Genomic DNA, 72,089 nt, shown 5'->3' with positions numbered 1-72,089 from the left:
CAGAAGAGCACCCAGAAGAACAAAAAAACTCCTTCTAATATATATTCTCTTGGTCATTACACACCTCTTCATTTAACAATATACATTTAAACGATGACTAAAATGAGTAACCAATGCAAATTATCATATGCTGCGCAATGCTGATTTGTGAAGGAAGTGCTTCACAAATCTGTAAATACAGGTAAGGAACCCTGTCTTTGTTTTTGGAATTCTTTCCAGTTATTCTGTAATCTATCCTGCAAAATCTTCGCTGTAAAGGCAAAATCAAATACTAAGTCCAGATATCTCTCTTTCTTTGTCCTACTTCTCTCTGTCCCTCACAATCTATTAATCTGTACTGACTTATTTACATTGCAAATAATTTAGAGAGTGAAAACAGCAAGGAGAATGAGCAATCCTGCCTAGAGGGCTTAATAGTGTTTCTAGGAGTGATGCATTAACAGGCAGCAGGTTTCTGAAGTGTGGATGGCATATCAAAGACTTCTTTTCTCAGCAGTAAGAACAGCACTCAGTATCAAAAGCGACATGAAACAAGGACCACTTCCCATATGTTCTCTTAGGCAGACGAACCCAACCAGTGACTCTACTCATTCTTCAAGATTAAAGGAAAATACAGTTATATAAAAAGATAATAGCATCTATTATTTCACAGAGATCCATTTATAGATGAATGGCATATTTTACAAGGACTTTTATATGTGGCTGTTTGTTTACGTCACTGAACAAATTCCCAAGGTTTAGAGGTTGTAAAGTAACTTGACAATAACTTTGAGTTAGAGCTACGTTTCAATATCTTCAAACTCCACATTTGAATAATCAATGTTTTAAGACACAAGTCATTATTGAAGAGGATATGTGTCATTTTATTTTATTGTTTTGTGATTCATGAAAAGGAATAGGACTTTGTATTTTGAAAAGCACTAGCAACAAGAATGCCAGACTTTGAAAGATTATAGTCCACATGTCCACAACTTTCCATGGAAATATCTTAAAGGATTTTGTGCCATTTTTTGCCATGTACTTTAGAAAAAGGAACAGTTTTTTCTAACTCCTGGTATCCTTAATGCCATGGTTTCTGAAAGTTGTATCACTATTAAATTATTCAAAGTCCAGCAGACACTTTTCCTTTCTCCTGATAGAGCTCACTTTCTTTGCTTATATTTGACCATTTACAGATTAACGCACAGTTCTTATTACATATTTAGCTGGTTTTAAGGTGAAAAATCATGCTCTTTATATATTTAAGCATAAACCCATGCTTTTTTTCTAACCAGTTTAGCATTCAAACAAGGAATTAATGAACTTTTTTAGATTACTTACTAAACTCACCAACGGTTTTGCCATGCTATGACTGCTGTTTGTGCTATGTTCATCAAATCTGTCAATTTCAGGTAGTCCCATAGAGTTAAGGAATAGAATTGGATTGTACTTAGCTTCGAACATTAGTCAACACAGTTTTGGCAATAAAAATGCAACTGCACATAAACCTGTATAAAAATTATGGAATCATAGAATTACAAAGCTCGGAAAGGACCTCAAGGAACATCAAGCCCAACAATTAACCAAGCACTGCCAGGTCCACCATTAAACTATGTCCCTAAGCACCACATCTATGTGTTTTTGAACACTTCCAGGGATTGTGATTCCACCTCTTCCCTGGACAGCATATTAAAGCCATTGAGTGCTACCATCCTAAAGGTGTATTAAAATCTCCAAATAAAATTTATGTAGGTGGCAATATAATGGAGCAGGCTTGTTGTAAAGGAACTTTCTCTGAGAAGTAGGAGGTAGAAGCTCCAATCTAATTCATTGAACAAAAGACATTTTTCTAAATGAGGTAGCTAAACTCAAATATGACAGGTAACATTCTCTTGCAGTTATTTTTAAAATAGCACCCATTTTCTTTGTCTGACAGAAAAAAAACCACCCTGCTGATTTATCACTAAGTTGTGTTATTAAAACTGTGATGTTATTTTTATTATTATTTTGAGTTAATGATCTCATATATTAATGAGCTTTTGGAGGTTTCATGAAACACAAGAGATTTTTAAGTCAAATGATTTAAGGTCTGGTGCATGCAATTCCTTTAGCTGCTCTAAGAAGCCTATCACAAGTTTGTTTTTGTTGGTTGGTTAGGTTTTTCCACATAATGTTTTTTGCATATAGAATTCAGAGGATGACAGTGCTATTTCCCAGGTATGAGGAAACTTCTAATCTACCATATCTCTTTTCTCCAGTTTTATATTTATTATAATAATATTTGTCTCTCTTTTCAGCTCTTTTGAGGTCTAAGAATGCTGATAAATGGTAGTCTATAGGAAGTGAAAATTATTTAACATTATTAAACTGGTTTATTTTAATATTCATGGGTTTACTGGTTTTATTTGCCAGAGATTGTGGTGAATTTTTGCAAATTCTATACATCTGGTTGTCTTCTGTCAAGAAGAATTAATTGTAAAAAGTTATAAATTAACTAAGATGTTCTCAGGAAGAGGAAGTTTGAGAGAAGAGTTATTGTTTATCAGCTTTCTAAGGCAACAGGTGTTTCTAATTTGTAGGTAGATATGATTTTATTGCCCTAGAGGTGTGGATGTTCTTGATCGATGCCAGTGTATTATGTCTTTGGTGATGTTTAACATTCAATTCTACTTTGCTTTGCAAATTAAATTCTTGCATATATGACCCATCACCAACACATCCTCTCCCAAAGAATCATTTAGAATCACAGAATCACTGAGATTAAGAAAGACCTTTAAGACCATCAAGTCCGACCATTAACCCAGCACTACATTTTGCATGACTGTCCTAGGGTGAAGTTATGATGCTTGTATTCCCACTCGTCTGTTCTGTTTATGCTGGATATTATGTTCTGTGCCTTCAAGGCTGGCTCTGAAAAGTGAAGTTTTGTTTTGTTATCAGCCTTGCTCACTCCCCCACAGTCTGCTGGACACAGACGGTGGTACATACTGCTGCTTTTGCTTTTTGCTTTAGCTTTTACCTTTGCTCTTGCTCTTTGCTCTTGCTCCTGCTTCCAAATTTTCCCTGGACTGTGTTTCTTTCCCTTTTCTTGGAACCATTTGAACCTGCTCTGGACTGGGACCTGAGACACACCGAGAGTTGGCACTTTGTGTCCTGCAGCAGCCATCCCCACACCAGAGGGATCGATAACAGAGCGAGCACTCCGAGGAGAGACATTCTGAATTTGTCATCTCTTCAGAGCAGTGAAAGAGTTTTGTCATCTGGTGTTGTTCATTTTTTGTGCTGGGGAGTGCTTTGCCTGTTAAATAAACAGGTTTTTTCCACTTCTCTCCAAGGAAATTCTTCCTGAACCAGGTGGGGGGAGGGGCCATGGGGGTTTGCTTTCTAGGCGCTCCTTCTGGAGGTTTTCTCCTAAATTTGCCCTAAACCAGGACAATGACTAAACCATGTCTGTCGCGGTGCGTTTGGGGTGGGGACCCCCCGGGAGTGTCCCCGGGGGCCCCCCTTAGGCTGTGAGTTCGCTGGTAGCAGCAGGCAGGCAAGGAGACTCCACACGGCTTCTGAGGGTGCTCATTAGATGAGGTTTATTGGGGTCCTACCCCCGGGAGGCAGCATGGTTTCTGAGGGAGTGGGGGAGAAAGGGGAGAGGGAGAGAGGGGCTGAGAGGGCACCGGCCAGGAGAGCCGGCTGAGATAGAGAGAGAGAACCATCCCCCTGGCACACTGAACAGGGAGATTCAAAGTGGGCGCGGAACAGATCGGGCCAATGGGATTACAGACACAGGATACTGCAGGGGAGGATCACAGGCTTGGAACAAACCATACATTTTCGAGGGATGAGACAGAGCATACCATTTAAGTAAAATATAACACCACACATGTCTGCATGTGCCATATCTTTTAAATACTCCTGGGGATGGTGACTCAAACATTCCCCTGACCAGCCTGTGCCATTTTCTGACAACCCTTTTAGTGATGAAAGTTTTCCTAACAGCCAACCTAAACCCCACTTTTTGTAACCTGGGGCTCTTTCCTGTTGTCTTATCACTTGCCGCAACTTGGGACAAGAGACCATCTCCTTCTTTCTGTATACATAGGTATCTGAAAGGTCACATATATTCTTTGTTTTCTCAAAAAGTAACATTCTATATGTCTATCTGAGTATGTTGTAAGGTGATGTAACCCTCCTTGTCTATGTCCTTGATAATTTAAAGAGCTCGGTTTTAAAATGTATTAAAACCTCAGGAGGTCTGAGCAGATATAAGTCAGTTGAAAGAATTTATAATACTTTTCAACATCAAAATATCAGTCTTTTTTTTTCTTTACCCATGATCCTTAGAGCATTGAAACCCACTGAGAAAGTCTTCAAGTGTGATATACAACTCTCACATTAATTAGTAACTGAGCTTCAAAATATGTCTTGCTTAATCCCAACAAGTCTAAACAGATCACTTGGCTCTGTCTTCCCTAAGTGTGTAAGTATGCCTCTTGTTTCATTCAAAAGAGAAAGGACAGTTGTTAATTAAATGTCCTTTTTTATCTGTTGCTATGTGAAGCAATTCTGGGAATATCATTATACCTGTGGCAGAGAGCATTCTTCATTTTTATCTTTCAGAAGAGTGTTATTTAGAAGAAAAAGGAGTTTATTCTAATGTTTTTTCTCTTAATTTGGTCTATCTTGTGATCAATATCAATTTTCCATAGTTCAAGACTCATCACACACGATTGTTATGCTGACAACATTTAAGGCCAACAAAACAGAATAAAATTGAAAGAAGCTTTTTTTTTCATGGAAACATCATAGACTCAGACAGTGGTTTGGGTTGGAATGACCTTAAAAATCATTTGATTCCAACCCCCTTTACCGTGTGTAGGGATGTCACCCACTAGATCTAGTGGCTCAAAGCCCTGCCCAGGGACATTGCCAAATGTTTTGCACAAGTCTGGGTAGATGTCCTTCCCTCAAAGCTATAACTCCATCACAGAAGGCCATCAAATTTGTGAGGTACAACTGGCCTTTAGTGGAGCCATGCTGACCATCACCAATCACCTTCTTATTTTCCATGTGCTTTAGCAGAGATTCCAGGAGAACCTGCTCCATGATATTGCCAGAAAAACTGATACTGATCACAAAATATTTCAAATAGACCAAATTAATTAATATTATGCATGTCTTCTTCATTCTTTTGGGGAAAAAAATTAGAAGTGTGAAAAGTTTTGTACTGTACTATCGGGCCACAGACAATTTAGAGTAGATTTTCTTAGCATGTTATATAATTTCATGTTTTATTGCATCAATAAAACATGCTATACTACATGTTATACTACAAGCTATACTACAGTTACTGGCTAGGACTCATGTTTTCTGCCTCTACCTTAGAAATTCTATGTTCAAAAAAATCTAATTTTTGAATACTGTCATAGTCCAATATGAAAAATGAAAAAGTCACAGTGCATTCTGCATGCTGCCTCTCTGTTTCTTCATATTTCTTTGCTTTTTTTGTGTTTAGGTCCCTAATTAACCTTGAGATTGGAGCTCCTTTAGTTTAGCTCCATGAATGTGCTGTGATCATGTCTACTGAAGACAATTCCTACTGTCCCAATCCCTGGTTGCTCCTTCTCCTCCATGTGCTGCTTTCTTCTCTATTTGTGCTGAAAAGCTGATGCTTGCCTCAGGAAACACAAGAGGAACTGATTCTTGTAAAAACTAACCCAAAAGAAAAAAAAAAAAGAAAAGTAGAAAAAAAGAAAGTGAAATATTGGTTTAATTTGGTTTGGGTTTTTTTTAAGTAGTTTAATTGGTTTTAGTGGCTTAGTTTAGTCCACAGCTGATTTTGACCATTGCACTATATCTGTAGAATAACCATTACAAAAGAATAGATCTTATATTATACTTGGAATGTGAAGAAAGTTAAAGAGATCTTGATTCTGGAGTGATATTACCCAGTCAAAAATTTTGAAGTAATTGTCTGATGTACTCCCTATTTATTAGATATTTATTTTTGGTTTTTTTCATTAGAAAGGTCTCCACTGAAGGAAGAAAAACCTTCCACAAGCTATATTTCAAGATTAATTTTACTTGCAGACACACTGGTAAGATTCACATGCATGCTGTGAAAACTAAGTCAAATTCAAGTTTTAAATCAATAGTGTTTCCTATTAAATGCATTCTTCCTATCCTCTTGCTCTGCTGTGTGTACAGAAAACATGTTAAAACATGAACTAAAGAGTTTTTCTTGCCCAGCTACAGTATTTTATAATCTGCTATTGCTACTCCTGTAGCAGAAGAAAGTGTAACACATCATAATATACATATATATATATAAATTTATTTACATATGCATGTACATGTGCTAACAAATACTTTCTTCTCTCTGCTCCCTAAATTTCTCTGCAAAACACTGCTTGTTGTGAAACATCTGTGTACAAAATTTAAAATCATATGATTTGTTTCAAACACATCTAATATGATTTCTTTTGTGGTTGCCATCTGTCATGCAACAACAAAAGTGATTTTTTCCCCCAACAGAATGAAAAAGACATGCATAATATCAACAAGAATCTTTTAAAAAATGTTAAAAGGTCCACAGTGAACACAGTCAGCATAAATCTCAAAGGAGGTATGATTCTTTCTGAATCTCCATATAAAAAGGCTTTCATAGTTTACCAACATTTGATTTGAATTATTCACCATAAGATAAACTGATGCATTATTTATGTTAAGTGAAGCGCATAAAAAAGCCAATTTTATGCCCCCAAAAATATTTGAAAAGCTTACTTGAATGCAGCTTGCAATTTATAGCTGATCTCTCTCAACTCATTAGAAGTAAAACTGAGTATGAAAGTTCCGACTCAGTTCAACAGAAAATGGGTTGACAAGTGAAGGCGACTCCTAAATATGCCACTGATCATTAAATAAAGGTACCTCAAAAATTCTTGAACACACTTATTCAGAAATACACACTTTTCCATCAAGTTCTGTAGCCTGAAATAATAGATCTATTACATGCAAGGAACCCAGTGTCAATGAACAGTTTTCAAAAGAATTCATAACTTTGAATTTCTGTCACCACCTTTCAGACTATTTAGAAATATACCTATTATTCATGAAAGAAGATAAGAGATACTTTTGTCATTACAATACTAAATACAAAAAGGATTGGACAGCCTATTAATGATTAAATAATTGTAAAGGTAGAAAATTATAGTTCTGCTCATTAGCATGCAGTGTGAATGAAGAAGTTAATGGCTAGTTTAAGCCATTTGGCCAGATTTTGAGAACTGGACACTTTTGACATTTAGGACTAATCCAGCTGTTGGGGAGGGCAGAGGGGAGTAGGAGGGCAGTGCTTGAATCAGTAGATATTGTCAACCTCAATTTCTTTGTATGCAAAATCAGGGAATATTACTTTCTCAGTGCTGTTGTGAAGCAATAAAATTCCCACAGACTGATTCTGTTGCTACTTCTAATTTAGCTAGCTTCCTATAGGGAAAATCAATCGATTCCATCCCTTTAGATAGTTTCCTCAGAATTACCTAGACAAAAGTCACAGCTGATTACTTAATTTACAGCCCCTAAAGACTGATCAATTGTCCTTGTAGCATCTCCTTTTCTTTTGTCCCTATCTGATTATTAGTGCTTATAGAGAAAATAAGGAACTACCTTACTCATCTCCTCATTCCATGGAATGTAGTATTTTTGCCCCCTTTTTTGCTCTGACAGAACTAACAGACACATCTGTTGTTTCCAACTTTTCTTTCCTCTTCCCTTAGGTTGCCGTGATGGTTTGCGTGATACAGATTTATTGGCATCTTTTCCCCCTTATCACCTATGCTAAACCAAACTTTTCTTCTAAAAAACTATAAAGTCCTTCATCAATGCACCGAAAACTAAAGCTGAGTATGTGTTCAATTACCTACAGATGTGAAGTATATTTGCCATTTCTCTACTGTACTTCTCAAGTGGTTATTCATACCAAAGCATTGATTTAATGAGAATTGTCATGATGGTAACTTAAATGCAAATTATTCTCACATATTTAGTAATTTTATTTCAGTAACTGACCTAATCCATAAAAATTCAAGATTAATTCCAAACGTTAGCAAGAATTAGAAGATAGTACAAACTTTTTCCAAATTTTACATGAGACACAATGCAAAATCCAATATAAACATAAACATGTCAGTCTGTTATACATTTGCTTATCTGTATTCTTTCATGTACTGGATAAGCAATTCAGTGTCTTAAAAGATTGTTATACTATTGCCATCTGTAAAGATGAACCAGTTGAAGTCTAGTATGAAACCTGTACTAGCCTGTGCTTTCATAATATTCAGTATAATTTTATATTTTCAAAAGCTTGAGTAGCTCTGACCCACATAATTCAATAGTCAAAATAACTCTGCAATTCTGGGAGTGTTTTCTGGGCTGAAGTGTTGAGTCTAGACATATTGCTGCTTAGTTAGCTATTTATCTTTGCTATGTAAAACTGGGTTATAAATTGCAGAATTTGTTCCCTAAGAAGCATATGAAAACATATTGGCCATTCTGACAAATGACAGATTTATTTTTGCCAGCATTGTCACATGTAGGCTGGATCCAGTAGAATGCAGCTGGGATAAACAAAGCTTGTTGGCAGATCATTATTAACAAAGGACTGACCCTGTTAAGAGCATGAGAACTATCTGGGGCAACAAAAGGTGCCTTGAAGGCTAAATTTAGCTTGTATAACAAAGGCATAAGAGCTATCTTTCTCTTTCTCTTTCTCTTTCTCTTTCTCTTTCTCTTTCTCTTTCTCTTTCTCTTTCTCTTTCTCTCTTTTTTCTGCTTTATCTTCATTCTTTTTTGTTTTCTTATTTTGCCTTCCTTCCTTCCTTCCTTCCTTCCTTCCTTCCTTCCTTCCTTCCTTCCTTCCTTCCTTCCTTCCTTCCTTCCTTCCTTCCTTCCTTCCTTCCTTCCTTCCTTCCTTCCTTCCTTCCTTCCTTCCTTCCTTCCTTCCTTCCCTCCCTCCCTCCCTCCCTCCCTCCCTCCCTCTATTTCTTCCTTTTTCTCAAAACATTTCAAATTCTTCATAAAAAAAAGTGGTTAGATGAATTCTGAATATGATGCAAGTTTAAGGACAGACTAAGTAGAAGTTTTAACATTTTTAGGCGACTCTTGAACCTTTCAGCATGTGCAAAAATTATAGACAGTTTCAAGCTAGAAGTATGTTGAACTCATACATCTTGAAGGATGATTTAGCTTGAAAGGAGGGGAAGAAAAAGAATGCAGGGATTTCCATATTTGATGCCAGCAGTCTCTGGAGATGTCTCCACAGTACATTAAATTACTTCTTCAGCATTTCAAGCTACGATCTGCTGTTTCATGTCACTTTCCTGACTGTTTCAGCTGCAGTGCTTCACAGACACAATATGCAGTTTGTAGTTATCTGATCTGTCCTGGGCAGTGCCCACAGTACCCCAAAGTAACCAAAGCATACACCAGAAATTACAGCTGAACTGAAGAAGGAAGAAGCAAGATCTGACATTTTTGGAGTTAAATAGCAGGACATCAACAATCACAAGATAAACCACTCCATATTTATCCAAAAACACATGGCACTAATGATACCATGTCACTGCATTAATGGCACAGGTAAAATATGATCCAGGAGGATCCAGATGTTCTGCGATGTTCTGTGATATCTTTAAACTAAACAAGATTCAGGGTGAGGATATTTGAACTTCAGGTTCCAGAAATTTTGTTCCTATGGTATTTAACTCGAAACTTAAGGGTTTCACTATTCTTTCATATACAGTTCCTTGTATCAAATGAGATTTTATTCCTCAATAAACAGCAGCTTCAGAGGATGACCAGATTGTCTATAAGAAATTATTAAAGTAGAAAAAACCACAGGCTTCCTCTTTTCCATTGAAGTCCCTCTTTCTACCTGTGATGACTTTTTCACCTCAGTGCACCATTAATGGACATGTTTCATAATCCTTGTAAAAGGCAGAAAGTTTTGTTTGGTTTTTTTTTTTTTTTTTTAATTAGATGTTTCTAGTATTTAGAAATATCTTGGGATTATTAAGCATTTAAATCCTTCAAGGACAAAATATTTATTTGAAGAACTTCTCAGTTTTAAAAAAAATAAAAAATGTACATTATTCTAAATGTATCTGAAAGTTGATGAGTGTTGAGAGGGTGACTCATTTTTTTCCAAGGGACTCTAGGAAAGCTTTCAGGAAGAGAGAGAGATAAACTATATGATACTAAATATTGAGAGAGAATAATGTTTCTGTTTCTCTTTTATAACAATTGAGTAATTCTGTGGGGTTTCTTCTAGACTTGGTAGATTTTCTACAGCATCTTTTTTATGTAATTTAGGTATCTGAACAGCACAAAGAAAATTCTGCAGCACAGAAGAGGCCATCCTCTGCCTAAGTGATGTACCATGGTATTTTATTCTCTGCTCCTTTCAGAGTTAGCTCCAAGAGCTTCACAGTCTTTATAGGCATGGTCATGAAGAAAGGGGAGAAACAGGTAAAATGGAGAGAAAATAAATTTAGAAATGTCTGCTGAAGCATAGTAAATATGCATTTATGTCTCGGATCAATATGGCCAAACTGCCCTTAAAGTCTGTCATATGCACTTAAAAATTAAGAAATACAGAGTATTTAAATATTTTATAGAATCATAGAATAGTTTGGGCTAGAAGGGACCTCAAAGATCATCACTCTCCTTCCATGGGCAGGGACACCCGTTAGAGCAGTTTGCTAAAACCCCCATCTAGCCTGGCCTGGAACAATTCCAAGGATGTGGTGTCATTTCAGACGAGGTTTAAAAAAGGAAAGATTTCCCTTAGGAACCACATATACAGGACTGCCTGTACACTCTTAGTTGGAACTCTCTCAGCAAGTGCATACAGAAAAAAATACCAGTAGCCATTCTGTCCTTAACAGTTGTGTGAAACATTTGAGTTGGGAGAAGGGCTAGAGCTTGCAAAGAGTGATCTGTGTGGTCTGATACCAGCTGTCAGGCTCTTCTGCATTCCTCTTTGTGGAGGAAATATCAGCTGAGCTAAAGCTCATCCAGTGTACTCAGGGCCAGTTGCTGGGAAAAAGTTCCTCTTAGAGGGAGCAGCCATGGTATTTAATCCTCTTACTCAAACAGAAGGACCATAGAAAAAATGCCTATTTGGAAAGTTTTCCTGGCCCTTGCTAACTCTCAAATCCTTGTCCTGACGATTTTATGGAAAAAGTCCATTTGGCATAGGCCACTACCATCCAAGAGAGCACTGGAGTAACTGAATAGAATTAATACTGGGACTCCAGAGCCAGGACCAGCTCGGTTTAGTTTGTTTGTCCACAAAAATAATAGCCATCTCCTCATTCCTTCTGCTTTCTTTAACAGCTTCTTATCTGCTATCTCTATTTCCTAGAGCTAACTTCACTCTCACCTTAGTACAATTTGCAAAACCCACTTCCCTCACCTTGAATTCACTGGTATGAAGTAATTGAGACTCAATTCCATGCACTCTCCAGCACATCATCAATCAGGAGTTCCTTTTTAATTAAATTGCTGCCTGGTTTTGGCTTTCTCATCTGTTCAGCTAACTATACTTCTCTGAGCCTGCATTTACTTGTACAGCTATCTCCTGTAGAGAGAGACGCTGCTCAGCCCAGGCAGTGGCTGATATTCTCAAGCAACCAGACAGAAACCATCAATAAAAATTTCTGAGTGGAGTTTTTTCAATACTTAGATTTTAATGTGATTTCTTTCACAGATTGTACTTTAAAGGTAATTTTCCAAGGCTTTATTTGGATATACAATTCCCTTTCATCCACCAAGGCAATTCCTCATTTACATTGTCCTCTTTTGATTTCAGACTTCAAAGTAATTACTGTAAGGACTCAGGGTCTTAGACCTTTGACATCTGTAAGTGCCTGCAGTATTACTATCCCCACTGGTATTTGTGAAAGCAAATCTTAGTGATGAACATAATATGGCAGCCTAAATATATCCAGCTTTAAGAGCCAAAACTCTGCCCACATCATGGTGAGCACTGACCCCACTTCATTTATAGAATTAGATAGCTTATATAGTGCATGTCTGTAGACAGCATATGGTAAAGACAGAGAATACCCATTCTAATTTTCTATTTAGCCTTGCTTTATGCCTTGCTGAAACATGAGGAATTTTTTAGTATTATAAATGGGTAGGACATCTATTCCATCTCTAGGAATCAGTTGGGCATCTATTTATTCCCCAGAGTTCGTTGCTGGAGAAATCAGCCAACAGGGCAACAGATATAATTGCAAAGAATGGACATAATTCCTTCTTCTGGGGTTGTAAGTGAATAGGTATGACTTCTCCCATGAAATAGGAAGAGTTCATTAAGACTTATTATTTTTTTGCTTTGTGAGGGGAGAACCATATTAGTAATTAGACCAGAGAAATAGAGCCAAACAATTTCCAGCCTAAAGCCATTCACTTAAGAGGGTGATAAAAAACTTTCTGTGATTTTCAACTGCCTTTAGTGCTGAGAGAGAACTTGACAAGGTTGCAAGTGAACCAGACAGGGAAATATGCTGTTTATTTTTGTGCTGATTTGATTTTTTACTCTGTGTTGATGTGCAAGATATGCTGACAATGTGATCTTTTCTCATCTATGAAAGGAGAAATGAAGCTTTTATCATATACCTCAGAAAGAAACACTGTGTTTGAGTAAGCTAAACCTATTGCTCTGGGCTGTCCTGTGTCACAGCTCCTTTCATTATCCATTAACTTAGATAATGCTAGAGATCAAGTCTTTCATAGAACTCTTTATCTTTTAAGTCTTCAGAAGCCTATGAGTAAATACAATTCTTTCATTTTATAGATTGTCAGCAAGGGAAGAGAGGCAGATGTGTACAGTAAAAAGGAGCCATAAGACTGAATTTTTAGAAATTACTCTTATAGATTACTGTCTACTATTCCTGTCTCATCAGAAATCTTACAAATACCGGTATTTCCTCATAATTTTGTTTAGAGAAATGGCTCTGCAATTTTTGAGAAGACACTAAAAGTAATCTGGACCAATTTCTCAATTACAATTTCAGCTACAACTAAAAGGCTGCATATAAACAATAAAAACATGCATGTAAATTATGTGATAGATAAATTTAACTATAAGCAATTCAAACAAGATTTTCTCCAGCAGCAATTAATCTTGTCCTTGAAAAACCAAGCAAGTGAGGGTTGTGCTAGCATTACTAGAATGATTATATTTCTCATGAGTGATGCTACTCTATCATTCTATTTGTCTGATAGCATTGTCCGACAACTCAGCATCATTTGTTATCAATTTCTTGTACAAATACTACCATCATAATAAGGTAATGATGCCATCAATACAGGAAGCATTGCCACATATCCTCATCATTGTTCTTTGGGGGAACATCAGCTCACGTTCTGCCTCTCAGTAAAATCTCTGCCCTTCTGCCTGCTGACAAAAGTTATTTCCAAGATAAGAGCCAGAACTCCTATTTGTCAAAAGCAATTAGTAATAGGAAAACACACCTATGAATAAATAAATTAATACAAAATTACATAGGGACAATCCAACATTCCTATAATGATAGTTTGCTTTGCTTTATATCCCAGCTTATGTATAATTTTTCTACGTAAGTGTTTATTCCCTTCTTATGTAAGGTCTGAATCTTCCAAAACAAAACTTGGGATGTTTACAGACAGACACTTCAATTTCTGTTTTGTCCTTAAAAATTTTCTAAGTTTTATGGAGTTAAACACAACCCGGAATGAATCAGATATTTTTCAGAATGGCCAGAATACGATTGAAGAAAAAGTTGCATCTCATTTAGGCTCACCTTGTAGAAACCATCAGAAATATGACCAGTTAACAGGCTGAGAGCATTGAAGTTATTCAGCCTGGAGGAAAGAAGACTCTAGGGAGACCTTAGAGCACCTTCCAGTACTTAAAAGGGCTGCAAGAAAGCTGGAGAGGTACATTCTCTGAAAGCATGTCATGATGGGACAAGAGAGAACGACTTTAAACTGAAAGAGGAAGGTTTACTTTAGGTATTAGGAAGAAATTCTTCACTATGAGGGTGGTGAGGTACCAGCATGGGTTGCATAGAGAAGCTGTGATGTCCCACTCCTGCAAGGGTGCAAGCCCAGGCTGGATGTGGCTTTGAGCAACCTGGTCAACCTCAGTGTAAGGACTTGAAGATCACAATTGATTGTTTTAAACACAGAAGGCCAGAAGGAACTTGCCATAAGAAAACCACCACAGCAGGAACTTGAGATAAGTATAAGGAGGAATTTGCAGCAGGAAGGCACTCACCTCACAACGCCAGGTGAGATCTGGTTAGCACATCTGGACAAAAATTCTGAAAAACTGTAACAAAATGTGGGAAAATAAGCAACTTCTTATACAAATATCACCCCCAGTTTTGGGAAAGAGACTATCTGCAACCACCACCAACCACCAAAGCTCCAGATTAATTTCTGGGGTCTTTCACCAGAAAAATGTGTATGATCCACCGTGTTAAACTCCCTCTTCCAGGGGAGGTATCTGAGCATTGCCCCATGAACCTGAATGCATATTAACCCACTGAACTCTTTGTTTCCTTGGTTTCCTCCTTCTCGATGGATCAAGTCTGTGCCCACCAACAACCAAGTCTTGTTGCTGGATCTTTGGGTGGTGATATATTTCCTCTCTGCTATCTACTCTCATCCTTTCTTTCTCTTTCTTTCTTTTCCATATATATTTTCCTCAGACTTTTATATTGCTATATTACTATAGACAATAGCTAAAATTGCTACATACCTCTTTTCCATTACAAACAAATTTTTTCTAAAATGTATGTCTATATATACACCGGTCATTCAGTGTCATTTAATTATAATTCACGCCAAGGGATATATTTGCAAGAACCTCAGCTACCCTCACCTTCTGGGGCGAGTCAAAACAAACAGGAAGATAGGAAATAAATGACCTTTAAGGTCCTTTCCATCCTAAACCATTCTAGAAGTCTATGATATGTGACACTGTTGAAGGTTAGGTACATGTGATCTTGTAGCATGTGTTCATATCAAGCTGCGCTTATTTCCTCTGAGCAAAGAGAAGCAGCTTCCAAAATATATTATTAAAAAGTCATCTTTTCTACTGTACTGACACTTATATTACTCCTAGACTGTGTGACATTAGTTTTGAGGGGATAGCAATTGGTTTCACTCATGAGTGGTACTCAGTAGTGATGGTCTATGTCTAATTTATGTAATAGGAGAAAGCTTGTCATCACACCTGGAAATATTTTCTTGTAACTTGCTCCCGTTGTGCTTGCTTAATCTTCATGACTAATGCTTTTATTATGAATGGGTCTTTCAGTTCACAGTGTTGTTTAAATTTCCTCCTGAGTAAGAAGCTGCCTTAATATCTTCATAAGCATTACCACAAATTTAAAGAAAAGGGGAGCTATTAATATGTGCATTGTCTTTGGTGACCAGGCTTCTAAACTAAGATCTTTAGATGCCTGAGTAGGTAAGGTGAATCTGAATTCACTTAAGTACTACTAGAAAGGAATTAAAAATTAATATCATCTAATGTGGGTGCAAACTGTTGGGAATTTTCAGACTACAAGGAAGAACTGTTATTACAAGTGTCATGTGGAAAAGCAGTCTGCATGTACTAAGTAGCATTTCATTTTATTAAAAATGTGTTTCTTCCTGCTTTCTCAAGGTAAATATATCTCCAAAAACCTGCTCAAAAGTCTACATTGGACATAATCTTTTCTCTACCCATTAAATTTAGCCACAGGTACTCTGGCTTTAGCAGTATATTATTAAGTTTGAAACATATGCACCAAGACTATTTAAATGAGTTGTTAATTAGTCAGTGCTTAAACAACAACACATTTTCTCTAGTGTACTGTTCCAATACTAATAACTTGTGCTCTTTCCATCTGTTTGAATCCACCTGTTACCATTATTTCAAACTGAAAAGTTTTTGAGGAAGGAACTAATCTCATAGTGTACGTTCATACCCAGAAACAATGATAATGCTTTTTGTTGCTATCACAAGGCACATGTTAAACATTTTCCTTCAGTGTTAATATTTTAAACTGAAATTCATACCAGAAATGAAACAAGGATGCTTTGAGGCAAATTAGATTTTACATTTTTTGAGGGGGAGGAGGTGCCAGTAATAAAAATACATACTATTTCCCCATGGCTACATGTTTTTATGAAGTTAAATAACAGCTTAATGATGACAGCATGAGATTAATCTTCTGTTTATCTGAGCATCTTCCATATTATATTCTTAAAAGCTCTGCAGGTTAAAACCTGCAGATATTTTTATTCTTAGTAAGCATTTTTCCTCAAAAAAAAGTGATTTAAGACAGGGAAGACCAGGGAACATGGGCAAAGGGAACCATTGTTATGAGCCAGTATTATTGATCTACAGTTTGTTAATATGTCTTCTCAATCCCTGTTATATTTCTCATTCCACATCCCAGAATAATTGTGAAACTTTTTGCTTCAAAATTTCCAATTGAAAAGAGTTTTTCATTGGCATTTCTGACACTTATGGATTTTTGTTTGTTTTTTATGCAAAACATAAATAGTCCTGGTGGGAAACACACCAGAATAAAAGAATCAAGAATTTATGTCCACACACTTGTGTAATCAAGAAAAAAAGGAAAAATACACCTGACAATAAATCACACCTTGTAGTGTTTCTCCCCCATGAAACCCAGAAAGCATCCAGAGCTGTATAATCAACAAAAAGAAATATCATTTCTCTGTTGTGACTCTGACTGGGAGCTTGCACATTTTCTTAAAATTTCCCCTATTATTAAGACTCCTGCACACAATACTATTTTTCAGAAACTGAACACAATGTAGTCACAAAAGAAACCAAATTTTACTTTCACTTTTCAAGGAGGAGCTCATGGCCTACAAATAGGTCAGGTGCTGTCTCAGTCTGCACTTCTGCAAGGCATTTCCCATCAAATTATTATCAAATCACTATGGAAGGTTTACGCAAGTTTTTTGTCTGAAAGAAACTTAATATTTCATCCTTTATGGCAGCTGTTGTGTTCTGGAAAATACATGTTTCTGGAGTGAAAAATGTAGTAACTTCATACGTTTGCAACTCTTTAATACCACTTGCAACTGATGCCACAATCACAGACCATACATTTGACAAAGCCTGATCTATGCATACTGACCACTATCAAAAATGTCTTTATCATTTGGCAGTAAGGATATAAAGTGAGGTGTCATTCAGTGTCACTAGAGACCTGTCATGTGCTGTTGTTTCTGTTTCATAATCATTCTGGACCAACCACTGTGGTTTACTTCTCACTTGGAACAGACAGCTTTTTCATTTCCCAGGAAAGCCACATGGGATACAGGTGCTGCTATATCCAGGCAAATTTTTATAAGCAATTTCCAGTTAATTTTCCTGTTTTCTCCAGCGATTTAAAACACATCTAATCAAAATGAAAAATATTTCCTGCCTCTGCCAGTAGCTTTCTTTTGATTCTACAGAATTGTCATAATTAACCAAAAATCATGGATTCTGCTATTCCTGTATAGCCTGAATTATGACTGAGGATCCATGTATCATATGCAGAATATGTCCTGCCCTAAGGACTTTGCAGTTGAGATTGAGATAGTGTGTAGGCAGGAACAAATAGAAGGGAGAAGTAAAATGCAGGAAACAGAAGTAAGATTGAACAGATAGTGCATGTTTTGACAAGTTAAACTACTAAAAGCACTACTCAGAGAATAGACAGGTTGCTTGAATAGTAGGAGTATTTATTGTGTTTGCTATGTTACTATATTTACAGGAGGGCCTGGCATATAAGAACAGGTTAAGTGGAACTGCAGATGCTGTAGATGTATATGTCACAGCATGGTATTTTTTGACTGAGAGCTAGTCTGTGTGTAAGAATACAAGTACTTCTGAAAGGCATTGTACCTTCAAGAAATACCTTCTGAAGTTAAAATCTCTGCCTGATCTTCCTGTCACTGTGGAATAACTACTTTCCTTGATGGGTATGTAGGTAGGTATCATGGGTACTCACCCTGAGTACCTGAGAAGGAACTTTACAAGCTTCCTTCCACCCTCACTATTGTTTGGATTACCACCTTCTAGTCGTAGGAGTAAATCAAAGACAGGTTCTGCTGTCTTTCTGCTTTGGCATGTCTTGAATACAAAAGAGAAGTTAAATGTGTCCTACTAGTAAGACAAATACACTACTGATTTTCTCCTCTGAATCCAATTTCAATTGCACCAGAAGGTGAAATCCAGTAGTACCATAATGGTACTTACAGTGGTACCAAGGTATGAGTCCTGAGAGTGCCTTCTACTGCATTGAGTTTAGCTAAACTTTATCCTGTCTTGTTCTGACACATAAAAATATGCCTGGGATCAAATAAAAAGCAGAATAACTCCACATAAATATTTCTGATTTTGTACCAACAAGAATTGCATTAAATTAACTCTTCTGCAGACAAGGTCTAAGCTTAAATTTAGCCTATTTTAAAATAGGCTCTTATACAGTGCAGTAGTTGTACAAAGTATTCTCTAGGTGACTACAAAATTTTTAGGTCATCATCTAGCACTTTCTATAAATCAAAACTCATTCCTAGAGGCCACATTTCCATATGGCAAGTACTCATCATTTGCTGTAATACACTTAAAATACAAATTTAGCTTTGTTCTTGGGACAAGTCCTGAGAGGTGTCAATGACCCACAACTTGCAGAGTTCTGAGAACTATCTGTCATTTGGACTCATGTTAATTGTGTTGCTAAAATATATGAGACACATACTTCTTTAGTTACAGAGAGAGAAATGTCATTATCCTATCTTGCTTTGTGCATTGTGGTTTCATGAAGCAGATTGGTTTATATATAAGGTGTGCATTCATGCATTTTTTGTGTATATATATATTTATTAAGTAAAAAATGAGATATTTTTATAAGCAATGTTTATATTTGGCATATAACATAAAGTTTCCTAATTAATTCTCCCAGGTTTTTCAGGCTCTCCAAACTTCCATCTGTGCAGAACATAACTTAATCTAGGGAGGTGATTCTCCCCTCATCTCTACAATCATGAGACACTCTCTGGAGTACTGCAATCTGCCCTGCAATCCCTACATAAGAAGGATATGAACATGTTGGAACACATACAGATGAGGCCACAAAGAAGGCCAAAGGGCTGGAGCACCTCTGCAATAAAGACAGACTGAGAGATTTGAGCTTGTTCAGACTGGAGGGGAGAAAGTTCCAGAGTGACCTAGCACTATGAAGTACCTAAATGGGCTACAAGAGAGCTGGAGAGGAATTTTTGATAAGGGTATGGAGCAACAGGACAAAGGGTAATGACTTCAAACTGGAAAAGGACAGGGTTAGATTAAATATTAGGAAGAAATTCTTTATGGTGAGGGTGGTGAGGCACTCGCACAGGTTGTCCAGAGAAGCAGGCTGCTCTGTAGCTGCCCCATCACCATAAGTGTTCAAGGCCTATTATTACTGATAATCACAGTGATTTCCCTGGAGAATTGGATGTTCTTCTGAATGAGCTTTTTGTTCTTAATAAGCAAAAAAATTTGTGATAATCCTATTAAAAATAGTGGACTGTACTAGTTAATCCTGCTCCCCATGAAATCAATGTTGAAACTCTGACCAGAGAACTAATATCACTGCCACAACTCCTTTTAGCTCATGTGGGCTCTGCAGTGTCCCCTAAGCTCAAAAAGATTGCTCAAAGTCAGCCTTTGGAAAGACTTTTTGAGAGCTTGAAAGTCTTTTTGGCTCAACTCAATTTTGGTTACTGGTCAAATTTAAAAAGTTATCACTCACCACCTTGGAAAGAGCTATATCTGCTAGGAATCACCAAGCTATAGTCTGGGATTTTGAACTCCCACCTTTCAGTTCAGCATATCCTTTGCTTAAAATAGTATCTACTGAAAAATATTACCTACAAAAACACATTTCATTTCAAGCAACTTAATTTCTCCCCTTTACCTGTGTAAGAATGTTAACACATAACTGAAATACTTTCCTAAGTTTCTTTGACATTCCTTATACAATGGTTTGCTTTAATTTTTCTTAAGGAAAGTGATGAGGTTTTAAAGATATCTTTTCCAAACAGAAATGCTCGACACCATGTTAGAATAGCAACACAAGAGAAGCTTCCAAACATGGCAGCAGATATTTGTAAAGTTTCTAAAAAATCAATATGGATTTCACTGAGAAGTTTTTGTTATATTTTTCTCTCTAAGGAATATAGTTTCTTAGCTGGAAATAATAAGGCAATTTCATTAGTTTGAATCTTATTAAATGCCTTTTTAACCCAGTCATTTTAATAAATACTAACTACAGGAAAGAAAAAGACATAGAAAATATTTTACATACAAATTGATGGAAAAAAAACCCTGTAAATATTTGTGAGCTTGAAGGGGGTTTTATATTTTTTAATATGTGTGTATGTGTGTGTGTGTGTGTGTGTGTGTGTGTGTGTGTGTGTGTGAAAAAGTACAGAACACAATGAAGCTGTTCTAGATGCTTCTTTGAGATTGTAATGCTGCATTTTGAAAGAGAATATGTCATGGAATAGGCTCCACTAAATTCTGGGTAAACAAAATGCTTGATGATTCAGAGTACTGTAACTTGTAAGAGAAAGTCCATTCCACTTCTGAAATATTGATCATGAGCATATTGCTGGGAAAACTTGAAAGCTGAAGAAACATTTGACAAAATTCCATTTACACAGCTTCTAGGACAGCTAAAATCTCTTTCCTATCCAGCCCAAACTTTTCTATATTCTCCTTATTGAAAGTACTTTATTTCATTCATCAAACATTTATAGTAACTCCATAAAGAAGGGGAAAGCAGTCATGTCTATTTTACACAAAGAAGATGGAAATGCATTAGATCAGTGACGTGAAAGTCATGTGGCAAGTCTCTTGCCAATAAGGTATTTAATCCAAGATCTTAAAATTTGAAAGGCATACCTTCCAGTTTCTCAATCATTCCATTTTCTTCATTTCAGTAGAGCAGTGGCTAGAAACAATTTATGAAGCAAATAAATTTAAAAATAATAATATTTTAAAAATAGGAGTATAATATCATAAGCGCAATAATAATAATGTCCTACTCGTTATGAAGAACTGAATATTACTCAACACTAATTACCAAATCATGTTGTTCAGCCTGTCACTAGCTGGATGGCCAATCAGTTAAACAGTTCAGGGGCCAAAATTTCAGGAACTGACTGTGAATACATGTTTTCATGTATCACTTAATCTCTAGAGAAGCCTAAAATGGATCAATTGCCTCTATTTTAGACTACAGTGTTCCATAGCTGCCTATGCATACATAAGTTCCTTGGTATAAGGAGCCCCAGATCTCATGAAGTGGACAGAATTCAGGTACCTGTGCACCACTGGAATTTTAAAATTAGCAAGGAGGTGCATCAAAATAAAGCCTTTGATAGATGGTTTCTAAATAGACGTGATTAACTTGGTCAGCTTTAGGTTTTCCCCAGAGCTAGGTACAATATAGATGGTGTCATATAATTTTTGAAAACCAAGCACAAATTTTCTTGACTTTATATGCTGATTATCAGCCTCAAGACACACACCATGAACATGCAGAACTGGAGGCAGCCTTATAAGGAATCCAGGGTAGTAAACAGAGCATCTCCCCACGGTCCTAGTTCTCCACTGCTGGATAAGGCTACATATGCATAACAGTCACAAAATGTGCTGGATGCTCCAGCTTCCTTATACCTTGCTGTCCTGTTTCATTTTTGGCAGCAGTTTTGGACTAACCACCACCTTCATCCCAGCACAGTTCCTCTACTTGTACAGATACACAGGGACTTCTTACAAACCCACATGTCATTTGGGAGCCACGGGGAATACTTGAGAAGGACACAGGAAACCTGGCTGTCTGCATAATGTTCAGCCCAAGAGAAAGAATCCTGGACTTTTCAAGAGTATACTCTGATTGCCACTCAGTGGTCACATTTGGAACTTTCAGAATGACCCTGGATTGATAGTTTTTTAACTCAGTAATCATTCACAGTAAAATGACACCCCCAAACATTCTTCGCCCAGGTATAATTACTGCAGGAATTCCTAGTGCAGAACCTTAATGAGTTAGCAGGGTGAGGGGAGCAAGAATACCCAGCAGTAAGCACACTTTCTCTTCCACTTGGGGAAGTATCCTCATTATTTCCACTTAAAGTCAAGAGCCAGCCTGGATCCAGATGCTTCTATCATAATAGTTTTTTCTAATATCTATTTTGCTAGGCACCTGGCCACAAAGGACTATCAATATGCTCTCTCTCATAACTGGCATCCACAGAGCCCTTTCTTATGTTAGATTGCAAAACTGAACTGAAATCCAGGCTGTAACTAACAGAAATGTTTGTTTCAGAAGTTTGGAAATGTTTGTAAAGATCATTAAACCATTTAGCCATATGAAAAAAAATTCCAGTGTGTATGAGGCAGCTAGGAGTAATATGTCCAGTAAATATTTGTTGAAGTTTTATCTCTTTGCATGACTCAATAGCCATTTTTCTTATGTCCTGATTGATATTTAGACAGCAGATAGCTTTGCTACAGATATCAAAGCATAGAATCTGTATTTCTAATGATTACTATAGGATTTGGTTCAACCTCCTTCAAAACAAAGCCCCTTTTCCCCTGCTGTAGGTGCAATTTTTCAAGTATGAAAATACTCAATATGCTGTGAGTGACTTTGAAGTTAATAAATATTACAGTGTCAAATAAAATAAAATAAAGCCTTTTCAGTGGGAAAAAAGATCAACTTCAGTACTATTTAATATATGGCTTTAGCCCCTGGCAGTGGGTTCTGGGAGTTACTGTAGTTAAAAGAAATTTTAGAGTACAGCAGTGGGTTTAGGTTATGGAGTATGTGAGTTACAAGAGAAAATTATTTCTCTTAAAAAAAAAAAAAGAAAAATTTAGTTTATGAGGTAAGAAGGGCTTGTAAATGGTGTTTTAAAACAAAAATTTGGAGTGCATCAATATTCTTGGAAAAACAGAGGCAAAATAATTTTGTATGCTTCCTATTTAGAACAAGCTTTTTTTTTTTTTTCTTTTATGTCCAATAAAATATATGAAACATGGAAGAGCTTTACTTCTTAATTATAGAGTCATAGAATAGTAGCATGATTTGGGTTTGAAGGGACCTTAAACACCATCTAGTTTAAACTCCCTTGCCATGGGCAGGAACACCTTCCACTAGACCAGGTTACTCAAAATCCATCCAACAATCCGTGAACACTTCCAGGGCTGGAATAGTCACAGCTTCTCTGGCAACCTATGCTGGTATCTCACCCCCCTACAGCAAAGAATTTCTTCCTAATATCTAATCAAATTCTACCCTTCTTCAGTTTAAAGCCATTCCCTCTTAAATCATCACTGCATGCCCTTGTAAAAAATCCTCCAGCCTTCTTGTAGGCCACCTTCAGGCACTAAAGTGGTGACTTTTCATCAAGTTCAGAAGTCCTCTTTTTACTGCCTATTGCTATAAGAGTGAAAGCTGGCAGCCTCTGCTTTTATACCATAACCTTCCTCGAGGTGTGAAAGTATTGTTCCTAAGGAAAATATAGCTGCTTTCAAAGTATCATGGCTCCCTGTGAAGCAACAGCTAAAAAAAGCAACTCATTTGAAGGGCATTGAAAACAGAAGGTACTAAGAGTATAAAACCTTGGTTACCATGCATAGCTCATCTCTGCAGAGCAGGAGTGACATATTAAAGAAGGTATGGAGCAGAGCAACTAAAATCGCAAGGAGGAAAAATCCATGGCTCTCTGAGAAGTGACTAAAGAGTTTTGTTCTCAGTCTTCATCTTTACTTTCTTCTTTTTTCTTCTTCATTTTAAGAAGAAGAAATTTGAGGGAAATTTGTTCAGGCTTTACATTGTGAAGGTGTTGTACAAAATGAATGCAGAACCATGAATCCTCACCCACACATTACTGCAAACGCTCAGGGGGCACTTTGGGAAACTGGCTTAAAATAGATAAAAGTAGCCCTTTTTCCACAGGACTTAGTGAACTTCTGGAATGTTTCCATAATAGACTGTGAGGTAGGCAATATCAGCAGTTTCAAAAAAAAGAGATATTAAAGAACAATGTGTCTATAGAAAGTCAAGGTGGTTGAATTGTTTGAGTAATTTGGTAAAACCAGAAGAATTTATGATAAGAGCTGATGTCAAGCCTTAAAAGAAATTTTATCTTATTTGGCTATTTGTAGATCTGTATGGAGGACTTGAAGATCAAGAGCAGGAGTGATGTCCTCGAATAATCCCATGTCTTAATCTAAAACCTTTTAGCTTGCCCCCCAAGCCAGCGTGCCTGTGGGAGTTTCTGAGTGCCGTCCTCCAAGGAACTTCCCATCCCAATTTGACCTGGATTCATACACAAGGATTGCTCCCCTTCAGCTGACTGACTGAATTTCACCTCGGCTGAGTGAATTTCTCTTGAAAAGCTGGTGGGGAACAGCTCATTCAGATAAAACCAAGACACATCTATCTAATCTGGAGGCAGATGTCACCAAAGTTTTTCAAATAGCAGATTAAAAAGGAAAAGGATGAAAAAATTTATTTTCATTGCATTTGCCCCAGATCTGCTTGACTTTGACAGGCCATGGCATAGCCATTCTTTACAAAATCATCTTCTTTGAACAAGGTATAAAGTAAAAATGAGTAACTCTTAGTAACGGTTTTTATTGATAAGTTTTCTTTTTCCACTAGTCTGAGGCATGGTATACCATTTCTTAGGAAGAAAAAAATACCAGCAAAGAAACCAAGATTGTGCATAAGATGTTCAAGTATAAAGGACAGAAAGATAAAGGCCCTAGATGCTTCCAGATACACTGTTAGACCTCTCTATGTATCACATTTCTCTATTATTTAACATAACTTCAGTGTTCTTCTGTATCATTGATATAATGCTCACAGAAGTCACAGAAATCTTTAGATAGCGTTCAGAACAATTTTAGACACATGTCTTTCTCCTAAGTTTGAGGTAACTAATAAACAAGTCTAAAGCAAGTGCTCACATTATTCAAACAAGCAGTGACTGTGCAGAAACTTTGAAAATCTGCATTGGGAGGCCCTCGCCTGCCTAATGGAAGTATCTAAGTTTAGGTCAATGGGGTCTCATTCACAAAGCCTTTCTGTGTGCCCATCATGAATAGAGAGTTACGACACAGGGGAAGGATTCCTTCAACAAGAGTGCCTTTGCTTCCTCTGGTCTGTTTCTCTGCTTTGCCTGGTTTGTGTCCTTCATCAGAAAAATCCCTCTGCTCTTTGATACGAAGATTCAACTATTTACTGCATCTAGTCATCATGACTGCAATAAAATTCAGGAGTAAAACCTCATTAATTATTGCTTCTCACCTAGAATAGATTAAGAATTCTTTTACGATGGAAATTATATTAATTACATAAAGACATATCAGATGTCAATCTCAATAAAATGCTGGATATTTTTTGCTACAAAAACTTTTAGTTGTTCACTCAATCTATGTTTAAGTGTTCAAGCATTTAGTGTTCAAGCATTAGGATATTTTCTTGAGTTTACAAAAAGTTTAAAATTAAAATCAGTGAATATTTATTGTCCAGATCCAAAGTGGACTTTTAAAGATCCAGAGTGGATTTAAAGATTTCATTTGAATCTTTAATTGTCTAATGAGCTATTCTGCACCATAACTTACTAAATTTCCTTCCTCCCCACCCCATGAAAAATGGAGCAGGATGTTAAAGATGACTCCAAGCAAATGCTCTAAAGACAAGATGAGAGAAAGAGATTTCAGCAGATTTCAGAAATAAAAATATTTAGTCTGAAAAAATATCTTTGTTTAGCATTAAAAAATGGAAAGCAATCAATGCTTTTACAATGTTATTAAATCTTATTAAAATATTAGAAAGATAGAAAAACACCCACAGTTCACTGACACTCTAAACTATTCCTGTGATAGCAATAACTCCTACATAAACAAACAAGGGATTAAGGAATGAAACAAAAAGGCAAGCAAAGTTTTATAACATCATTCATTAAGATGGAATCCCTTCTAAAATTCATTTAAATTTAATCCAAGTGTGACAAGAATAACATAAATAGCTATAGAGTCTACAGCAGTCTAGTCTATACTTTGAGATTCAGCTGATTTACAAGAGGGCCCATGTATTCCTGCTTCTTATTTTCTCTTTTCTGCTTTCTGATGCAGATTAAAATGTGAGCAAGCATTGATTTCTTTAATAATTCCTTGCTTTCAAATATTCATGCTGAATTTTAAAGAGCTTTTTCTGACAATTAAACATTATAAGAATTCAGTTTGATCCTGCATAAAAAAAGTTTGACATCAACATCAAATAACTGGCAGAATAAGTAAGAAAATGTAGCATTTCAGTTCTTCCTCTAGTCAGAAAACACTTCCCCATTTTTAAACAATAATATTAATAGTAACTTAATAACTAGCAACGTTTGTTTATTTAATAAAAAAATCCTTACTGTCTTTCTAAATCAGTTATTGACAGACTGGTGTCAGTTCAAAGTTTCACTGCAATTTCTGGCTAGACTACAGGAGGATCAGACAATATTTTACTACTTAAGAAAAATCATCTTCCTTAGAAGTTATAACTGATGCTATCAGAGAAATGTTTGTTTTTGTTGTAGTTGGTATCACCACAAAAGGTACAATGTTGGCTGTCAATGTTGGCTTCATTCAAATTTTGAAACACAAGTTCCTTCCAGATCACTCATATAACAAACCACATTGATAAATTTCTAGGAGGATGAAATAGAATAATTACTAACAATAAAGGAGAACAGACATTTTTCTGAGTAAATATTCATATATTGGCAATGGGAGTTAATAATGCAGTTATAAAATGTAAAGTGAGAAAAACACTACTGAGCACAACCATAACTAATAGCAATATTTAGCAACAGTTACTAAAAATGAGAATTATAAGATAAGCAGACCCAGCTAATGCTCAGATCCTAATTGGCAAACAATTCTGTGGATCAAAAATGCTCACTTTCCGATATATTCTGGAGATCTGGAGATGTTGCAGAATATAACCATGCTTTAAAAAAATATGTAAGAAACTTTTTTTTTTTTTTTTTTTGTATGGAAAGCTATAGATCTGTAGATACAACAGCATCCCAGACCAAATCATAGAATGGCTAATATAAAATGGAACTAATAAGGTATAAAAGAATGCAGCAATGTTGATGTTATTATACATTTGGAGAAAATTTAATTCTATTGGCAACATTTTGCGATTTACAACTGTGAGTTTGCAGGCCCCACGTTGGGCAACTCCCTGAGGGCTCCCCTGGCAGGGGGAAACCCCCTTGAAGCAGATCTTTGTTAGGAAAAGCAGACACACAGGATTTTTTCGGTCTTCAGGTTCTTGTTTTACTGTTATCATATCAAGACTTCAGCACACTGTCTGCACTCAGACCTTACATGCATGAAAACAGCACAAAATGGCTAAAAAACTCGCACTGCAAGGTCTTTTTAAGTGTAATTTAAAACTAAACTATCCAATTAAGGATTGACACCTAGATTATTTCCCTTTCTAACCCAATAACTGACCCCTAAAGGCCCGCAATGTAGATTTTTCTGCCCAATTACAAGATACCACCCAAACCCAGAAAGAAGAAGGAAGAAGAAGAAAAAATAAAGGAACTCAAGACAACACCCTGCATCCTCCATAATGCATATATCTACAATATGCTAAAAATCCTAAAATCTAAATTTCTCCCCCATGTGACATACCAAACTACTCTGTACAATCTCTACAATCTATTTCACACTTTTGTGGTCTCTGGTTTACTTTGAGGCTTAGGAGGCCTTCTCCATGAATGAGGGTCAAAGTCAGTGTTTTCCTGGGAGTCAGAGCACCCCAGGGCAGACAGGGGGATATCCCCCTTGCCCTGGGTTTCCACAACAACTTTGTGTGATAAAAATAATGATGTTGCTGGAACAGATTTCTCTAATGCACTTGCATTGGGACTACAAGATATCTTGAGTATAAAGCTTGAACAATTTAACATTCACATAATAAATTAATTAAGAAGTAGTTAAATAATAAGATTCAGAACACAATGCCACGTTTGAATCAGGGCCAACTAACTGTGTTTCAAGTTGAAACTTCCTGATGTTTTTTAATTATTTTTGTCTCTGCGTGTCTTAATCTTTTTATCAATGGGTTAGGAATAAATAAATACTAAGCAAAACCACATCTAAAGAAGACATAGATTTTGGTGATGACCAAATGCCTAGGGAGCAGTAAATAAGGAAGGAGGAACGGTCATCCCTATAGGCTTTAAACAGACCATAAGTGTTTAAAGTGTTAAACCACAAACCAGTGGCAATAATACAGGCCATGGTAGCTCAATATCAGATTCTATCTTGAAAGCTGTGATTCTGAAAGAGTCTTCCTAGTACAACTTTACAATCAAAAGGGTTAATATTACACTAGGATTATAATTTATTATATATTTATTATATTACTAGGATTATAATTATTTCCATATAATTATTGAAATATTTTTAATGATAAAAAAGCCCAACAGAACATATGTTTGTCAAAGTTATAATTCCTACAGTGAGTCTGGCCACAGTTCTGCTCTCCATACGTTAAGAATACTAGTACACAATCACAGAATTATCATAGAATCACAGGTTTCTTAGGATTGGGAGGGACCTCTGGAAATCATCCTGATTCCAGCTGGATGTCTAACTTCACTGCCAAGGCCGGGTCACCTAGAGCAGATTAAACAGGAACATGTCCAGATGATTTTTGAATGTCTCTGGAGAGGAAGAATCCATGGCCTTCCTGGGCAACCTTTTTCAGCACTCTGCTCCTCGTAATGTAATGAAGTTCCTGCTCATGTTGAGGTAGAACTTCTTGTGTTTTAATTTTTGGCCATTACTCCTTGATCTGTTGCTGGGCACTGCTGAAATAGTTTAATAATAATGGACCTATTATTAATCCCTGGGGAACACCACTGACTACAGGCCTCTAGATAGAAGGAAAAGGAAGGTTTCTACCCTTGGAAAATATTTAGAAAAGAACCAGTTAATCACTGATGGACTAGAAAATATGCAAAGTTGTGTAAAGAGCAATGAGATCAATCCAATTAGCTTATCATACAGACCACAGGGGAGAGAGTCGATCATGTGTCATATGCACCTATTAGAGAAACAAAACTCGGACAATAGAAAAATCTTCACTCTAGAAGGTAAATAAATTTAAAATGTCACTTGTAAAAGAGATGCGATCAGAATAGAAACTAAGTTAAAAAAATGAAGAAGGCCAAAATTGCTGTAGATGATGTATGTTCACTTTCATTAAAACCAATTACAATTGCTTATTCAGTTCTAATTTAACACACATCATTGCTGATATTGCATCTAGAAATATGGAAACTGTTATCATTAACAGCACCCTGTACTTCGAAAATCGATGTCTTCATCAGGGGCATGAATTTCTGCACTGAGTGGAAGCAATTTGCAGACATCTGGTTCCACAAAGTCTCTTGGAACCATCCTTACATTATTTACCAGAGAAATTTTTAAACACATATCCCTATTTTGTCCTTTTTATACTCTTCAGTGTGCACACAGCCTGTCTTGTCATGAATGCACAAAGTTATCTGGCTAGGTTTACCTGTCCTGGACAAGGATATTGTTTCCTGTCTGTTGCCCTTATGATTGTTGCAGAACTTATGGGTATGATCAAAGTAAAGTAATTCTGAGGGTAAATGTAGCATTCACAAGTCATTGATTCTGAGAATTTTACAAGACCCAATGATAGTCCTAATGAGACCATTTGGCATACCCAGAAATGTAATAAATTATGTACATTAAAAAATAGAAATATTCTATTTGAATTCATGCTTTATCTAATTTACCAGAGTATATAACGCTCTCAAGGTGACCTGTCAATGTCGGAAATACTGTATTGAACATTTCTACTTGGATAATAAGGCATGTTTTCTAGTGCTTACTCAAAATATGTTAAATTTGCATGTCAGTAAAAAGTTTATTTCAGCCCTTACTTGCTTTTAGTCTTCTGGCAAATGAATCCACTAGTGCAGAACTAGAGATTAGAAAGCCATTTTCAATAAATTTTGTGTTTCCTGATCTACAAAAGAAGGAAGATGAGTATAGCAACTGTTAGAAGAACTCTGATGGGCAAGACCAAGTCAAATATTTGATTACTGAATATAGTAAATTGGCTTCAGACAAATACTGTAACAACAAAGTGTGAGAACATGTACAGGCCAAAACGCCTTACATGTTGTCCTACCAGTCAGATCTATCCACCTGAACCACTCCCTGTAATCATCTGCAGAGACTACCCCCTTTGAGAAAGTGAAACTATACCTACCATCAGCCGACACAAAGCACCAGTTGACTGAGAAGATATCAGGTAGAAAGATGGCTTCCCGCATAATTATATACAACAAGCATGGCATATGATAGAAAATAAAACCATTGTGAGAATCATCTGCATCAAGGTTTGAAAGCTGAGACAGAGATTGTGTCTGCTCCATTTTTTATAGACACAAGCAGAGCTTCTCCCTTTCAGTCTTCTCAGGCTGTAATGTAATAATGGTATATTTCATTTCATAGACTAATCCAAAGCCTTAATGGATAAAATGTGTTGCACCTCTTGACTAAATTTGACTATCATGAAAGTACAGTCTGATCCACTCTATAGAAAATGGTTCGCAAACTCATATTTGGGGCAACAGCTTTCCTGATACCCTCAAGAATAATAAGAATTCTCCAACATTTCTGCTTTAATTATGGTGAGGTTAAACCTGAACATTAAAAAGTGCGTGCACTATTTTGCCTGATTATTGCACAACCAATTCTGAATTAAAATACTCTGGTTATTAAGTGGCTGTCACTTCTGAAGAAGATTTTAAAACTGATATTTTATTATTTTATTTTGAGTTGTCATAATATAAAGGATCATATTTTCAAGCTTGAACTCAATGCTCTGAATCTTGCAAGTATTTTTCCCTATTGAAACTTGTGATTCATACGTAATGACCTGCCTCCAGGAGTGAATGCTTTAAAGACATGCTCATATATCATGCAACACAGAGTGTCTGCTCAGTTAACCCTTGGGAGAAGGGATGTTGACTGTTCTTATGCCTAGAAAAGAGCTTAATGGTATCCCTACTTGGTTTCAAGTAAATTCAAGAATTCTCAACCACCAGCAGCTCTCCACTTACTCTTTTTAGTTATTTCTGAGAACTGTTGTTATTTTTTGGCACCCTGGATCAGTTCTTGAAGATTTTATACCCTTTATCAAATGCTCACTGCCTTCCACTCATGTAAAGTCATTTATAGATCAAATAATAGAATTATGGACTCATAGAATCATAGAAGAGTTTGGATTGAAAGGGACCTTTAAAGGTCATGTAGTCCAACACCCCTGCAATGAGCAGGGACATCTTCAGTCAAATCAGGTTGCTCAGAGCCCTGTTCAATCTGGCCTTGCTCTTTATGCCACCCCCAGATTCAGTAAAAGCAGTGCAGTGTCATTTCCTGCAATATCACACAAAGAAGGAATCAGAATCATATCTCTGAGAAATATTGCTCTCAGTGAATCCTGATTAGAATGACTAAATCTGGGCATATACATACATCTTTCTTTGCAGTGTCTGAAAAGCTGCAGCTGTAACTGTAGGTACTCAAATATATGAAAGTTTGGTTAATTCTGGATTAATCTGGATACTTAATTTAAAAAGTTCAAGATGCCTGAGTAGATATAGAAGCATATTAGCACCCAGGACTTGTGGACCCTACTCCTACTTGTGCCATCAGTGGACGTGGTTTCTTTGCAAAATCTCCTACCCCATCATTAATTTTGCTCTGATTATTAAGAGTGGCGTCTCCTGAAAAGTTCCTAAGGGGTGTCAGTAAATTTCAAAGTGCAAGTTACATCATTAATTATTTGAGATATTCAAATTAAACATATCAGTTTGAATTAACAAGTGTATAAAGGGTAATAAAAAGAGTGGAGTGAAATCTGTATCTTCAGAAAACATCCAGTTTATATATTGGATAAGATCCAAGTTCACTGAAATGAACCCAGTGCCTCCCTCAGACATTTGTACTACAATACTGCACAGGCAAATGCAGCAGCCGTTGTCTCCTCAGCAACAGTGCGAATGCAGTTCCAGCTTCATCCAGTACTAGAGTTGCCTGATTTTCTCTCACTTTGGGATGTCATCATGGAAACAGTCTTGATTACTTAATGTTCCTTAAAATGGTGTTAGCTTAGTTAATCAATGTTATTCTGTTGTTAAGCAGGATATTTTTCCATTCTGAAACAATATTGATTACCTAATTATTGCCATTAAAAGCACCCAAAACCAAAGCACATTTAAGCCAGTGATTGTGTGGCTGCTATTAAAGCTCCCTCAAGTAGTACTGCTTCATTTCTACTCTGCTTGCAAAGAGTAATACTACCCTATTTCTACCCAGTTTGCAAAGCTTCCCTGTTATTTAACATCCTCAACTGTCTCACTGTTCTAATATTCATCGACTTTGTCCCCTCCCCCAGCTTCCAACAGCAGACAGCAGCAGTGCAAAATTAGCAGCAAGAGACAGGATCAAACAGCTTGTTCCAGAAAGCAGCAAAGATACAAGGTATGAAGAAAGGGATATGGCAGCATGTATAGGCACAGCACCTGTTTTTAATTTTTTAAACTTTAAACTTAATTCCACCTCATTCAAACTTATTTTAGAAAGCAATTGACAACAGGAAAAATTATAAAATTGGCAGGAAACTAAGACTTGGGTGTTGAGAATTAAGAACTTCAAACTGTGAAATAGAATATATATCTGTTTCTATATATATGGCTATTGCATCATTAGAAGAATTTGGCTCTACAGCTGTATTTATGATTATTGAAGCATTCTTCTGTTTATATTTAGCCATAAAATTGCATATACTTATAAGATTTTTTACCTCCTTAAAAAGGCAGCAGACAACCTGTATGTTTTTAGAGCTATGGGATGCTTTAACCTGATACTCCAAACTTTGTTGGATTTGCCCTAGATGACAAACTACTGACCTTTTTTCTGTGGGTATTGTGTGTTTTGTGAACCATTAATTGTATATATTATTGGAAATATGTTTTATTTTGTGTGTATTTCCTCATGCACAGTGTAAGTATTGGCCATACATTGTTTTGTGGTATCTATATACAGAAAATAGAGTTAAAGTATCGTGCTCTTAGGTACATGGTGTGACTCTTGGGGGATGTCCTGTGCAGGGCTAAGAGTTTGACTTAGCTTGGGTTGGATCCTTGTGGGTCCCCTCCATCTCAGTATACCCTGTGATCCTTTTAGTTGGTGCACAATATGTATGACAAACAGTGCATTGCCATTTAAGATACAGGATGCATAAGCATACACTGTATAACTATCAGAGGAGTTTTTTGAGCCCCAACTGTGCAAAGTTTCCAAAGTGATAGCTCATATAAGTCTCATGAAAGCACAGTAACTTTTAGAAAGGGGAAAGCTCTGTAAAGAAACTAGAGCAACAGTGTTATTAGACTGGGAAAGATAAGTAGACATGGTCCCATACTTTCTTGGTGAGGTCTGGCAGTTTTTCAGGTGTATGCCACTTCACGGTGAGATATACACCACATCCCTGGAAACGTTTAAGGCCAGGTTGGATGGGGGCCTGAGCAACCTGACCTAAGGGGTGTCAACCCTGCCCATGGGCAGGTAATTTTTATGGTCCTTCCCAACCCACACCATTCTATGCTTCTCTATTCTATGTTTCTATGTCAAAAATTAGTCTAAGTATGCAAAAATAGAGTCACAGAAATAGTTTTGCCTCCCATTTGGACTGAGATGTAAAAGGTGGAGTGGATTCATGGGGGCACCTCAGAACTTGTCAATCAGGGCCCCAGCTGTACAGGCGGCTGAAGGTCCTTCCTACACAGCTACAAACTGAGGGCTGCCCAAAGGAGACAGAAAGCACTGCCTGCATCGTTCTTGTTTTGCTCACTCAGCCTCAACACTTCAGAGAGAGGGACAGATGAGACAGACATATTCAGACCTGTAAGCAGTCTGAATACAGGCCTGAAGGACAAGGTGAAACATAAAACTATAGCAAAGGAGGTCAGAAGAGAATAAAAATTGAGAGATTTGCAGCCAGGCAATGCTAATACTTACAAGACTCATCTGAACAGTCTTAATATGGCTTTCTACATAGGCAGTGGACCTAGGTAATTTATAAGCAATATTAAAGTCAGCAAATTGAATTAAATTTTATTTAAATTTATTTAAATTCAAATAAATTATTTTGATTTTTGAGTTCTGATTATTCTGGAAGTACAGATTAAGTCAAAACATTAATCTACCACAACAGGACAATACTATCTTATGATAACATTAAAAATGCTGATATTACCACTGACAACAAACAACCCAGACAACAAAAAAAATGCCAAAAAGGGAGTGGGGGAAAAGGAGGACAAAGGAAGAGAAAACTGTTCTGTTTCTTTCTCCTTGGTACATTTTTTTTTTTTTTTGCCAGGAGTGGACTTAAACTTGATTTGCTTCCTGCCATGGGACCTGGCATACTGCCACATACATGTTCCTGCTCACAAGCAGCACCAGCATGCTGGTCACAAAGTACTCCAGAAAAAAATGAGGTCCAAAAATGTCCCCCTCTCTAAAAAGATTCTTTGTCTGAGTATGCTTGTGTGTGTGATTTATGCAAAAAATCCTGTCAAAATATTCTGCTTCATCAAAAGTCTAATTTACATACATTTTTGGGACACTGTAGAGGCTGATTAACATGACGTATCACAATTCAGAAGGAATGTTGACTGAAGCATTTTAGGAGCCTGGGATGCAGAAACACGAGGTAGATAAGCATATGGAGCTCAGTGAATGAAGCAGGAGGCTGCGTATTCTGCTGTGATTTATGTTCCTTGTGAGAACTTGATGGCTTTCTGAGATAAGAGATTTTGTTTAGAAAAAGATCTAGTGCAATGGAAAATAAAACATTATAGGGCTTTATTCATCTTTAATAAGCCCAGCTACGTCTTCCATCACCTTTTAGAGATATCAAAATTTGGGCTTTATTAAAGAGAAAACTAGTAAGCTCTATAGTTTTATTTATAAATAGTAGGTTAAAATATTTGATCAAAAGCATTTATAACTTTTTTTTTATCCCCTGGATTTACAGAAACCACAGCAGTATTTCTCTTGCAAAAATAAAACTTACCTACTTTTTGTAGTAGGTCTTTTAAATTTATGTGTTAACTTACCCATGCATCTGAAACTGGATTAGTTTTACATTTTCTCATTATTTATTTAATTCATTTTTATTAATTGGATAATGAATTCCTCCAGAGTCTTATAATATGAGAGAATCTCATAATTTTTTCCCTAACTGCTTTCTATATCACCAAAATCATGTAAACAACACTCTCTGGCCAAGTCCAAATGTCCAGCTAGTGGAAATGTTTGTTAGTAACCTTCCTGAAAGCAAATCACCTCCTGCATTATTCACTCTGTCATAGCTCTGTTTAGTAACTTTATGGCAAAAAAAAAAAAAAAACAAACCACTGCTTCATTGTAGTGAATTGTTCCTCCTTACCTCCACGAAGATCCACAATAGTTAATTATTGGTTTGCAAAGGCTGATAGTCCAGAACACAGAAGACAAAGAAGAAAATACTCAGTAAACCAGTGACAAATTACCAGGTGATAGAAGACTAAGCTCCCATTTTAGTTAACAGTAAGCTGGTCAATACCATCTGTAGAGCCTAAAAAATATATGACTTACTAGACAGAAGTTTATTTCTGGAATTAATCTGAAATTGAATCTAATTTTTGGCTTCTGGTTATAAGTTGTGCTCTCATAAAAGTAGCTCAAAGGAATTTTCAGGCTACGTAGGGAGACTTATAATGAATTTAGTCATCAGCTGGGGCAGGGATGGCAGTGATTGCAGATGAACTGTGTCACAGTGTGAGACCTGGATGTGGATTTTTAATTCCTATTTAATCAGGTTTTGAATATGCCTATCATGTGAGATACAGAATTGGAGTAGAACTTGCTGTTCATTCCCATATGTGCACATATGGGAATGAGTTATAAACCCACCTCCCTACTGGCATAGTCTAGACCAAAATTATCAAGAGGTGTTCTGAAGACACTTTAATTAATATTTCTTTTTAATAATTTACATTCAGTCTGAATCAGTTAGTGACAGAATTGGAGAGTAAAGGGAAAAAAACTTAACCCTCATCTTGTCTGAGGGTGATTTTCTGTCAAGATTTCTGCTAAAGGATAACTTGCAGGAAGGCACTCAGGAGGTCCCACTGTCCAGCTCACGGTGCTCACTGTCACCACTGGGTGTCTCACCAACCAGCTTTTTGAAGATGTGGGCAGTGATGATCCTTGCTGTGATTGCACGAAGAAGGAAGAACATATTCAAACACCAGTAGCAGCTTACAAGACAGTAAGTTGGATCTGTAAGTTACAGGGAGAACAAAGCTACCTGACACCTAGCTTCAAAAATGTTGGCATGTGTACAACACCAACCTGAAGTTTACATCTCCCCTGTGAAGAAATTTGGCCATTATTGCAGCTGCAATGCCAAAAATTATTTCTGAATAGAGATAAAGCCCAGAAGAGTGAAAACCTTTCCTCCCTCCAAAAGGTTATTTCTCTTCTTTTATGTGCAAATCACTTTGGTTTCATACTTTGTCTGTACTGCGAATTTTTTCCGTATATACTTCAAATTGTTGCTACTGATCATGTAATCATTTAATTAGCTCTAAAGGGGTTAATAGAGAAGTAAGAAAGTTCTGCTGATAGAAGACTATACCTGAAATCATGCACTTTTGTGGAATTACCCTGCAAAATCATCACACCAAAATGGCATTAAGGAAAGACAAATTAAGCAGGAGAGTAGTAGCCATGGGAGTTTTTAAAGTTAATCCACCATATTGCTGTAAAAAGGTTTGCCATCTGGATCCCAGTTTGCTACAATATTGAGGCTTCATGGCATTTCCTCCCCTTCATCTTCTTTTTCAGTTATTATCCATGGGAGAGCTGAGGGACCTGTGCAGTACTCCAGTGCTGCAGCATGTGTGTGATACATGATGCTCTCAGAAATCCCAGTTACAGTGTGTAAACAACTAACTGTCTTCTATAACAACTCTGCAGCAGTTTGTGTGTCAGCAGCCTCTGATAGGCTCACAGCCATGCAGCAGTGGCAGTCATAGAGGTTTTGGCGCTCTAAAAGTACACAAAACCCAGCTCTTGCTTTTTCCAGACTGAAGATTTGGATGCTGTATGGCTTTACCAATCACTCTGGATTCCAATAAATCCATTAAGCTTTTGTGAGCTGTTTCAAATCCCCCTCTTTACATCTGCTAAAGGCAAGCAACAGCTGCAAAGACCTCTTTGCATCAAATACCTCAAAACACTAGGGGGCTGGTCGGCTTGGGAATCGCAGTGCTGGGGCTGAGAGACTGTAACTTAACCAAACGCATCCGAGGCTCGGGATGCCGGCTCTGACTCGCTAGGCAGAAGAGAAACGCATCAGCGGCTGCATTTGATATGATCAACAAATCTGCTTTGAAGAAGAGCACGGCTGAGGCAGCCAAGGGGTCAAAGTAAATTAACTCTCGCATCCTCCAACGCAGTGGCGGAGGTCAGGGAGGAGCCTGATGCACATTAAAGCAGAAGAGGAGACCTTATATGTCTTAAAGGGAATTAAACAGAGATGTTTGGGAGGATGTTTTTCATCGGATATTTTTGTATGTTGGGGTGTTTTTTTCTCATAAGCTTTGGTGAGGGGAAAGGAAAAGGTGTTTTTTTCTCAGATATGTTGTTGTCACCATATACAGACAGGTTTTCTTCCTAGTGAGTGAAAAGACAAATTCCCCATTTTGGCTACTTTTCCTGGAATAAAGCCAAACTTGAAAGGAACAGAGCCAGGTCCTCAGGTCACAGAAATTCAAGCAGCACCAAGGGAAAGTGAGATTTTGCACCAGTTTGCACTTCTGTAAACAACTTCTGTTCATGTAAACAATTTCTTACTGATTTCAGGAGAGTAGTCTGATTTCCTCTCACTGGAAACAGGTTCTGACCCATTAAATTGTTCTTTCTCTCATACGTATTTAAATGTATTTCATGTCTGCAGTCCCTGCATATCTGCTGTCTGGAGGTGGGTGGATAGGAGGGGATGAACAGAAACTTTCATTCCCAGACTGATTCAGCTGTCATTAAAAATGACAGATGAAAGGGACAAATAGTTTTCCCCATCCTCTGAGGAGGAGACACTAAGTGACAGCCCAGCTTGGGCTGAGGACTGGAGCAGTTGGGAGGCACAGATCTCCAGCCAGGCTGACCTTGCCAGTGGTGAGCAGCACAGTCCAGCCTGACTGTCCATCCTGCCTGAGTGAGGACAGTCTGCCAAAGAGGTGGCCCTGGACATTAGGGATGTTAAATTCACTTTGAGCACACATGGATAGCTCCACTTGTTACACTTTGGAGAGGCAGGTACCCCATAGCTCCCGGCACTTCCCAAGTACTGGGAGAATTTTTAGAAAAATAATTACAACATGCCTTAAGAGGGTTTCTGAGATGGTTTTATATAACACAATTCCTGTCTAGTTGTTTTCTTCACTGTGAAGTTACAGAAATCTGCAGTATGACCCATTAATAGAATATTTTTAGTAATAGAGAAGTCACTGAGATCTAGATGCATCTAAGATTATTTAACTTTTTAGATGAATTATCTCTAGACACACATGAACATATGCTGCCTATGTAGTTTCAAGACCATTGTACTTCTACCTGCAGGGGAGGACCATCTCTGCTGCTCATAAAATTTTTATAAACTACTGACAGGTGAATTTTCTTAAGATTACTCAAATCACTTTACATCCTTAAAATACACTGAGATAATAGGGCTTTTCTGACTTTACAAACATCCCAAAATAAGTTTTCAGTAAGTGAAAATACAGGATACACCAAGTTAAAACTTGAGCATCATAATATTAACAATTTCTTGGATATGTTTTAAAGCTGTATAGCATTAGGGAAATACCATCCCATTAGAGACCAGCATCTGAACTGTACTTCATTTTGACTGCTGATGACCTGTTAGCAAAAGAATCCACAAGTAAAAGCAACAGATCAAGTTGGCTGTGAGTAAATAACAGGTACAATCAGCTATGTACTTCAGTATATGCTTATCTATAATGGGTTTTTTTTGAGGAAACACATATATGACTTATCACAATATCTCAACCTGCATAATTCTTTGATCTAAAATCCCATCCTCTTTGAAAAGTCAGAATTATCATGAAAATCTTTGGAGCAAAAATCTAAACACTATGAATATTCATGCTCTTCACAGCTGTTACATTTATGGAAATGCAATAACAGCAAACTTCTTGTATTTGGCAAAGACTTTTTACCAAATGAATATATGCCAGTAAAAGAATTCAAGTTAAATGAAAAGCCTGGCTCAGTCCTGTTTTCTAAAGAAGTGTGCTGTAGTCCAGTGCATTCTGAAAGTTACGGTCTTTTTTTCAAATCTTAAAACATATATGCAAATTTCACCTGGCAGTGCATACACAGCCCATGTTTAATAAACACATCCTTTTGAAAGCAATGTTCCATGTCCACAGTTAAACAACCAATGAATGGACATTTTCCCCTGATAGAAATAACACCAGTCAATTTGCTTGTGATGCTACATGCTGTCAGAGTTGTCATCTTTTCAGAAAGTTTATTCCAGTCATTTAAATTTACCCCTTAACAAACAATCCCTCTGGCTAATTGAAGGGGAAAAAAAAAAATATTACCTGTCTGTTTATTCCTAATGCTATGATTTGTTAAAGCCCTTCTCCATCAGCTCTCAGTGCAAAACTGCATATACCCGGAATGTCTGCAAGTGAGATGCACAGACAAAAAACATTCAGCACAAGATGCAAGGTAAAGAGGATTGCAACATACCTTCAGCAGTGTGCTCCTTCCTTGCCAGCCAGCCACTTCTCAAGAACGAGCACTACAGACGGGACTAGGAAAGTGATTTTAAATGGACTACTAATAAGTAGGTCCATGAAACCAGATGTGACAGCAGGGTGTCACTAGGTCCTTTTTGAACTTGCCTCCAGTGCTGTCTCCTATCTCCTCCAGACAGAATTAGACAGTCGCTGCCCGGATCAGAGCTGAAGAAGCAACGGTGCGTTTTGACTGCAGTTGCTAATGCTCCACTTTCAGGGAAAGCGCAGAAGTATGTGTGTGCCTGCACTAACTGCACACACTCATCAGCCTGCTACAAGCAGGGAGATGTGATATGCATACTGAAAGAGCTGTGCAGGGAGGAGTAGTTCAGAAGCACACCCAAGCCTGTTCTGCTGGTAATTGCACCCTGCTGACCTCCCTGGGCTGGATCACTGCTGTAGAATTCACCAATAAGTCTATCAGTCAATAAGCAATGGATCTGAAACAGTGCATACAGGGAGGGGAGAGGAGAGAGCAAATGCATCTTCAGCCCTCAAACACAAAACTTTCAAGATAGCTTGTTTAAATTTCTCTGCCCTTAATGTTCCCACTGCAAATGTCATGGTCCATAGTTGAAAGGAATTGGATTTCATTTTAATTAATAATCTGAAAAAGGATTTCTCTAGCCACGATAAAGCACATTTTTAAGAGGAGTCTCTAATGAGAACTACTATTGTTCCAGGGGTTATAGGAGTGCAGTAGCCAGCTGTGAAGATGGCCCCACAGAGCGAGGTGGTGTACTGACTCACTCTAAAATCTAGAGCTCACAGTCAGGTAGAATAGGACAAATGAAAGAAATATCAATATCCTTACTTTTCATGGGAGAAAATGAGCTTCAGTTGGGAAGAGGTATGTCCAAGGTCACAAGGGGAATTTGGAACCCAAATGTCCTGCATCCAGTTCCAGTTTCTTACAAATAAAACCAAACTGCTTCTGTAGATGCAAATTATCAAAATACAAAGCAGCCCAGGCTGCTGCTAACCAAAAAATTCATTTTGAGCCAAAGTGGCATCATCATGTCTTCTTTTTAAATGCAATGTTTTCACATGAATTTGATCATACAAACTTGACAGCTAACTCTTCTGGAATGTTTTCCAACCTTCTCCTGGGAAACGGAGCTGTCACATTAACTTGCACACCTTTAATACAAAGCTGTAGGATTAAAATTCCTTTGGCTGGCCAAGCTCTACTCTCTCAATATTGAATGATCTACTTCTTGGTCCCACAGTGGTACTTGGCTTCATGGGTCAATGGGGGGACAAACCTCAAAACATATAATGAGTAATCAGCACAAGGGTCTGGGAGCCCTGATAGGGCACTGGAGATTATTCTTCCTGGACTGACTGCATACTGCTTTATTTGGGAGGTGTGATAAGTTCACAGTTCAAGGGGCTGTGGCTGCAGGCCATAAACAGTAGGACATGAAAAATCTTCTTGGAGGCATGTAGCCTCCAGAGAAGCAGAACATCTACAAGGAATATTTTTCTGAGTTAGAAGTTTCTTTTTTGTTTATTGTTATTTACAGATGAGTGGGGAGAACAAACAGCCTTAAATCCATTGTTCAGCAACCTCAAAGAACAAACAATACAAGACAGACACACTGTAGCACAATAGTGGAGAAAAAAACAGTCACACTTAAAATACATTAAAAAGCCTACATCTCTTTTGATAAATGTATTTCTCTAAATACATACCTTTATTATCTCAGTAAAATCACTCAGTATTAACTCAGTTCAGGTTTACATTGACAATGAAAATTTTTGCTTGTGAAGAAGAATTGTATCCCTGAAAAACAGCTTTGGAAATAATAGGTTTTGTATATCTACAGCCTCCCTGAGGAACCTGTTCCAGTATCTCACCACCCAAACAGAAATTTCTTCTACATGGCTAATCAAAATCCCCTCTCTTTCAATTTGTATGCCTTAGTCTTGGTCCCATTCCTGCAGTTCCTGGTGAAGAATCCCTCTCTGGCTCCCCTGCATGCTGCCTTCAGATACTGGAAGGTCACTATGATGTCTCCATGAAACTTGCTCTCGGATGTCTCTGTCCTCCAAACTGCCATAATTCACATGAGGAGTGGAAGTCCGGTTATTCTTCTGAGCTGACTGCCATCTCCAGGAAAATCCGTTCCTAATTAGTGCTGCCAGTCCTGTCTGAGCAGGACTTAAATTGGTGTGGATATTGGCAGCATGGCCCCATGCTCAGGGCAGTTAATGCTTCCTCAGTAGTGTAGAGTCCCCCAGGCTCAGTGCCAGGCTTATCACATCATGGGTCTTTGTTCTTCTGGTTACTGCTATACCTTTATTGTTGCAACTTAAAAACAATAATAAAATAGAAAATAGAAAATCAGATAATTGGTTTTATTGCATGCTAACTTGGGTTCAGAAAGGATTCTAGGAGTTCTGGGATTGTTCCCAAATCTCTAAGAATTTGACAGTACTCAAAATCCATATTACACAGTAAATAAAGTACTAGTGATTTGGGGAAAAAAAAGCTCCAAAAGTATCTGAACATCCATTTAATCAGTATCTCTATGGAATGACAGACCCATAGAAAACACCTTTTTTCTGCAAGATAGCTACCTTTTCTGAAAATAATCAAGTATCCTCCAAGCTTAGAACTAAGAAAGAGGCACATTGAGCAATGCTAAGGAATGCTCAAACCAGTGACAGTAGAAACTTCCTACAATCTTTCTTCAGAGTATGTTGCATTTTTCATTCAAATACATTATTATCTGAGTGAGATGAGTAAAAGAAATAACTTTATTTTCTCATAATTTTTAGATGAAAAAAAACCTGAACACATCAAAAGGCCAAATAATTTGGTCTGGGTTTCCTTTTCAAAACTTATTTCCTTTAGGTACTTGATTTTAAGCAATTTTTTGAAACATGGTTTTACAGAATCAGCACGTGCCCTGGAAATCAGACTCTTTCAAAACAGTGCAAATAGGACACCCAAACCCACCACCAGAGTTGAAAATCTTAATTTTATACTTATTTCAAAATATTTAAGAAGAGAAAACACCTTTCTGTCCTATTTCTATCCCACTGATTTACAATAGAATTATATTTTTCTTTTTAAATACTTTATCAAACTTCCTTAATACATAAGGTCTGAAATTTACACATGACACAATATAACAAAATATATCCACTCCTGATTTTTCTCTAACTTCAGGCTAACCCAATCCTTAAATAAATTTACTTGGAAATGTACTTGTGCCTAGATAAAATATTAACTCTAAAAAGAATGAATTAAAGGTGGCTAGTACTCTAGAATGTCAACCTATATGTAGGCTGGTCTACAGTGGCAACACAAGAGAAGACTAGAAATGGTTGTTTAACAGTCATTCAGGGCTTATTTTGGAAGATTGAAGGTTAAGATAGACTTGGAAGATTGTATATCACTAAAACATTTTCCAAAGGCTGAAGAAGGAATAAGATGACACTTTGAAACGGTCGATAAGTGCAAGAAGTGCTCATATAAAAGTATTGTAAGACTCCTAAAATTCATAATCTATTATTTCCTAAAATTCAGAAACTAGTATAAAAATTGTGTATGAAAGGCAGCAGTGACCATTTCTATTCCTAAAGTCTTCATTATGTCTGCACATAATGAGCCTTTCACATGCTCAGAGCCCTGAGGCCGCATATGGACAGACATAAGTCACCAGAATGCTGCCCATATCCATACCCCAGCAGCTACCAAGGTGCCAGTATATTCCCAGGGAACAGACTTTCTAGAAAATAACCTTCAGGGAAGAAATTAAAAAAAAAAAATTTCAAGAAATTAGGAACTGTCTTCCAACTCCATTGAAAATGACAGACATAATGCTTAGCTTGTACCTATCAGTGGAACAACACATATTCAACCAAAAATACCCCAAAAAAGATTGAAGCCCCCAAGCCAGGAATTTCTTCCCCTCCTTCACTGATAAATTAACAAATCTACACAAACAAATTTTACAATATTTATCAAATATAAACTTATAAAGAAGCTCTGATTCATTCCCTAGGTCATAGATGGTTGTTCTGCAAAGATGCAATGATTTCCAAAAACTGCATTACAGAGCCCAGAGCCCAGTTACTTTATGCGGGAAAACACCTGGAAATCACATTTCCTTTAACAGCAAGAGAAAATTTGTTCTATATAGTACATCCACTTCATGCATCTTTGTGTTTAGATACATATATGCATAATATTAATCGTCCATTACAAATGGTCTGGAAGATCAGAAGCAGTATCTATAAATGTATGTACATATATGTGTCTGTGTGTGTGTGTGTATATTACATTCATTTAATCTATATATAAACAATTCACATAGGTATGTGTGTGCTTATGTATATATTGCATGTAAATAAACTGTAAGTGTACATATTCAAATTAAATACTGCATTGACTTTTTGATATCTTTTAACATGTCTGACAGCAACATGGAAAAATTCTTGCCTGAGAATAGATAAATAGTATAGATAGAATAGATAGTATTTAGAAACTTAAAGCTCTTATCTTGGTACTATATTTCTTTTAGCATTCCACGTTTCACATTCTAAAGATATTGACTTCTTCCTCCTCACAGTTTCAGAGCGAGGGTCTATGAATGTCATTCGAGCAAGGCTGTGTATTTACCCAGAAGACATTTTTTTTTTCTTTAACACTGAACATTAATAATTTACCCTCTAAGATATTAGAATAGCATCAAATTCCACTTACATTTTTATCAGATATGTGTGTGACATCTAGTCTTCCACGTTCTTTTTCTGAGCAAAGTTCTTTGAATGTGGTCTATACATAGAAAACTGTGCTTTCTTAAGTTATTATTAATAAGTGATTTTAATACTATATTTGAGTTTCCAGTAATATTTGTATTTATGAAAATTAGTGCCTGACAAAGACCTGTGAATGGGAATTCACACCAAAAGTCAAATATTAAAAAAAGAGATGTTGAGACAATGTGATGCGACTGCTTGATTACCTTTAATTTTTTTCTCTATGTTTATAATGTATTCTGCAGTCTCCATTTTAAAGTCAAGATAAAAGTCAAGTCAAACTGAAGTCACAAAGATAAAAAGGCTGCAATTCAGAGGACTGATTCTGATCTTGTGCATGACCAGCCTCACAGAAGTATAATTCTCCAGCTTTCCCATAAGACACTGTGTCTTTTCCAAGAACCGGCAAAAGTTAAGGTCCCATTGATCACTACTGAAGGTCAGCCATAGTCTTAAGGAAGTTGCCCACGTACAAATTTGTCTTCTTTCTAATTTCAAGTCATGTTCCCTTACTACCAGGTGCAAGAGAACTCCTTTTTCTCATTTGCCCTAGGTAACATGTGCATCAGCATATGTTTTCCTTAGTAAGGCAGCCATTGGAGGCATAAATGTCAGACATGAAGAAGGTGCTAGGTCATACATTCTCTTTAACAGCAACGTGCACACCCATCTGTGCCTTGAATCTCTCTGTGAACCTCTTACTGTGCTTTTGAGAAGGAAACTGGGCTGCTTTGCTATTGAAGCACTGCTGTACTGGGCTATGAAATTCCATATCTCTATAAGTTTAATGAAAAATGTATACATAGGAAGGATATGAAGAATTTTAGTGCATGTGCAAGCTTTCAGAAAAGCTTTTCAAAAAATACCATTGGTTTGGGAGCAGAGATCCCACTGATGTGTAAAGAGACGTGCTTCTAAGTCATGTGTGCTCTGTAATATGCACATCTTAATTATCCATGCTTCAACTAATTACTAAATGGAGATTAAATATGAATGCTGATCAAAGTATTTGATATTTCAAAAAAATTTTCTTCCATGTGAATCATTCAAAAATCAAATTTTAAAGTCTTTCTCTCAAATACATGTGGAAATAGGAAAACATAAGTAAATGCTTACCTCCTTATCCATAAGAGTCAGAAAGCACAGCTGTCTCCAGCCACATAATTCAGATAAAAGCGAGCAGATTTTAGTGAACAATGGCCTTTACTGACAATTCTAACTTTTCACTGGAGGTGTATGTGTGTGTTTAGATAGGGTAGATTCTCCTGACCCAACGAAATTTCTAAAAGTTGGATGAGATCACAGCCCCAGGCTCTAAGTAATTCAATATGCTACAGAGTTAAAATCACTTGATCTGTGTCTGCCTTGAACTATAAATAAAAGGTTGACCATACTTATTCTTTAACTTTGTTTCTTGGTTTTGTTCCATACTCCTTAATCTAATAGGCATTTTCATCTCCAAAAAAAAAACCCCAAAAATATTTAACTAGAGACTCCTCTTAAAAAAGCAGTAACCACACTCACAAAAGCTTATTCTTGGAATAGAAATATGGAAGTCCTGGCTTTGAAACTCATTATATGGAACCCATCAAACCAATTACCACAGTCCAAAAACCAGCAGTAGAATATTTAATATATTGAGAATTGCTGAAAGGTCAGCATGGCATACTGTTGTAAACTGGGCTGCATCACTGCAATGCAAACAAAAGGCCATTTCATATCCAACATCATTTATGCACTCAAACAGCGCTAAATATGCCCAGCACCAAAGGATACCCACAGTGTGCTATTCTGTTGCTGGGCATTTTAGATCTTTATACAGCAAAATATTTTTATGGACTTTCTTTTGTTTAAACAAGACAGCATTCCCATTGTCTCCAACGGATGAGAGGAGTATAACAGAGAGAATAACTGAGCTGGTGTAAATAGTGCTGGGTCAGAGGAAAGAGGCAGCCGCAGGATAGTTAGTGAGGTGCTAATTGGATAATGTGGTGAGAAACAGAGCTAAGTACAGAGGAAGGGCATGAGGCTTGGATAACTAGAACAAATATGAGTGCTGAGCTCTAGGAACAGATATAAGAGGGAAAAAAATGACTCAAACTTTGTTTGATGTAGTAAATCATTACACTGGGAGAATCAAAGGAAACAGAAAAGACTGAGTGCTGCTAGAACTAGTACTGAAACTCCAGGCTGGACCTGGCTGATGAAACTCCTTTGCTAAAACACAGAGAAAAACAAATACATGGTTCTTTCAGAAAGCAAGCCAAGCAAGCCAGTGGTAAGTTATTTGTTGCCTAAATGTGCATGACTTGTAATGAACTGTTTGACACTTCTTCCTAACTAATGCCCTTTTGTGGGGTCACTGATACTGATGATTGCTACTGTAAAGGTGGCAGAGCCATTTCAGTCCCTGCTGTTTATCAAGATTCTTAGCTGGTTGGGCTTCAGGTTCCCCTCGATCAGGAAACTGGGCAGTCAGAGTGCTACCATGCAGAGCATAAAGCCATTCCTTGTGACAGCGCAGCAGGTAGGAGGCAGGCTTGGGGTAAAATTTTCAGAAGTGATTCATGGTATGGCTCAAATTCCCTGACATGCAGATATTTCTTTATTTCTTTTAACCTTTAAATAGAAATTCAAATCACATTCAAAAGACTTAAAAAAAAATTTACTGAGAGTTGAGTAAGAACTTCAGGACACAATCTTTTCCAATCTTTATGATTCTGCGATTTTAAAACTGAGGATTGTGTCAAGACAGCAAACATGGAGATTTCACTGGTCTGAGAAACTTCAAACAGAGCTGGTAAGGCATCACCAGGAGTGTTCCTTAGCCCCAGGACAAGGACGGGATGAATAAGTAGGTACTGCTAATCTCTAGGTCCTGTAATTTTATTAGAAAATATCTCTGTTCACAGAGATTTATGTCCTGTTGCTAAGCAGCAAATCTGCACATTCCTGATTTGCTCTGGTCTTAGAAAGGACCAGAGGGATGTCTTGTTTGCCATCCAGGAGCTCCAGAGATCAATTAGCTTTCTGGGCTGCCCTAGCTATAACTTTACAATACTCAAAGTTACAAGCACATTCATGAAATCAGACACTTGTCCCTATTTGTTTCTACTTGGCAAACAGAGCTCAGGAGAAAGGAAGGAAAAGCAAATTAGAGATATTGACAGAAGAGGATTCTTATGCTGAAGAATGTCACAGTATCTGTCTCTCAGACTGTTTTTTCCCCTGTAAATTGTAAGAAGATGTTGTTAAAAGCTGGCTTCTGCGCTGAAAGGGGTCTGCTGTCGGATACACTATGTAGTAGGAGCATAGGCAGTGTAATGTTGAAAAATTCTTTCTGGCAAGAAGGTAGAAGGAGCAGCCAGGATCCCATCCCATTCCCACAGCAAGTAGAAAATAAATGCCAGCTCTGCCCAAGAGAATCCATTACCCGGCTCTCATGTCTCAGGTCCTTAACATTCCATCTGAGACCAAAACTGCTTCTGAAAAGTAAAAGTTTCAAGACTTTTACTCAAAAACTACGTGGAAAATATACAGTACTTTGTCATATTTTCCAGAGGCATGGCCAAAAAATGCATCCTTCTGCTTTCTATTTTGTGCTTGTCTTTTCCTGAGAAATATTGTAAAGACACCTAAGCATGCCCCAGCAAGTAAGTATTTGTGACTCACTTCAAATTCACCTCTATGTCATCAGGATTCATTCCCTGCCTGACATTTCATAAAACTGCCCTCAGAAACGTTTTTAAAGGTCTTCTGCTAACAATAAAAAGCACCAACTACAGCTCACTGTATTTGTCCAAGAAAAGAAAAAGAAACAGAAGTATGAAAACAAGGGGAGTATCAGAAGACATAAAATAACCCCATAAATTCCCTAACATTACCAGCATGGTCTGAAGATCCCAGAAAACCTCTTAGGTCAGTGATCACAAATAGTAGCATTTGCATCCTTAAAAACTGACATCAAGAAAGAGAAATAGTTTTGGTTTGGTTTGCTTCTTCTGTAAGAATGGGAACTAATGACTACTGATTTTCCACAGCTTGTAGACACAAGTGGTCAATTTCTAGACCTAGATCTAGAGATTGGATGGTATTTTCCAGAGCTGGTCAATTACAGAGGCTCTTCATCATTATGATATCTGCTGTTTGGTAACATATGAGCTGATGCTGAAGTCTTTCCCTCACACAGGTGTCTGTTAGAAGCATTTGTAAAATTTCTCTCCTCTATTCACATACCCATTTTTACAAAACTTGCAATGTTTTCATTATGTTTGAATCTTTGATCTATTCTAAACTATTATCAAATTTGGCTGAAAATTAGTCAATGAATTTAAAAATCACAACAAACATAGATCTGTACATATGCACAAATACACTAGGTACAGAAAAACTAAACCATAAGGGAGCATTAGAGAAGGAGGAGGAAGTGACAAAGACTGTATGTCCCCATTTACCCATGAAATTGAAGATCAGATCTGAGACTGATCACATAAGGGGCTGAAGATTCATCAGACTATGCACAACAGAAGATACTAATTTCAGAAATAGTGGTGGAAAGGATTATATGACCCTATGCTTCTCTGATTTTGTGCTTACATGATTCTATGTTTATATTATTCTGTGCTTCTACGATTCCATGTTTCTATGATTCCTATTCTATAATGCTATGCTAAAAAACACAACAGTTTCTATCAACAAGACAATATGACCCTGTCTCAAATATGAGGTGTAGGAGTCCATAATCTACAAAAAAAAAAAAAAAAAAAAAAAAAAAAAAAAAAAAAAAATTTCAAACAGACACAGAAATGTCATAATATATCTACCTTCAGGAGATGCAGACACAGTTCATATTTGTCTTAAAACCAAGTATGTGTGTGATAATTTCAAAGTTTATTTTCATTTTTCTCCCAGAAACCAGCCTCCAAATAGTAAAAATCCCACATTGTACTTGAATCAGTGGCAACTTATCACCCAGGATACCAGTCAGAGCTGAGAAAACTATACAGCCATGTACTCCAAGGACTGGATTCTGAGTCACTGGTAATTGCTGTTTCTCTCTGAGCCAAAAGCAGTGGAGAGAAGGGGAAAACAGGCAATTTCCCAGACAGAAGTATAAATCCAAAAAGTAGTGTTTGCCTTGGTGGACTGCAAGTGTGGGAAGGAACATGGAGTAATGTAAATGTTTCCACACTGGGGAAGGTAGAAGCCCTCCTTGGGCCTGGAAGTCATGTAATAAAAACAACACTGGGCAAGAAGGAGGTATTTTACATTCAGATTTTTAGAAGTTACACTTTTGACTCCTTTAGTCTCAGAAGAATGCACAGTAAATGCTATATACCACAGTGTCCTGCCTGTCTGCAGTTATGTGCCAGGCTGAGGGTTCTGATTAATCATTGGAACAGGCTGCCCAGGGAAGCAGTGAAGTCACCATCCATGGAGGTGTTCAGAAAAGGAGCTGATATTGTACTTCTTGATATGGTTTAGTGGGCATGGTAGTATTCAACTGAAGGTTAGGCTTGAGTCTTCATGATTCTATGACTCTGAGTCCTTCAAGCCCAGATTGGCCTGCATATGCAGGTGTGCTATTTACTATAGAAGACCTTGAAAATAAGGTTTATTGAAAGCATCTTAAAAGGCATGAGAATTGTTCATATATGTCATGCACTGTAGCACTATTTCCTTCTTTCACAGGATTTGTTACACTCTGATGCCAGCATCTGGCATTTCCAACAGGCTGTTACCTGGACCCTGTATGTTTCCATGGCAGCTCTGTTTGTGTTGCCACATCCTTTCTGACACACAGAAGGGATGTGGCACCCTGGTGAGTGAAAACCATTCCTGAACTTTCCTCTTGTGCTGATGGGAGGGAGACTGCACCTTTGTGTTGACCCTGTCTGTGTGAACTGCCATGCAAACCTGCACGCTCACACCACCCTGACTGATGCTGCTGAGTATGGGAACTCCCTGTACAGCCTGAGCTAAAACTCGCCCTGTGCTTACCTCAAATGTGGATGCTGCCACCTCACTGGCTGGCCAGCCATTCAGAGTGAATAACCCACACGTTCATCAGGACCTTAGTTGGAGTGCTCTGAATTCTTCCCTGAGAGAAAAGGAGTTTCTGAAAAATTTGGAGTCCTGTCAGAAGACATGGGGAAGGACTCAAAATGCCACTGTCTGAGTGAGATGGTTGAGAAAAAATCACCCAAAATACATAAAGAAAAAAAAAAAAACAAAACCAAAAAAACCTAAAACCTGGCCCCAAAAGCCACTTTCCACAAGTGTGGAATTTCAATGGCAAATCTCGACCCCATAAATGTTTTCACTCCAATGATTTCTTCTCAACCCCCAAAATGTTTTGACTCCAAACAGACCTATTCAGTTTCAAAATATATATTTGAAATGTCTTGCAGAAGCCATGGTTCAGGCACATCACATCCCTAATTTCATTTTTGGGATTAATTCCCTGACATAATGCATCACAGTTCTCAGTCTAGATAGGAGGAGGTAGTGCATCAAATATGAGCTGAACATCTGTCATACATTAGGGGAGATGAAGTCCTGGAGATCTTCCTTGCTGTTTGTCATGGTTTCACTGCAGCCATCAACCAACCAGCAGTCCACTCACTCACTCTTCTGCCAGAAGGATCAGGGACAGAATTGGAAGGATAAAAGATAGAAAATGTGGGTTGAGATAAAGCCAAGCACAAAAGGAAAACAAAGAATTAATTCACAGCTTCTTGTGACCAGGCAGGTGTTCAGGCATCTCCAGGAGAGCAGGGCCCCATCACAAGTAAGAGTTATTTGGGAAGACGTACATCATTACTCCAAATATCCTTCCTCTTCCTCCTTCTTTCCTCTGCTTTATACACTGAGCATGATGTCATATGGTTTGGAATATCCCTTTGGTCAGTTTGGGTCCCCTGTCCTGCCTGTGTCTCCTCCCAGCCTCTCGTGCATCCCCAACCTCCTCACCAGTGTTGCAGTATGAGAAAGAGAGAAGGCCTTGGCTCTGTGTAAGCCCTGCTCAGCAATAACAAAAACAATTCTGTGTTATCAACCCTGTGTTCAACACAAATCCGAAACAGCCTCATGCCATCCACTGTGAAGAAAGTTAACCCCACCCCAGCCAAAACCAGCTCACTGCTTAATAGAAAGAGAACAAAAGTCACAGGGACTGTTGCTCCTATGACAGCTAGGGCTGAATTCATTTAACCTGATTTGAGAGATGTGCAGTGTAGATGGCCACATTTGAACTAGGCATCTAGGCTTTATTTGTAGCTAAAGGGACAGAAACAAGCACTTTTTGAGTGAGATCCATTTCACTGTAGACATCAATAACTGGTTGGGTGATGCCTTGGATTTTTATTGGTTCTAGGGGAAGGCAAGGGTGGACTAAATTCCTGCACTAAATGGCTGTATCCCTAAAGGCAGGGATATAATTAGGTGAAGAGGTTTTCATTCATTGTGACAAAATTCACAGGGAAATACTTTTGTTTCTTTTTCAGAGTTTTTTGTCTGGGAGTAATTTTGTAAATGAAAGACAAAAACTTTCTCTGAAAATAACATTCTTTTCAGTAAGAAGATATCTCATCAAAGATCAACTTTTCCATCAGAAAGTTTTTAGGAAAATTTACAGCGAGTCTTATTCCCCAATTTTAGATAACTACAAGTAAAAAACTTGAGGTGTTTTTTTCTCCCTCTCTAACTAGCAAGCATGCAAACACATTCTTGGATGAGTCATGTAGTTTTCTTTCCAGACTGTATATTACAATCCAGAGATAAATGAAAGTCTATTTATTTTGTAATTTTAAAGATAACCTTTTATAATATTGCATAATATTGCATAATAATATTCTTACAGTAGGACTGAACTATCTGATCTGTGTCAGTGGTTTGGCAGTCCACTTTATATCTGTTTATCCCTAAACTATGGAAAAGACAATTGGAAAGATTATTTTCCATCATATAGGTAACCACCTCTACAAGGTTATTCTCAATATTTCCTTAATTTCTGGGTGAGCAGATACTTGACAAGTCATGAAGAGAATTTAAATCCACCATTCATTTTCATTGTAGTGTGTCTGAAGAGAACTAGCTATTTGAAGACAAATTTGAGGATAAATCTAACAATATTTGTTCTATAGATTTTAGATCTAATCTATATTTGAAGGAAGACCTTGGTTTTTTTAAGAAAATATTTCATATATCGTAATACTGATCCATAGCAAAATTTCTGCAGATTTACTGTCATTTTTTCTCAGAAATAATCAATTTCTAAATTTCCCATATTAAACATACGCTTAAACCTTCAGGTTATTCAAATTCAAATGAAACAAGTTCCGGAGAGATGTTCATTGCAATTTAAGATAAGAAGCCTCTATCCTATATATTTTGTTATTTCTTACATCTAAATTTATCAAATTCAGAAACCCGTTTTCAGGGAAAATGAATCTCTTCTGCATCGGAGCAAATACACTCTATTATTGTACCTTTCCCTAAGACTTTTAGAGCTCCCTAAAGAATTTTAGAGTTCCAACATGTGATGAAAAGTAGTAGGAGGGAAAATTATCTCAGCAACTGGAGTGACAAGCTATGAGACCCCTCAACTTTTGGTATCAGATGTAGTTCCCTTTTTAAAATAGATTCATATAGTCACATTTATACTGATCTGATTTTCAGTCCTCAAGCCAAACATCCCATGACACCCAACTTTTCCAGCTCTGCAGGTTTTTTTTTTTCCAAACATTGATTTTGCTTTAAAGCACTAAACAAATCCTGAAAGAATCAGTAAACAAACCTGACACTAGTCTTTTCTTTATTAATATATAAATCAATAAGCATAGAGGAACACATTCATTAAGAACAGGAAAAGCCTTTATAAAGCATCTATTTTAGTTACAACTGCAATTAAAATTATCCTTCAGCTCGGAATGGTCTCTTGCATGTAAATCACTAGATAAACTCTATTCTTCTATAACTCAGAAAGAGCGTAAGTTCCTATAATTACCCATAATGAGACTGGTATTGCCCATAATCTCTCTGACATATCTAGAAGGGAAGGGCATGGAGCTGGAAGGAACATCCCAAGCATTAAATTCAGCATCCTGATATTGCAGGAAAGTGTCTGTACAAAACTTTCAGTGAGCTGTTAAGATGAGACATAAAACTAGCTAGGTTTTGCCCACATAAGAAAGCTTTTCAGGCTCTAACTGCTCTGTTTCATGTCAGGTTTCTCTGTTTATGTTTCAGACCAATATTGGGACCTTGTCCTTAAGTCATTTTGCTTTCCTTTGTTCTTATTCTTCTGCTATATTAAAATGATTTTCCCAACCTGAAATCAGTCGATAAAGCTGTTATCAAATATCTATGTCTTCCTTCTGTCCTATCATTTTTATCACCACAGGGACTTGAAAGAACCTCTCCATGGACTTTGCTTTCTTTTTATGAGGTTTGTTATTATCCTTCCATCATTTCACACGTAAAGCAAGTCTAGTCAAATCTTGGACTCTTTTATATGCTTTCTTTCATTAAACTTTACTAGAGATTTCTTTGGACATGTTGATCTAGTTGCTGCAAGAAACACTTTGTAGAATGCTTGCAGTGAATAATTGAAAAGACTGTGGTGGGTACAGCTATTGTAGCACAGTATTAATCCTGCAGGCTTAGAATACCACACAACCAGCTGTGAAGGCATCTTCCTCTTTCCAGAACTCAAAAATATTCAGTGCACCTGCAGAGTGACAGGTTAAAGGTAGTACGCTGCTGATTCATGCCCTTAAACTTTATTTCAGCTTTGGTAATGGACTGTATGCGTGTGTGTAGGAGATAAGCTGAGCTTCAGAACAAAAATTTGTATTCTTTATGCATTTATATGCAGGAGTAACTCAGAACTCCAGTGTTTTAGGAATTATATGAACTATGGAAAATAGAAGAACAAAAGATAAGGAGCTCTGATAGAAATGTTTTTTATATATCTAAGTATGGCAGTCAAAAGGAAATGGTCAACCAAATTTAAGCAATACATAGGTCTGTGGGCTTTCTTCATTTTTTCTTTAAAAAATCTTAGATTATAGATGTAGATATCATTCTAAAGCAAATATTAAAGGACCATAATAAAACTGATTTCATGAGGATAATGAGACAGTCCCCAGGGAAGTGGTCACAGCCTCAAGTCTGACAGAGTTCAAGAAACTTTTGGACAACTCTGTCAGGCACATGGTGTGACTCTTGATAATGTCCTGTGCAAGGATAAGAGTTGGATTTAATGTTCATTGTGGGACCCTTCCAACTCAAGATGTTCTAGGATTCTGTGATTCTACAATACAGGAGGAAGCACATGAGCATGTTTGAGGAACCAGAGTCACTTTTTTCTTCAGATTTGCTGGTCCAGTAACTGGAGCTTTGATTCAATTACATCCTTGCACAGTGCTTGCTGCTACATGAAAATCAACCACAGGCTTATGTAGTACATGCAGTTGTTTAATTCTTTGTACTAAAAATGTAACTTTACACATTGTGCAGCCCACAATCATTTATTATGATTATGTCTGATTCTCTGGGAACTCTTAGCATGCAGTGTTGCCTGTATTATTATGTAGTCTTCTTTACAGAGCTTCTTCTTACCTTGCCACTTGACTTTTCTCATCATTCTTGTAAAATCTTTTTTGATCCCATTTGGCATTTCACTATCTGCACACAAGGAAATACCTTGGAACTGGCCTGCCTATTACTTCACACAATCCACTAATTAAACTAGGTTTTAATCAGAATTTCTTAATCACTCTTAATTTTCTGACTAGAAGGTGGTTGTGTCTGCACTCGTTTCCCCAGTGACTTCTTAAAGGATGGATATACAAATGAAAACTGACTGTTCAAATTAGATTGCATGGTTCCATATTTATTCCTTCACAACTATTCCTGATCAGATTTACACCATTTGCAAGAACAGTCATTATTTTTCTAGGTGCTATTTGGGCAGATTTTTATCTGGAATCTAGAATTCAGGCTGTCTCTTTCACAGGTGCACCTTCAGCACAGAAATGTAGAAAGAAAGAAAAAAAAAATACCAAGACAGAAAATCAAAACAAACCCCAAAGCAGTCTTCAAGAGAGATTGTGATGAAAAAAACCCTACTTTGTTCCAGTTTTTGTGTCAACATGGAATTTTTTAACAAAAATATTCTGGATTTTAGTAGAAACCATCTGAAAATTTCTCTTGGTATATATGGGACCAAAAATTTTAAAACAAGTTGAAAAGTGGCACTGGAAAATGTTGTCATAGAAGCTATTTTATCACATTGTCACCTGAAAATATATTTCTCACAAGTACCTCCATTTACTTACAAGATTTAGAGTTTAATCCGCTGAAATGAGGGCAACTTCATATTGTATTAAGAAGGCTCCTTGACAAAAGATTTGGTCAGACTGGGGTATTACAGGAGCATTTGTTATGTTACAGAGAAAGGAATATTGTAAAAGGAATAGTAAAGGTTGAGAGGAACCTGCCAACTTGGGCTGTCTTCTCAGCTCTGTGATGTTGCACAAATAGCCATTCTTCTCACACCCTTTTCCCCTCTTCTGTCTTCATCTTGTATTTTGGACTGTGAGCTCCTACACATAAGCAGTTTCATAGAATCATCGTAGAACCATGGAATGGTTTGGGTTGGAGTGATCTTACAGGTCATCTAGTTCCAAAGCCCCTACCATGGGCAGGGTCACCTTCCACTAGACCAGCTTGCTCAAAGACCCATCCAGCCTGGCCTTGAGCACTCCCAGGGATGGGGCATCCACAGCTTCTGTGGGCAACATGTGCCAGTGCCTCCCCACCCTCACAGTAAAGAATTTCTTCCTTATGTCTGATTCAAATCTACCCTTTTTTGAGTTTGTTTTGACTTCTTTAGAGTTTGAGTGTAAACTTTGAGTTTTTCATAATGAGGCACAATTCATTATTCAACTTTTTAATAACTGCTGTATGGTAAATCTTTATTATTTTCTGTTTCCATTTCTTTCTAGAACTGTATTTTAAAGGGCTTAAAGAACAAAAAATGCTAAGAATATCTAAACTGCTCTGTAATTGGTTATATTGTCCATTTATACACTTGTCACTTGTGGCTCATTTGTCCATGTGAGAACTCTTAATATATGTAAAAGTTTCTTGACATCTTCCAGCTGTGGTGGGTTGGCCCTGGCTGGACGCCAGGTGCTCATGAAGCCACTCTATTGCTCCCTTTCCTGCTGGGCAGTGGATAGAAAATAAGATGGAAAGCAACTTGTTGGTTGAGACAATGCAGTTTATTAAAGCAAAAGCAAAAGTTTGCATATGCACAAGCAAAGAGATAAAAAATCAGTTTATTTTCTACTTCCAATCAGCAAACAATGTTCAGACACTTCCCTGGAAGCAGGGTTTAGTGCATGTAGTGGTTGCTCTGGAAGGCAAACACTCTAAATAATGCCCCCCTTCCTCCCCCTTCCCTTAGCATTTATATCTGAGTTGACAGCATATGGTATGGAATATCTCTTGGGTCACTTTGGGTCAGCTGTGAGTTTTGTCCTTTCCCAAGATTCTACCCAGCCCCTTGATGGTGGGAGGGAATGTTGAGAGACAGCAGTGATGCTGTGCCAGTGCTGCTCAGCAGTAGCCAAAGCACTGGTGTGTTATCGGCACATTTCTAGGTATCAATGCAAAGCACAGACCTGTGAGGGTGCTAAGGAGAAATGAACTCCATCTCAGCCAGACCCACAGCCAACACATTGCATGATCAATGTATACACAAATCATATCCTGTTTCTTTCAGTAGTGACTGTTTTCTTGGATGGTGTGTTACAATTGTCTTTAGAGTTTTGGAGATTCTGTGCTAAAAAGGCATTATTTAACCTTCCCACCTCTTCTTTGTAATTGAACCTTGTCTGGTGTCAGTGGATGAGAGAAGTGCATTACTCTTTCCGGAACTTTACTTCATGAATATACTGAGTATTATATTCCACTTAATTCTTGTTTTCATTACAGTTACTAGACGGAAAATACTGAAATTCTCTTCTTTTACATTATATATAGCATTATATAGAAGACAGAGTAAATGTCAGCAATCTGATTACTGTGACTCAGCTTCCCTCTTTCAGTTCCAAAGGTCCTACATTTGAAACTCTGGTAGTGATAATATAAATTCTTCAAGTTATAAATTTGATCAAGTCAGACTCAAGGGTGCAGAAGAGATAACATTCTTAGGATTTCTAACATGGCCTCTTGCTATGACCAGAACTTCATTTGTTAGACTGTCAGACTCAGCGAAGGAGCCAGGGCAAACTCTTTGCTGGTTAAATAAATAATCATTGATCATAAAATCATAAAATATCCCAGAATGGAAGAGACCTTAAAAGTTCATTTGGTCAAAACTTTCATGGTAAAAGGTGCAAAGATGAGATTTCAGATGAGATTACCACCCTTTCCAACCACATCTTGAAACCCTTCAACCACATCTTGTAAACCCTTCAGTTATGGGAACTTCATCACATCCCTGTGGAGATTATTCAAGTGAATGATTGTTTTTACTGTATAAAATGTCTTTTTATGTCCATGTGAAACTTTCCCTGGTGCAACTTGTACTCTTTTCCTCTTATCTTCTCTGTGTTGTTCTTTGTGGAGTGATTCCATCGTCTCCATAGCTGCACTTTTAATACTGGAATGCTATCATAATGTTCCCCTGAGCCCCCTCTTCTCCAGAGAGAAAGAATCTCTCTCCTTCAGTTTTTCCTCATAGGCACTAAATGCATTCCTAATTACAAAGTGCTTGAAAACTACTCTAGAAAGTATGAGATGAAAGAGTTCATTTGGACTCTGGTCCTAGCCGCTGTGTCTAGCAAGACACATGTTCCATGCAGCAGCCTTGTCCTTCAACGATATCAGAGATACATCCTCTTTAATCTCCTTCTATTCCAGTGTGCCACTCAGGGTTATCAGTTATTGACTATGGATTAGCAGTTGGAGGTCAGAAGCCTTATTTTGTGAGGCATGAGCTTGAAGAGCTGCCTTGTGTGGGGCTCTGAAAAATCCGGGGAGAGGAAGGTGTTTAAGGGTTACTCATTTCATTATCATGTTGCTGTAGGTGGTGGCGTAAAATATGTGCCTTGGTACAGCCTTGTATCAGTGCATTGAGCAGGGCTCAGCTGGGAAAAGAAAAGAAACCAAGTTCAAAAACAGTGGGTATTATACAGATGTCAGGAAAATGGTACCCTCATGCTGTTCTTAGAGAGGAGAACATGGGAAATGTGTGTAACACAGCTTATAGCATATGTCAGTGGCAGAATTAACTCTGAACTGCACATCTTAAAGGTATCATTGACAGGATACTCAAAGAATACTAGAGGCTTTATTGATGTCATTGTTCTCCTCCTCCTATTTCCCCAATGTCTAAGCCCAGGAATATCTCATTAAAACAAGTCTTTTCAGGAAACACCAGGGAGTATGGGACTACAAAAAATTGATAGCAAAACAAGAACTGCGAACTGAAACCATCAAGATCATTATCAGGAAAAGGCTTCAAACACTGCATGTGTAACAGGGATGGTTCGGAGTGCTAATGAGCATCCAGATAGGACAGGCATTTTCTCGCCCCCTGAGAAAGGGTGAAAACTAATCTGACAAATTCACTGTGCCTGAGCACTGGAGGAAAAATAGTCATGAAAAGGTCCACAGATGTCAGAGAAAGAAAACCTTTCAAAGAATGTTTAGAATGGAGAATTCAGATACAGACAGGTTTGGGGCAAGAATACATATACATACAGGCACATCAATTCATATGTATGTGTGTATATATATACATGAATATGTAGACACATATATATGCATATATATTAATTTATATATATAAAAATTAATTATATATATATAATTAATTATAAATTTTTGCAGACTGTTTTGTATAACACACATGAAAAAAAGACCAAACTCAATAATCCAAAATTTCAAGGGGATTATATGAAAAAATCAAAAATTAAAAAATACCTTCCCTTCCACTGCTGACAACCTTCTCTACTTCTACTAACTTCTATATTTTCAACACTTGATAATTGAATTATCATAGCATGGGAATCAACTGCCTAAATTTGGCTGTTCACTGTATTCTTGCCACTTTAGCAGTCACAGCCATTGGAGTTCAATTTCTGTTTCAAGATCTTCCAACTCTCTTACTGTAGTGGTTTTACCATGTCAGGACTTGACAAACCATTGGCCTGCCACTTCTGCCAGGGGCATGTGCCATTACCCAAATGTACTGGTAGTGACCCACAGGTTTCTAAGGATCAAATAGGCCTCCTCAAATCAAAAATAATTACATACACTTTGGACTTCCAAAGTTTCTTATATATTGTTGCAGATTTAAATAATGTTTCTGACTCTTGTGATTTAAAATACAACTTATGCCCAAAATTATGGCTGGCTAAAATGATAAGGCAGAAGAGGCAAAAAAAAAATAAAACAAAAGGAAAAGAAAAGAAAATTCAAACAAGACTTGGGAACCAAATACAGTGAATATGTTTTTGAATAAATTTATTCATAATTCATCCAGTTCTCATACCAACAGGCAAAAATAGTTTTTTCCACTAAAAAATGTAGTATGTAAACACTAGCTCTCCTAGTACTTGAAGAACAGATTTTATTTGAGGCTGAAGAATCTAGCTTAGAATTACTAGCTGCAGCTGAGACTACTTTTCTCAAACACTACTATAGATCCCAGGATCACCTTATTGGTTGGAATGGACCTTAAGGATCATCCAGTTCCAAACCACCTGCCATGGACAAGGACACCTTCCACTACCCCAGATTGCTCAGAGCCCCATCCAACCTGGCCTTGAACACTGCCAGGGATGGGGCAGCCACAGCTTCTGTGACCAGCCTGTGCCAGTGCCTCCCCACCCTCACAGTAAAGAATTTCTCAAAATAAGAAATTATATTGCCCTCTGACATTTAAATCTCTGTTTAAATAAAACATTAGCTCCTAAATAGTATATTCTTCTCCTAACCGGTATCTTCCCAGCTGATATTACACACAAATCTGCTTGTCAAAACAACCTTAACTTTGCTTTGTCTGAAGAGTACTGGTGTACACCCCACAAAATTGCCCCTAAAAACCTTTGCTTTTACCTTACATTTTATAATTATCATCATCTGTAATTAATAGGTGCTATTAATGTAATTTCTTGTTAAATAGTCATCCCATTTGCAGGAGAATGTATGGTGTCTCTGAACAATTTTTACTTTATGTTTTTGTCTGAATATTAAATTAGTTTGGAAACTATGTTTTTTTTATACTGGTCCAATGTGTTTGGCAATATAACACAGATACTTTCTATATTTTCCTCCTTAAGATGTAAGATCTGGCTGAAATGGGTGTAATTATCAGTGTTTCCTTGCTCTTTTGCCAAGTCCAAATTATTCTTATTACAAAATAGAACTTGATTCATGCTTTTATAACAACAAATTTTGAGCTGAAATCAGAGAATAATTTTTTCCCAAAGAGTGAATTTTCTCAGAGGGGTCACTTTAATCTTACATCTGATGAATTTGTGTTTCAAAGAAGCCAGAAAAATGCATTTTCTTTCAATTTTATGATGAAATCACAGACTGAAAGGAGTTACCCAGGTGCTTTTGACAGACAACATTTAGGTACATGAATAACAAGTGGTCTGGCAGATTTGCACAACATGGGTATGGAAAACGTGTTGACAGAGCAATGCTTTTCATTTTTTTACTTGAACACTGCACTGCAACAGCTGCAGCTGCCAGCCAGGAAACTTTTGCAACCCGCTCTAAGTGTTCATGCATTATTTGTGTCTGTCATGTTCCATCAGAAATTTTATCTGATGTTGTTGATGCACCAAATGCTGTGTACCTAAGATGGGGTTTGTGACTTCAAGTGTCTCCTGCTCTTTTTATTAGTACATCTTAACGCACACAGAGCACCATGAGTCCTTTTTTTGTGATGAAATTGCTTGATTTTTCACTAAACTTGTCTTCCCACACAGCAATTTTTAAATGTTTCTTTCCTGTCATTAAGGTCACTGTTTTTCTGACTTAGATACTGTTTATAACACTTTTTTCAAGCATGTGCCTTCTTTCAGGCAAAAAAAAAAATTGACCTCTCTGTTTTGACAGCCCATCTAAGAACATGAAAATACTGAAAGGATATTCCTGCCAGTGAAAGAAAATCAGAACATAATCTTCTAAATGTTACAAAAGACTGAAAGTGCCTAAAAGGAAAGAAGCACCACTCCATGTCTTCTTCAAGAGTGCACTTCATTGGCATCAGTTAGAATTCTTTCAACCCACAGAGCTAACAGTGCTCAATAAATATTTGCCATTGTGCCTTGAGATCCAGAAGTAGCAGCACAGGACATCTGTTTTGGTGCTAAAAATTGAAGCTGTGCTTTTCACAGGATCATCAGTAGCTTCAGACATCCAGGACTGTTATCTCCTTGACAGTGGGATAAAGTGCTTTGGCTGACATTGGTCTGCAAGGTAGATGCCATGTAGATCTACAAATACTGTTAGTGAGGTAAAAAATTCCTATACCAGAAACACAGAGCGCTTCCATACAGTTTTTAGGAACAGAAGAAGTAAGGAATAACTGGGAGTTTTAATAGATGATACTGAGAAGACCTGCCAGAAGGGGAAAGGATGCTCTGAATTTGGATGTCACTAGAGAGTGACAGACTCTGTATCAAGTGGCAGACAGGCTGGAGTGGTGCAAATGTGACACACTAAGGCAAAGCTGCCTACTGGTGAGTTTCTCACTAGGAGACATGGTTATGCTGTGACAAAAAAAAAAAAAAAGTTGGGATGTCTTGTTTCTCTTTCCTCCTTATCCCTCATCTCCTTTCATCTCAAAGGGCTTTTTAGTTTTTCTTTTCTTCCTCCCCAAGGAAAAACATGCAGAAATGCTAAGGGTGTAATAAAGAAAAATTCTGAATATTGACAATTGTTCTAAAATATTTGCCTTCCAATCAGATCTTCAAATAAAAATTTAAAGAATAGAAGAAACACTATTCTTCCAGAAAGAGTGGTGAGAAATATGACATAAAACCAAAAAAATCTGCTGGAGCAGAATTTTGCTGTTGGAAAAATTGCAGATACTCCAGTCCATTGGATAACAAGTGCCATAAAGGAAAACAGACAGATTTATTCCTCACAATATGTTGTTATGATACCAAAGCAATGCCCAACTCATAGGAGACAGCAAACCTTCCATAGCTCCCTCCTAAAGACAGGAGAAACACCAGAGACAATAAAGCAGCATTTAGCCAGGACAGCACAAACACAGCACAGTGTAAAATGTCTTTAAAGAACACAGCAGTCCAAGCGAATTTCACAAAATTAAGATACTACCTGCAAATCCAAACTGGTTTAAAGGCAATACAAATGTCTGTAGTGAGTTGAAAGCTCTGAGGTCAAAGCCCTCAATGTATAGTTTCTACTGGACATATTTGAAGATTTATGATCTCTGTAATGAAGACAATGTTAAAAAGGATCTCTTAGGTCATCAAGTCAAGTCACACCTTATTTCTCATATCTCATCCCATGCTGTCTTTCCTTACTGTATCAATCTCTACCTGTGAATGTCAGAACAAAGATGCAAGAGCCCAATATATCTTTGATGAAGAGAAAAAGGCATGAGAGCTAATAGAATTGGTTCCTTTAAAACCTGAAGTTAAATATTTAACCTATGTGAAACTGAAAATGAGATACTTATGACCATTTCTATGAGTCTAATTATGTTCCTATTATGACCCTACTGACAGGTGAGAATCCTGGAAAAAGAAGACATTTGCACTGAATTTATTGATTGAACTTTAGTAAATAATTGCAAAACTCAGGATGCAAAAGACAGGAGAGATAAAAAATTAATCTCTCTTAGGTATATCAGTGTTGCATAGTTAAAATACATGAAAAGAAAGGAAAGTGTTTCCAAAGTCAGCTAATTTGATTCTGAACCCAGAAAAGGGACTGCTGAGTAAGAAGAAACTATTTTTACAGTCTTTTTTTCTCACTCTAGAACCATAAGTTACAGCTCTTGAGCAAAGGTCTGAAGTACATTAGCAATATTTTCTGCTTGGTGTCTTCCAAATGACAAAAAAAAAAAATCGAAACAATAGCTAACTGGTCTTATTTGATGTATTTATCACTGGAGAAATCTAATCCCCATTCTAAGAGCAAATGCATAATTCAACATATCTTACTTCAAAAATAATATATTCTGTATGAAGTTGTTTTTTGGGATTTTTAACCCCTCTTTTTCTCCAGTAGGTTTCCTTTTTCTGTAACTCTTATCTGTTCTTTGAGTAGATATTGCTGTCCTGAAAGAAGGTAAATGAAAGATTCATTATGGGTCATTTCTAGAGCCACAATTACTTTTTCTCTTTCCAGTTATACATGAAACTTTATTTTCTCAGTTTTCATGGGGAGTTCTTGGGAAGATATTTTGTTTGTTTGCCATCTTTATCATGCAGAATATGCTTAAAATTCATATTCTGATGGTGAGTTACAAGACTGTATCCTGTCACTGAAGCAATGAATTTCTGATAGTTAGATTTGTTGTGCATAATTATTAATGCAAAACTTTCTTATAGCCAATATATTAATTTTATCCAGGCATTTTGGCAAATGTTCTTGTAACATTTTGGGGAGTCACCAGATGGCACTAAAACCTTGCAAGGTGCCAAAAATCTTTGCATTTCTTGCCAAGAAATGCATTACTTTGCAGTAGTATTTTTTTTTTTTTCTCTATTTCTGCTACATCTATATTTCTGGGTAATATCTCTTTAAATTCCACTGAAAAACAGGCACTGGCACATGCTCATGGGATCAGTGAGGGCCCGGATAAACTTAAGTGTGTAGGTGCATCATCCATGCCATTATACCACCAAGAATATTATTATCATAATTTCAACCTTGGGATTTCATTCCTGTTCTGAAAATCTGCATCTGTCAAAGAAAATGTTACGGCTCCTGCTTACTACATGAATCAGATTGAACCTGTCACTAAGGGTCTAGTTCTTTCCTTGTTTAACATCATTTTCAAATCTCTCTTTCCTTCTCATGTCCACTGTGTGAGGGAAATATTGAGTAGTTATATGGTGTTATCATATTTAATGTAAATCTGTATCATGCTTTAGATACATAGTTCTCAATAACTGACCAAACTTTTTTATCTTCCATTTCTTGTATTCAACAGTGATAAAAATCCCATACTTAGAGATGAATAGAACAAAACCTGAAACATTTTATGTTCTATTTAGAGATCTTAGGATACTCAGAAGTCTTTAGAAAAACATTAAATTATATAACTTTTATATGTATTCTATGCTGTAATTTTTTTACTGTTTTGCAAACCCTTTCAGTGGCATATAATTTTAATTTTTTTCCTATTTGAATTCACGTTCTACCCTCCCTAATTAAGAAAACAGAATATTTATATAATTTTCTTGTTCTCTTAATTGTTGTAAGTTGTTGTCTTTTTATAACAAATGACTGTAATCTGTACAAATGCATTTTACAAGTATTGAAAGAATTTGTTCATTTTTCAGATGAAAATATTCCGGCTGAGGAACTATATAGTGTATATAATCTGGTAATGTCAGTTGGAGAACAAATCACAAAACCACAGAATGGTTTTAAGACTCAAAAGATCTTCTAGTTCCAACTGCCCTGACATGGGCACGGACACCTTCTACCAGATCAAGTACTCAGAGCCACATCCAGCCTGGTCTTGAGCACTTCCAGAGATGGGGCATCCACAACTTCTCTGGGCAGCCTGTGCCAGTGTCTCATCACCCTCACAGGGAAGAATTTCTTCCTAAAACCCAGTATAAACCTTCCTTCAGTTTAAATGCCTTTCATCATTGTACTATTACTACACGCCCTTGTGAAAAGTCCCTCTCCAGCTCTCTTGTCTTACAGCAAATACAGTATCATAAGTCATATTAAAATTTAGGAAAAAATCAAAAAGCCTAAAAATCTTTACTAAATTACAGACCAAACCAAGTTACCCTGATGTTTGGAAGGAATAATGTTCTATTCATCTATTCACTTTTTTAAAATGCAGACAATTAAAGATATGTAGATCTTTCATGAAATTTTGAAAAAATAAAAGGTGAGTTTCTTTATAAGCTAGACTGGCAGACTGGATCAACTTCTCTTGCATGCTCAAGTCTCCAAGAAAAGTAGCATTTATATTGATAAAATATTTGTTTTGCCTTCTCCCCTTCTGAGCATGGGAATATGCACAGTAGTTGTTGCTGAGTTTCCTGTTTTGAGAGCCTAAAGTAGGGGAAAAACAGTTTTTTGCTTTAATAATATTTTTTCGCTGAAACCTGCCTAAACTGAGTTTTGGTGTGAGGATTTGTCCAAAAGGCAAAAAACGTAGTCAATCACTGTTCTTTTGACTCTGTGTAAGTCAAAGTACTCAAAATATTCAAGGGGCACACTTGTAATAGTTGCCCAGGGATAGTTACAGTGGCCCTGAAACAAGTGACTGTAGCAGGTAATGCATGGCTACTTATAGAGAAATTTCATCCCATGATTCATGTCAGGATGGATTCTGCCCTGGAGCTCACAGCTGCACTTGCTCAGAAACTATCTCATAAAGCCAAAGTGTCCCAAAGCCATTCCCTGCTCCCCATTTTTATCTCAGGGTGAATGCAAGGCCACACTTTGATATCCATCCATCAAGTTCTGAGTTTCTGCATTACCTTATGAGCAAAGTAAGGAGGCAAGGTATTTTTCTCTGGAGAAAATCCACTGAGTGATAGATGAAGCTTCACAAATACACGCTCCAGAAAGCATCCAATCATTTAAAGAACTCCCATGACCAACCAGAGTAACCTTGAAATATTTTGGAAAATTTGATAAATCCCTCTCTTATCTTAAGCTTATTTCTTTTTACATGAAAAATCATTGCTAAAAACTTTGGTTAAAGTTGGCTAAATTATTTTCAGACCTTCCATCACGTACTTCAAAATTTCATTAGCCTGGATTTCTCTCAAATTGGCTTTGAAGGGCTGTCAACTCCAGAGAGTTTTTTGTAGTGCGGAAAAACATCCCCTAGGGGGAAGCCACTCTAGGGTCCCCTCTTTCATCTTCCCATTTCTGCTTTCTGTTTCAGGTGGAATTCCTGATTGCTGTTTTCTTCCTACAGATGCAACTCTAACAGTCTAAATATGGCAGCAGCAAAGCACTTCATAAGCATTAATTAATGTATCCTCATTACATACCTCAGAGGAGAGTGATGATAGAGTGGTGAAGGCGTCTTGGTATGGATCCAGAGGTGTGAGTTCATACCTCTCTCTGGATTCATTCCAAACATCACTCCCAGTCAGCTCAACTATAAATGAGTACTACAGCGCTGGGGCTGAGGAAATCAAAGGCATCTGGATGGATATTAGCCACATCACTCCCCTGTGGGAGGTTAGCAACAGAAACTGTTGTCCTTGCCCAGGCGTACGCAATTAACCATTGTGGTGGTTGGTTTCCACTATGTACAGAGGTGCTGCTATCCCCCCTCTGATGAGAACATCTGGGGCAGAGAGGGATGAAGACACAGATTTTCAAAGATGCTTGAAGCTCTAAATCTCTGTGAATTTGGATGACATTAGTCACGTGAACACACTGACTATTTCAGTCTAAGTGACTAGTCTGAGTTCTGCAGCAGAATAGAAAATTGACCTTGACTCATAAGTCCAGTCAGTTTGGATATTTGTTTTTCCCTTCTGCAAGTTTTTGATGGTTAAAATAATAATTACTCAAGAGATTCATCCCACTGTGTTAAAGAATATCTTAAAAATGTGTATGCATGGTCATACAACCAGGAGTAAAGTTTGTTTAGTCAAATTAAATGAAAGCTGATAAATACTACTTTACATTCACTGATTGTCATTATTCCTATTAAAAGATCCAAAATTGTTTTTAGCATGGAAAACAACCACTGCCTTGCAGGGCTTGTATGAAGCTGTTCATTCAAAAAACTTGCAAGGTGTTTATAAACAGTAATTAATTAAATCATTAAAAATTACAATGTGTCTTTATAAATGGGAAACAGGTACAGAACTCACTGTACCACTCAGAGCATCATTTAACTGATGTCAAAATGGAAATAAAAAGCAGTATCATTGATTTCTTGTCCTGTACCCTAATCAACAAATCCATTCCTTTCTAATAAAGAATTTGAACTGTTTTCATTTTAATGAACTAAATTGTTTAAATTACCCCATATGAATGAAGATCCAAAGGCAAAGTAGGTGCATGGCCTCCTTTCTTCTAAGCATTTCATTGCATTGTACAAACAAACCAATGAAAATATTGAAAATTAAATGCTCCATCATTAGCTAAAAAGGCAGAAGTGATAAATAACAGGTTCTTACAGCACCATTTAGAGACCACACTACACTAAATTATCCTCTTTTATCAGATTTTTTTTTTTTGACTCTGTTGGAGTCACTGGAACCAGTGAAGCAATAAATACATCAAAATATGGAGGTAAACAAAGCCATAAAACACCCAATGTAACAACTGAAACACCCACAAATACATAAATATTTATGAAGCAAGGGATACTTCTGAAACACCCAGCAAGTTTGATTGGATTGAACAGTCCAATCAAAGCATTGTGCACTCACATGATGGATGGAACAGGAACTGCATGACAAGGAAAAGAAACAGTGGATATGCAATCGATTTCAACTCACTGTATTTAAACTTTCCAAAGCATAAAAAAGATGATCTTCAGTGTAATTTGAATATAGCAGTGCCCATTTCCTGATACAGAGTATTCCAAAAGAAATCATCCCATTTTAATTTTGGCTCAGAAAAAGAGGGCCATCAACAGCAATCATTTGACTCTTACACGTTTGCTCATCTGTCCATCTGGATGGAGATCATCAATCCTGTCTCTCTACTAGATCCAAAAATATGGATCTAGAAACTCTTGTCCTTTTTTGTGTATAAAGGCAACAATTATATAATCAAATTCCTATGGGATTGCCATGAAAGCTGGAGAAAACAACAGATGTTTTCAACATTTCTGAGCACTTACAATTTTTCCCAATTGAAAGAATAGAAGGGTCATTAAATCAGACTATTTTTAGGATCTTGTGTGCATTAAACACACAAGATATTAATATTATACAACTTCTCTCTGGTGGGCAGCAATAGGACATGAAGAAGTGGAATAAAGATGCATCAGGGGAGATTCAGATTGAACATCAGTATAAAGTTCTTCACTGAGAGGCTGGTCACTCACTGGAACAGGCTCCCCAGTGACCTGGTCACAGCACCAAGACTGGCAAAGTTCAAGGAGAGCCTGAACAACATTATATGATTTAATTCTAGGTAAATCTAGGTAAAAAAAATCCTGAGAAGATCAAGGAATTAGGCTTAATGATCCTAATGGGCCTCATTCAGCTGGAGATATTCTATGATTCTATGACACCATTTCCTGGAAAGACTCCAGCAACTTGTGTTTAAAACACATTTTTCAGAAGGTTACGTAGACTTACTCAAAGATAATAAAGATTGAAGAATCCAGTAATTTCCTTTGTAGTTTTCTGTCATCCAAATAAAATTAGTCATTTCTTTCGAGCCCCTTCAGAAGCAGGAACAAAGCTGTTGAGAGCTAAGGAATTGAACATAGCAGATTAAAACAGTGAAAAAAATATATGACTCTTGTACTTCTGCACTTTTGACTTAGACTCCTAAAAATCTACTGCTTAGTGATAGAAATAATGTTCTTTTTTCAGAACTAAACTCTTTTTGCTAAGAATATGAACCTAGATATTTTGGTGCAGATCTGTAACTTCAGGGCTGAAGCAGTTTTACATGTAATAGGTAATACAATAAAACATGAAAAGCTATTCAGGCTACACAGATTGAGATTTACTGATCTTTCCTCAAAATCTCTGTGTCCTGGCATTATGTTTCAAGATTTCTAAATCCTGTATCTATATGTGCAACAGAGCTACTTCATAGGTATCTTGTTCCAGCCAAGAATCTCCAAGACTCATTATTAAAATTAACTGCAATCAATATGCATCAGGGCATTGTGCAAATATCTAATGCTTTCCTGCCAATGGGGAATATATTTAGAGTTACACGCGGAATTTTCTTTCAGAATTTGTTTACATTATAAGAATTTCAAATACAGTAAGAGGTTTTCTTGTGTAAGATGACAACTTTATTTTTATGAACGTTAAATCTATTCCTAGATAAAGCACACAACAGAAAACTGGCCTTCCTATTTTTTGCCTGAATGGACATATTACTTGAAATACATATAACAGCAGAATTTGTGGATTAGTTTTCTCTGGTATTCAAGCAGCTCTTTCAAATGACATCTAAATATAAATACAGGGGGAGGTTCTGCAACCCTTATTTTTGCCATGTAGCAAAAATTTGCAGAATTGATGTTGGCATTTTGTGTTTCTATGGTGTCCCAGTGACCTTATCTGACCATTAATTACAGTACAATTTGAGCCTCATTTCAATTAAATCAAGGAAAGGAACCTATTGTTATTATAGCTCTTCAGTAAGCAGATAATGAATGAAAGTTTGCAGATTCTGGTGCTTTTAATAGATTTTAGAATTTGAATGAAAATTATAAATCAAACTGAGTTATCATATTAAATTAACCATTGTACAGGCCTTATTGTCTCAGCAGGTTGGTTCTCAACCTTTATTCTCTTCACACACTCTGCAAGATGTCTCACCTTGGGTTATTTTGCTTTGAAGGGTTCTAGTTACTGTATCATCATGGGTTTAGATAAACACTATCTTTAGCCCTACAGATCACTGGAGGCAGCAGGAGGCCTTCCTGCTCCCCAGCCTGGCCGAATACAGTATTTTTAACATTTCAGGAAGAACTTCAAGGAGACTTTCAAAGGCAAACACACTAGTGTGGGGTAAATGAGAACACTAAGTGCATGTATCTGTTGTAAAAAACTATGCTTCCATGGTTGGATCCTGCCTGGCACTGAGTGACTGAAAATAAACTTTAGGATGTTCAGACAAGTCCTAGTGTGTCTCAGTACAGAAGCGAAGAAGCAAACTTTTGCTTCCCATGATAATTATCCCTGTAAGTATTGTCCAAGAAACCCACCATGTCTGTCAGCTTCTCTGAACTTCTCTAAACAAAGGACTGCAGAAGGTGGGATTCCAGACCTCCACATGTAAATTTAATGTTGGATAAATTTTATGGCCAAGTGTTGCCAGTTCCTTTCTAGAGTGTGTAATTATTCAGAAAAAAAAATAACTTGTCTCTGTAGCCCCAAGTGTGTAGATCAGCAGAGCTGCAGGTTTTGTTGACCTGACTTTGGCTGGCACATTGGCAGGCACTAAATTCCATGGCCAGGTCTGTGAACACAGGGCACAGGGAGCAGCCACCATCCCACACTTGCGCACTGCACAGCACCTTGGCCGGGGCCTGCAGGGAGAAGGGATCTGCACCCTAGGGACTGATCATGGCCTGTACTTCCCAAAAAGAGTATCAGTGGAGACAAACCTCTGGAAGGAATAGAATAGAATAGAATAGAATAGAATAGAATAGAATAGAATAGAATAGAATAGAATAGAATAGAATATCAAGGTCCTTCACTGGCCTATGAATATCTTCACTAAAAACGCTTGCCCACATCTTTCTGGAAGAGTATATACTTCATAAATTTTTTTTTGTCCTGGAGGAAACCACCAGAAAGTCTTCTTTCTTTTCAGATATAAAAATTACATCTGTCAATCCACTAAATCTGTCTGTCCTATCACAGCTCCTGTCTTACACATTTACAGCTCTGATCAGCTCCTCCGAAGAGCAGCCCTTCTGTGTGAAGCTCAGGATTTTTGGTTTGAGAGAGAAGGGCAATAAAAAAAGTCTTTTGTTACTACTGTTTTTTTCTTTTTTTGTTTTTTTTTTTAATTTAGCAGTGACAGGAATGACATTTAGCCAAATATCGAATGAAACACCTAGGAATAAAAATTGTTTGCAAGTGAAATTTTTGAAGGAGATTTCCACAGAGACTTGCCTATTTTTATAAGCAGTGACTCCTCTAAGTTGCATTGAGACTTGAGTGTCGTCTCAACCATGGAATTTAAAATGAAAGTGAAGCTTCATGGCTGTATATACTTTTTAAATGTCACCTTTTATTCATCATGCTTATTTTACATCTAAACTAGTACTAGGT

The 72,089-nt window shown here is 37.1% G+C and overlaps 2 long non-coding RNA genes across 3 annotated transcripts; one reads left to right on the top strand and one right to left on the bottom strand.

Moving 5' to 3' along the window:
* Window positions 1-46,831: 46,831 nt before the first annotated feature.
* On the top strand, window positions 46,832-50,585 carry LOC137466734 (uncharacterized). 2 transcript variants are annotated; one of them, XR_010995271.1, is made up of 3 exons: window positions 46,832-47,155; window positions 48,438-48,530; window positions 50,280-50,585. It is a non-coding gene; the product is annotated as an uncharacterized lncRNA (long non-coding RNA). The 2 variants fall into 2 exon arrangements; XR_010995272.1 differs by lacking the exon at window positions 50,280-50,585 and adding an exon at window positions 49,789-50,110.
* Window positions 50,586-64,027: 13,442 nt separating this feature from the next.
* On the bottom strand, window positions 64,028-71,358 carry LOC137466726 (uncharacterized). Its single transcript, XR_010995270.1, has 2 exons — window positions 71,015-71,358; window positions 64,028-64,223 (listed from the first exon to the last, which is right to left on the bottom strand). It is a non-coding gene; the product is annotated as an uncharacterized lncRNA (long non-coding RNA).
* Between the last annotated feature and the right edge of the window lie 731 nt (window positions 71,359-72,089).

Source organism: Anomalospiza imberbis, chromosome 2, assembly GCF_031753505.1.
Source record: "Anomalospiza imberbis isolate Cuckoo-Finch-1a 21T00152 chromosome 2, ASM3175350v1, whole genome shotgun sequence".
Classification (NCBI taxonomy): domain Eukaryota; kingdom Metazoa; phylum Chordata; class Aves; order Passeriformes; family Viduidae; genus Anomalospiza; species Anomalospiza imberbis.
Note: the sequence above shows the minus strand (reverse complement) of the source record. Positions and strands in the feature narration are given on the sequence as shown.